Here is a 72,089-nt window from a genome sequence, read left to right on the forward strand (position 1 = left end):
AGGACTGTACGGTGTTTCTCCAACAACAAACCTTGGATTACCCCGGAAATTAAAGCTGTCCTCAAGCAGAAGAGGAGGGCCTTCAAATCCAAAGACAAAGAGGAGTTGAAAAGGGTGCAGAGAGAGTTGAGGGGACTGATAAGGAATGGGAAGGATAGCTACAGGCAGAAGATGGAGAACCAGCTTCAGCAAAATAACGTTGGTGAAGTCTGGAGAGGCCTCAGAACCATCTCGGGCCACAAACATCAGAACTCTCTGCCTGGGAGGGATGTGAGGTGGGCAAATGAACTGAATCATTTCTTCAACAGATTTGATTCAGCCATGAGGCAGTCTCCAACATCGGCTGCAGACTCAACCACCCCCACTGCTGCTGTTCCACCTCTGACACCTCAGACACTTCACACCTCCTCTATTCACCCTGCTCACTCCTCCCCACCCCCAACAACAGCATCCAATACACAATCAACACAAGGCTCCAGCCTGTCTCTCTCAACCACCCAGGTTAGGAGGGAACTGAGGAGGATTAATGGCAAGAAGGCAGCGGGTCCAGATGGCATCAGCTCGAGGGTCGTCAGGTCCTGCGCGGACCAACTGTGTGGGGTGATGGAGCACCTCTTCAACCTGAGCCTGAGGCTGGGAAGAGTCCCACAGCTCTGGAAAACCTCCTGTGTTGTACCAGTGCCAAAGACTTCACGCCCCAAGGACCTCAACAGCTACAGGCCGGTGGCTCTGACATCCCACCTGATGAAGACCCTGGAGCGGCTGGTCCTGGCTCAGCTTCGGCGCCTTGTGAGCTCATCACTGGACCCACTTCAGTTTGCCTACCAGCCTGGCATTGGAGCGGATGATGACGTCATTCACCTCCTACATCGCTCCCTCGCTCACCTGGAGACCGCTGGGAGCACTGTGAGAATCATGTTCTTTGATTTCTCCAGTGCCTTCAACGCTATTCTTCCCTCGGTTCTGAAGGACAAGCTGGAGAACTCTGGAGTGGACCATCACCTCACTACCTGGATTTTGGACTACCTCACCGACCGACCACAGTATGTGAGGACTCAGGGCTGTGTGTCGGACAGGGTCGTCTGCAGTACGGGGGCCCCACAGGGAACGGTTCTGGCTCCGTTCCTCTTCACCATCTACACTGCAGACTTCTCCCACAACTCCACCCAGTGCTTCCTGCAGAAGTTCTCTGATGACTCTGCTATAGTCGGCCTCATCACTGATGGGGACGACAAGGAGTACAGAGGACTGACTCAGGACTTTGTGGACTGGTGCCAGCTGAACTACCTCCAGATCAATGCCAGTAAAACCAAGGAGCTGGTGGTAGACCGCAGGCACAAACATCCTCCACTGCAACCACTGAACATCCAAGGTATGGACATTGAGACTGTGGACAGCTACAGGTACCTTGGTGTTCATCTGAACAACAAACTGGACTGGACTCATAACTCAGACGCCCTCTACAGGAAAGGGCAGAGCAGGCTGTACCTGCTGCGGAGACTCAGGTCGTTTGGAGTGGAGGGCCCACTCCTGAAGACCTTCTATGACTCTGTGGTGGCCTCAGCCATCTTTTATGGTGTGGTCTGCTGGGGTGGCAGCATCTCTGCTGGGGACAGGAAGAGACTGAACAGGCTGATCCGCAGGGCCAGCTCTGTTCTAGGATGCCCTCTGGACCCAGTGGAGGTTGTGAGTGACAGGAGAATGGTGGCTAAGCTGTCATCCCTGCTGGACAACATCTCCCATGAGACTGTGACAGCACTGAGCAGCTCCTTCAGTGGGAGACTGCGGCACCCACGGTGTGGGACGGAGAGATTTCGCAGGTCTTTCCTCCCCACTGCTGTCAGACTCCACAACAAAGACTTTAACTGATCATACACACACATCCACAAATGTGCAATAACACAAATGTGCAATAATCTTTCTGGCACCGTTGTATTTTTCACTCTGTTGTATATAGCATTTGTATTCTATTTTTATCCTATTGTATATTTTATTCTATTTTATTCTACTGTATATAGTATTCTATTTTTATTCTATTCTGTACAGTTGTGTACTGTATTTATTCTTATTTTATTTTATTCTAATTGTCCTTCATAACTTTTGCACTGTCCACTTCCTGCTGTGACAAAACAAATTTCCCACGTGTGGGACTAATAAAGGTTATCTTATCTTATCTTATCTTAAACTAAGAATAATCCTATGACCTATAAGGCAAAGCTAGAATATAATGAAATAAACAAAATCAAAGAGCCAAAAACACAGAACACTGGGTCGACGACCCAGGCAGCCTAACTCTTGTACCCAGAATGGTGCACACAGGCTACAGAAGTTAAACACAACTACCACACTGTTTTCATCATTAACACACTACCACTCAAAATTGAAAACACATGTTGCAATCTCTTCTTCTGCTTTTTGCTAGACTGAATACAGCTTCATCCATGAAAATGTATTCATGAGGCCTTACACAACAAACTAATTTTAGTTCTGTAAATGAAATAGTATAATGTATACATGTGCTATGTATACAAGTATACTTATAACTAAATGGTATTTTGTTTAGACTTGAAGGAAGGCCACATGAGGGTGCTCACAACACCAGGAGACACTTATTGTGGATATGGTCCATCAGAATAATGCAATTTGACTGTGTGAAATGCAGCAAGGGAATGTAGAAGACAACATACATGTTGAATCTAGCAAAAAGGAGAAGAAAAGGTCTCAATGTCGTAGGTCAATGTGCCATTATTGAACTGCCTGGCCAGCGTGGTGGAACTGTAACTACCTGTGCTGCCATCAGCAGCTATGGGGTTCTCCACAGTCATGTTACTGTTGGGCCGTACAACAATGAACTTATAGTAACATTCCTAGATGGTCTACGGGATGCTTTGCTTGATTAGAGAGATCGCGAGCAGGCAGAGAATCCCATATCATTTGGGCCAATGTGAGCTTTCACCGAGGTCCAAGAATATGCAATTGGTTTCACAATGAGCAGCATTTTATCAATGTGTTTCTTCCACCGTACTCTCCCTTTTTGAACCTTATTGAGGAGTTTTTCTCAGCATGGAGATGGAAAGTATACGACCGAAACCCTTACACACAGGAAAATCTACTTCAAGCATTGAATGGAGCTTGTGGTGAGATAGGAGTGGAATCTTGCCAGAGCTGGATTCGGCATGCTAAAGGATTCTTTCCTTGTTGCCTTGCAAGGGAGACCATAGCATGTAATGTGGATGAAGTCCTGTGGCCTGACCCAGCACAGAGGCGTAATGCTGAGACAGGATAAATTATCTGAGTATGCTGTAAAAATATATAATTTTTAATGTACATATAACTTTTTTTTACTGCAGTTCTTTTTTTGTTAAAATGTGAGTACAAGAATAAATGAATGAATAGATAAATATTATTTTCCAGCTATCTCACAGTGTTTTGTATTTATTTTTGTAGTGTGCAATCGTTGCTAAGTTGTGTTTGCACATTGGCTGGTTTTGTGTGGCTTTTGACAGTAGTGGTTGATTTTGAGTAAAGTTCAAATAGTTTTGGGTCAAATGTTTGGTTTTGCAAGACAAGTTAAAGGTTATGTGAGTGTAACTTGAATTTTACACTTTGTGTTTAGTGTTTTGACACAAAGAGATGAGATTTTAGGAAATGTGTTTTAGCAATTCAGAAAAACTGTGATGACAAGTACATTCCTGTCAGGTGAGTTCCTGTGTTCAGACTCTCACTGGACCTGAGCCATCACCTGTTACACCTGTGTGTTGCCTTCCTCTATGACTCTCACATGTGCTGCGTGGAGGCCTCTGTATCCCATTTCTCACAATAAAGATCTGCCAGGCATTTCAGAAAAGCTTACTGTCATCGGAGCAACTTTTTTGTTCATTTGTCACACACAATTGTTAGAAGATCTGATGGTTTAAATACCCATTTTTTTAAAAAGTGTTGTTTATTCACAAAATTGGCCCCATAACCATCCATTCGTGTCACAGTGCAATCATGGTTGCAATGCACCAGCGATCATCATTGACAGTTGCTCAGGTCTTAAAAGAGAATTAAGTTGTATTTTTTTATGTTTTTTTTTTTTTTACTCTTATTTATGAAGTACCTCTATAAGTAACAAGTCTTTAATTAGTAGGGCACTACTGCTGAAAAGCAGTTAAACAGCATCTTCAGTGTTATTAGAAAAGAGCTGTTATCCAGTAGTTTAAGATAAAAAATTACTTTATTTATTAATTTTTGGGTTTGTTTCGTTTTTTGCGCTACATTAGACAACATCAAAATAGTGTTGTCATTTTTGTTATTTGTGTTTTGTAATCTTTATAAAAGCCTAGAAAAAACACCTCTTAATCTTTTGTATATGGCGAGGTGCTGTGGACACCCAAGTTTGTGATTGTGTAGATTTTTCAAATCAATACCATCTACTGAAAATCTCTGAAGCTTAAATCTCAGTGACCTTGACTTCAAGGTCAGAGGTCAACTTTTCTGAAAATCAGAGGAGTTTCACATTTATAACACAGGTATGTCTACTAGCAGGCTGAAGGGTAGCACTATATATTTATAAACAATCAAAAACAACAATTATTACGCAATTGATTTCCAATTTGTATGGAATTTATTTCTGTAAACATGGTGTTTTAGGTCTGATTGAAGGACTGATGTGATGGTAAGGTGTCCGCTGCTCTGCTTTGAATATTGGTAGGCTTTTTTTTTTTTTTTAATTTTCACAAGAATTGCTAGTTCCCCTAGAGTTTTGGCCACCCCAACAATCAGACGATTCCCTATGAGCAAGCATTTAGCGACAGTGGGAAGGAAAAACTCCCTTTAAAAAGGAAGAAACCTTCGACAGAACCAGGCTCAGGAAGGGACAGTCATCTGCCGCGACTGGTTGGGGTGGGGGGAGTGAAAATTTAAAAAAAAAAAAAGCCAAAGTGATCATTTTGGAGCAGCTTAATTAATTTTTGCAGTGCAATTTGCTGTTAATATCCTTTTCCAACCCCATTTTGTGTTTTTATCACTTTTGTCCAGGGTGGAAGATGCCATGCTGGGGATTGACTCTGTATGGTCTTTCAGTGTTGATACATGGGAACCTGTTAGAGAGGCCAGGGTTGAAAAAGGGATGCCGGAGAACCTGAGAGGGTGTTATCCGCTGGTGTGCATCCAAGGCCAACATCTCTTTAATTAGGCTGACAAATAAGCGTTGGCCAGCTTCTGATCCTCGTCTAAACATCATTATTTGTTCGAGGTCATCCAGACGTGTAAGTATTATGTATCTTGTCTCCAGGGATTCATGTCTTGTCCCTGGAACAGAGCCTTTAAATTGTTCTTCCATTTTAAATGTCCAGCGCTGTTGCTTGTATTTGTCTTCAATGAAATAGTTTTCAGTGTACACGCCAGAGTCTAGAACATGATCTGGTGGCTGACCCTGAGTCTCTATGATGAATTTCAGATAATCATAGTCATTCTCCGAAGGGTAGAGTGGCACCCCTGTAGCAAGCTCCACAGCTACCAGCCCCAGAGACCACATGTCACTTGCTTCGTTATAAGGAAGGCCAAGCATAACCTCAGGTGCACAATAACCAAATGTCCCCACACAGTCACCAGGCATCACTGCAGACGCAGGACATGCGAGGCCAAAGTCTATAAGTTTGACTTTGACTGGAGACTCATGGCGGTTTACAACCATGATGTTTCCAGGTTTGAGGTCAGCGTGCACTATTCCCACAGAACCCAGGTGGGACAGAGCATTTGTGAGTTGACCTAAAATTGGCCTGACTTCGCTTATGGGGAGACCCTGTTTATTCCGGTCCCGTATGTAGTCCCACAGGCATTGATCAAGGAGTTCAAATTTTAGGCAAACCCGCTCTCCGTCAAGGAAAAAGCCGTTCCATTGAACAATGTTGGCAGCATCTGGATCCAACCTTCGCAGCTGCTCCAGGATGAAAATTTCTACATGTGCCTGTTGCAGAATATCAGGGTCGCTCTTGTTGACTTTAATGGCAACAGCTTGGTTGGTTTTGGTATCACGACATTTGGCTACAATACCAAAGCCCCCTTCTCCGAGGAAACCCTCTACCTTGTAGTGGTTTCCCAAAATGCTCCCTTCAACTATTTCAAGCTCATCTGAGCTGAAGGATGGGCTGGCTGACGTGTGGACGAATACTTGCTGAGAAAATTCAACCGAGTTTTGGAAACTGCAGTTGATTTTCTGTGATCTCTTGCTTTCCAAGTTTGAAGGGTGCTGAAAGACCACAGGGTTTTGTCCCCCTGTGCTACTCGCGTCAATGCACAGGGAACTCTTAGGGTTGAAAAAGGGATGCCGGAGAACCTCCGAGGGTGTTATGCGCTGGTTTGCATCCAAGGCCAACATCTGTTTAATTAAGCTGACAAACAAACGTTGGCCATTTTCTGGTCCTCGTCTAAACATCATTACTTGCTCGAGGTCATCGAGACGCGTCAGTTTTATGTATCTTGTCTCCAGGGACTCATATCCTGTCTCATATTGAAATTGTTGGCCAGTCTTAAATGTCCAGCGCTGTTGGTTGTCTTTGTCTTCAATGAAATAGTCTTCAGTGTACACACCAGAGTCTAGAACATGATCTGGTGGCTGACCCTGAGTCTCTATGATGAATTTCAGAACATCATAATCATTCTCCACAGGGTAGAGTGGCACCCCTGTAGCAAGCTCCACAGCTACCAGCCCCAGAGACCACATGTCAATTGCTTCATTGTAAGGAAGGCCAAGCATAACCTCAGGTGCACAATAACCAACCGTCCCCACACGGTCACCAGGCATCACTGCAGACGCAGGACATGCGAGGCCAAAGTCTATAAGTTTGACTTTGACTGGAGACTCATAGCGGTTCACAACCATGATGTTTCCAGGTTTGAGGTCAGCGTGCACTATTCCCACAGAACCCAGGTGAGACAGAGCATTTGTGAGTTGACCTAAAATTGGCCTGACTTCACTTATGGGGAGACGCCGGTTATTCGGGTCCCGTATGTAGTCCCACAGGCATTGATCTAGGAGTTCAAAATTTAAGCAAACCCGCTCTCCGTCGTGGAAAAAGCCGTTCCATTGAACAATGTTGGCGGCATCTGGATCCAACCTTCGCAGCTGCTCCAGGATGAAAATTTCCAGTTTTGCCTGTTGCAGAATATCAGGGCGGCTCTTGTTGACTTTAATAGCCACAGCTTGGTTGGTCATGGTATCACGACATTTGGCTACAATACCAAAGCCCCCTTCTCCGAGGAAAGCCTCTACCTTGTAGTGGTTTCCCAAAATGCTCCCTTCAACTATTTCAAGCTCATTTGAGCTGAAGGATGGGTTAGCTGACATGGTGAAATGTGTCGGCTTGGTCAGTGAATTGCTGAGAAACGCGAAATTCTCTCAAAACTCTCCAAAAAGGTTTTGGTTGCTGTCAGGTCAAGGTCCGTTAAGCAGTAACGTTTAACAGAGCAAAGCTCCTACTTAAGGGTTTTGTCTCTCAGCAAGATTATGACATCACAAAGGATCAAAGGCATTCTATTTTTTCAGTTGAAACACTGAAAAAAAATAGTGTTTCAACAGGCCAGGCTGCATTTTCTGCTGCAACATCTCAACAGGAGATAATAAGATATAGACAAGGAAGACTGGTGATCTCTCCATATCAGTAACATCGGCAGGTTTCTAGTGCAGGAAGTAATAAATTCAGTGTCTGCACTGCAGGTTGCTTTCATGAGTATTTCTGTTTTTGTGGTGGGGGAATTTTTCCTCGTTCCAACGATGTAAACAAAAACATTCATTGTGCTTTCCGCAATGACTAGTAATCTTTTTGTCCTACTGTTCATTTACAGTACAGGAAAGGTTTTGTTTGGTTATGATTGTTTTGCAAGAAATACTTCAATCGCAGTGGGGTAGTCTTGATTAAAATGTTATATGAGAACTGTGGCACCATGTTTGACCAGATATTGGCATGTAGTCATCGCCAGACTGTCATCAAACATGTGAAGTTTGGGACAGACTGGACAAAGTACATTTTTAGAGATGAAAATCTTATGTCCAGTGGTAAATGATCAAAATTCCACCACAAACATGGCTTTGACGAAGATGTCCCTTTCTGAAGTAACCCCAAAAAGTTCCTGAAGTAACCAAATGGAATTTAACCAGTGACCTCTCACTTTGCAGGCGAATGTGTAAACAAGCGATGCCTGGAAAACACTAAAACTGTGCCAAAATGTCATTTTACATTCAAAATGACGGGGACTTCCAGACTTCCTCTTTGGATTGGGTTCACTGAATCTGTGTGTAATAAATGTCATACATGTATTTCAAGCTGTAAATAAGTTGTTAGAAGTTCATTAAAATTTCTTAAGTGGTGCTGTAGATCCATTTCCGCAGTGCCGGTGACTTTTTTTTTTTTTTAAAAAAGTACATTTTGACCTGATGTGAAGAATGCAAAAAATTTCATTAGTTTGGAAGCATGTTTGGTATATGATATACTTGCCTGACTAAGAATAATTTATTATTATTATTATTACTATTGTTATTGTACAATGGGGCCTTTCCCCTGTGAATGACCAGCTCCCAGCTAAAATGTGTATTTTGTGCCATTTATAAGGAAAGTGCTTTATCATACCTTAAACTGTGCAGGGTAAAAGCCTCAGTTGCTGGGAAAAGCACAGGTGTATTACAGTTTTTCTGAATTGCTAAAACACTAAACCCCGTTGTAAAAACTAAACTGTCAACTATGAAAACTCTTTCATCAAATCAATCCCACAGTTGCCAAAATCTTAAAACACTATTCATCTGGTTAGGACACCAATTGCAAAGCTCAGTCTCCCATTTACCAAAACTCTAAACACAAAACACACTTAGCAGTGTGGTGCACCTGTTGTCGTGTGAAGGCTGTGTGCAGTAGTGATGTCTCCTGTGTGTCGAAGCTTTGAAGCGTGTGTCAGTAATCTCGGGGTAGTTTTGTGAAGCGCGTATCGAGGCTTGCTTTGATTACGTATGCAGTGATGTTCGAGGCCTCGCGGGCAGTTCGTACCACATGACTGATTCAGGAACTGACTCGCCGGTTTGCGCCAGATTCTAAATAAATTGGGCAGCAAAACACAGCCGATTCCCATCACATTGTGTTGTGGAATTGGATTATGTCCCAGTTACATACTTACTGGAACATTTCTCCTTCGATGGAACTAGCAAGGAAGAGTAGATTTTCCCCTGTCTGGCAACATTTAGATCTCATCTCTCCTAATAAAGTATGCACACAGTAATAAATATCACAAATGATAAGTACCATAATATAAATCAACAACACCACAGATCTTATAATCTGATTTCTGTCTTTTAGTTTATTAAAAAGTGAAGCACCACACACTAGTTTGTGTCATTATCCAGATGTACATAAGCATGATTACACAGTTACACAATTATACCAAAACTCTGTCCTGATAGTTTCCACTTTCTCTTTTGTATCAGACATACTGAGACAGTATTTGGGATAAATAACTGTCAATAGAAAATTGTACTTAGTAGTCAGTATAATCTTTTCATAATATAAGTTTGCATATGATAGAATACTGCATGATGACCTCTTTATAACTCAGACTGTTTTGATTCACTGTGACCTGTTATCATGCAGGGAAGGAGCAGTACCTGCTAGATAAGAGCTTAATAAGCAGTTTCACTTTGTACCAGGTAGAGGAGCCTCTCCTGGCACACGCACACACGCGCGTGCACACACACACACACACACACACACACACCCGCACATGCTCACGCATCAACATTCCACTGAACAAACGTATTCACTGTTGTATTACTCTTCTTGTGTATAAATAAAGACCAGGGCAGTGGCAGAGTGCGAGTCTCGGAGCCCTCACTCCAAGTGCGAGTGCTCTCTGGCTGCCCTTGCATGCAAGTAAAACTGTGTGTTTCTCCTCTCTGATTCTCAGCTGAAGAAGTGTCTTAGAGTACATCTCTTGACAATAACCATGAAAACAATTTATTTATTAAGTTTACACATCACATCATTATAATCATTGAGCCTATTTGACTTTAATCGTCCACTTGATGGCGCAGTAGAGCCAATGAATCGTCTCAATGCTTCGAACCATGAGTCGACCAGTTGGCTGGAAAGCTTCAGTTCATCACAAGGCTTCATCTCACCATCACTAATGAAAGCTCTTATAATTTGGCTGCTATTAGAGACCATCGATTTAGGCTCTCTTTGGTTACTACGTGGATCTTTTTTCAGACAAATTAATGGGAAAAAAAATATAATAAATGGAAAAACAGAGTACAAATGTGGACAGTTAACTGGATATTACAGCGCGATTTCAGTGCATAAATACATAAATACAGGTCTGAGACGTAAGTGGTGCAATATTGATAGAGCTCACATGACTCCCTCCTGTTCGTATCCCAGAAATCCACCAGGATTTTAGGGCCTCATATACTGCACAGGTCATCGGCACACCTGTGAGATTCAGGACGACATGCTAAGCAGTGCTGTGTCACCATCAATAATACACCATATTAATGCAAGGTACAATTACAGCTGGGCTCCACCACGTTTTATTTTAACAGAGGAAATAAAATATGCAGAGCTAGTTGAGTTGGTTGAAATTCAGTTGTTACTTCAAGAGAATTTCATAAAAAAATAATTGAAGATGAAATAGGTTATTAAAGCTGTCATCATTGCTTCAGTGCCATATTCTCTCTGCTGTAACTCAGATTTGAAGAGGGGTTGTTTAGGCAACAACTCAGAGCACTAACTATACGATCACGGCCGGTCACTTGGGTGATTTGTTATAAATGTGAAAACAGCTATGCAGGTTTAATGCGAGGTCAAGGTAACTTTATTTATACCCATAGGCAAGGTAAATTTGCTTTACAGAAAAATGATAGCATTTGGCATCCCTTCAAAAACACACATACCTAGTAAAAATATAAACCTCACTGTAGCATATAGTAATTTGTTTTGACTCAAAAACAGTTCTTATTTAATTCAGTGACAGCAACAGGGACAAAGCTGTTTTTATAACGCTTTGTCCTGCATTCGGAAACAGAAACCTCCATCCTGAGGAAAGAAGCTGAAATTCACCCCTTAGAGGATGGGAACCATTTCTAAGGATTGATAAAGCCATCCTCTGTACCTGCTTAGAGTACAGGGAGGCTAAACAAGACTGTGGCTCACCTATCAGACGACTGGACCATCTCACTATCTGATTCAGTGAGTGTTTCTCTGTGACAGAGGTCTGACCAAACCATGCCACCAAACAAAAGGATAAAACAGACTCAATAAAAGAACGATAAAACAAAGTTAAAATTTTTTGGTCAATGCGGAAATGAGCAAGTTTCCTAAGGCAATAGAGGTGCTGGTGACCCTTTTTACAAACTGATGTGCAATTCTGATCAAAGTTCAGTTTTTCATTGATTATGGTCCCAAGATATTTATATGATTGTACTTGCTCTATTTTCTGACCTTTAATTAAAGTGACTCCGTGCCCATTTTGTTGTTTCCTAAAACCAATCACCATATCTTTAGTTTTAGATATGTTCAACTGGAGATAAGACTCCTCACACCACTGAACAAAGTCATCAATGACTGGACCGTGGTTAGTTTCACCCTCTTTCAGTAAGCTGACAATAACAGAGTCATCTGCATATTTAATGATGGCCCTTGTTTTCATGTCTGCTCTGACACATGTTTGTATAGAGAATGAATAATAAGGGCGATAAGATGCAACCTTGAGGAGAACCTGTGGAGGAGAACACTGGGTCAGACAGAATCCCGTTTATTCTCACTCTTTGAGAATAAACGGGATTCTCAAGGAACTCTTTACTCAGTGTTTGGCATGGGTCCTAAATCAAGGAGGGGTAGTCTGTCAGTCACTGCATTGCTCACCTCCATGGGAAACTTGCCAAACTGGAAGTTATCAGAAACATTGGAGACAATACTGAATCCACCAGAGACAGCTGGGACAGGTCCTGGTCATTGCCATACAGAAAAGAACAGATTTATTTCAGTTCAGCTCAAATCAATAAGGTGAAGAAAAAACAGAGACTGCATCTTATGTGTTTTCTATTCTATTCTAGTAGTTTTACAATCCAATAACTACACAAACAATCATGGCAGTGAGGTGTGGAGGGCCAGGAGTGACAAAATGAATTAATTAAATATGCCATTAATTATTGAATTAAATGTTTAATTATTTAATTAAATGCCCATTCACTTCACTAGTGTTTGTAGTTGTTGTTGAGAAATGCCCACTGAAAGAATGGCCACCAGGGCAAGTGCCTGTAATCGGATTACAGTAACACGTTACTTGTAACGCATTACTGCCCATCTCTGTTGAGAACAAATAATGTAAATGAATAATAGTGTTCAAATTGTTCGTTAAAACTCTGCATATCTCAGAAAAAGTAAAAAAAAATTCAGCTTTCTTTACTCACTTCTTTACAATGCAGCCATTACAATCTTCTTTGATTGGTCGCTGCAGGATTGCCATTCTTCTCATGTTTAGTTTTTTTTTCCTATCAGTGTTTTAATTCCTTGAAATAAATTTTTCAAAGTCACTTTTTGCTTTCACTAGCTTGTTTTTAGTGTCTCACTTTTGGATCTTCTTTTTTTTTTTTTTTTTTTTTTTTTTTAAACCTGTCCCGTTTGGTTCTTTTGCCATCAGAATTATTGTCTAAAGGCGAAGAAAGATGCCCAACGGATTTACTTTACCAAATGGACCATCCCAGCCTTGCCGTAATGGTCCATTTGATTTACCTTTTATTGTTTATTTTATTTTATTTTATTTTATTTTTTTTACTTGCTAGATACGGGACAGGGGAAAAGAAAAGGGAGAAAGAAAGAGGGGGGAAAAACAAAACAAAAAAAAACAAACAGCGGAGAAGAGGGACGGGGATAAAGGGCAAAAAACAAAAACCAGCAAAATAAGCAGACAAAAAATACATATATCGATCACCTGGATCACCTGTTGAGAAAGAAAAAAGAAAACAAGCAGAAGAAAACGAGAGTAATAGAATAAACAACATCACAATGATATATGGGAATATAACACTAAATACTTAATATTAAACATTATTGTGCAGCACGTAAGATCGACAGCGCACAGTGTGCTTTGAGGTAGGAGCCAAAAAGGGTGTAGTTTGTGTGTGCACCTGTGTGTACACCTGTGAGCATGAGCGCGCTTGTATTTAAAAGGTTCCTTAATGTAATGATCTGCTAGAGGGTGTGGGGGGCCACAGTCCCATCCTCCAGGGCATGAAGCAGGTATGGAGGAGATCAAAACTCCAGACATCCAGAGGCCCCCAGAACACAAGAGACCAAGGAAGACCAACAGAGGGGCAGCCGCGCCACTGTCCCAGAAAGAGCTGAGGAGAGTCCCAGATGAGGGATCACTCAGCAGCCGCGGAGCAGAAGCCAGGGGGGGTTGCAGTGACGTGCCCGTGAGCTCCGCCGGCAGCCAGCTGTGCCTGAGTGACCGAGCCCCAGGCCGAGAGGCCGAGGGCACCCCACCCCCGAAGTGGCCCGAGCGAGCCCCAGGTTCCAGGCCCGGATAAGCAGCCACCAAGGAGTGAGCCGGTGTGTACCCGGACGCCCACCCCCGGACACAAAGAACCACCAACGCATCGATGTCTGAGGGCGTCTGCCACCGGCAGGGGAAGTGGTGGGGGGAGATAGGCCTCCAAACCTTGGAGGGCCTGAGATGTCCCCAGAGAGGTGGCGTCTGATACCCAACCTGACATATAGACACAGACATACAGGCACACTCAAATACAAACATCCATTCCCACCCTCATGCTCTCATAGGCAATTACTCCACACTCAACCAACGTGGAGACAGACATAAAGAGACGCTGTACACACAATCACACTCCCCAAGCGTACTCTAAGAACCGGGTCTAGGTACCCTTGCCCCTGGAGGGGGAAACTGCACCCAGACCCAGGTGGTGTTACCCTTTTCCCTGCAGTGGGGAGAAGCAGACTGCCCCGACTCCGCAGCAGCAGGGAGGCCCCACACACCAGACCCCAGTCGGACGGCCAACTCCTCCTCCTAGCCCCCCCGCTCCAGCAGGCCGCAGAGACCGGGGGTGTGAGAAGACTCCAAACCTCCCTCTACCCGCTCATATGTAGTGTTGATGTATATGTGTTCTAAGGTGCAATTAAAACCCAGGAGGGCATGGAGCTACCTGCCAGAGAGCAGCAGGTAAGCGCATAGCCCCTCCTGATAGCCCTCAATGTCTACGTGTATTTAAAATTGAGAGGTGGGCAACGACGCCAGGGGTGCGGTGTACACCCTGATGGTAATTTGGAGTCCGTGTTGTGAGCCCACCCCCAAGATCCTATATGTATGTGTTATGAGAGTGTGAGTAATGTGAATGTCTAAGTTGTGAGATAAAATTGAGGCAGAGGCAGCCAGAAGGGGACAGAGGGGGGGGATGCCTCCTCTGCACCCTGGTGACACACCCCTACCCCAAGGCCCTGCATGTGTGGGTGATTGTGGTGGAGCGGGAAGAGGGAGGCAGCTGGAGATGGGGAGGGAAGAAAGGGAGGGGCAAGCTCCCCCGCTGACCCCAGTAGGCACCCCCATGCTCTGCAACCCGCCAGGGAAAGGGGGCCCAGGCCCATCCGGACCAGGGCCCAGTGCAGCAGCGCCGCCCGGCCCCACAGAGCCCGGGACAGCCCACCCGACCCCACTACAGAGAAAACTGCACCCACCCCATCATCCACTCATCTTCCAGACTACACAAGACAATAGACGCCCAGGCTGAGATCTTCCTCCACCTCTCCTATATCTCCCCCTCCTGCAGAGAGAATTCCTGAGGAGAGGAAAGCTCCTGCAAGATGTGACAACCTCCCCGACCAGTTGAAGAGTCCCCCAGGTGGCTCGATGCACCGGCAGCGCCCTGCGCCAGGACTGGGCCCCCATATACCCACCCGCCCACAACCCCAGCAACACACCAACCAGGACCCGAGCCCCCGAGGCCCGGCCAGGGCCCCAGCCCAGAGACGGAGCGCCCCCAGAACCTCACGGCTGTCCCGGACCCACCCAGGGGCAGCCAGGCTACCAGGTCAGTAACCCACGTCCATCAGCACAGACCCTCCCCTAGCCCCGCTGCACGCAGCCACGAGGAAACCGTCACCTAAGAGCCAACAGAGCCCTTAATTGGCCATGACCGCTACCCCGGGTTGAGCCCCCCAAGGAAGATGCTCCTGGGAACCCCCCGACGCCCTAAGCCTGTCCCTACCCCCACACCAATCACAACAGTGAAGGTGGGATCAAACTATGACCCCCCACCCCCACTAGGTGATGGAGCTGATCAAAGGAGCCCTTTTGGATCTTCTGAACTCACTCTGATTAAAGTTGTCATTGTACTAATGTTATTCATGTGCAGCTGACTTCACAGCTGTGTGTATTATTTTTTGCTTTTTTGCAACTTTTTGTAATATCTAAATGTTTAACCTGTTCAATAACATTATTACTATTCAATGATTATTATATATGATTATCACTTGGCTACGTGAACGTACATAAATCTGTTAAATCTCAGCGACACAAGCATGTCTTCATGCACACACACAGTTTCTACTCCCATTCATTCAGGTTTATACTTACACTTTTACAGGAAGAATGGACAGCCATCACTTTAAGGAAAAACAAAGAGAGAGAGAGAGATTATGAGTTCAGGGCAGGTCAGTTTTTATAGAAATGCGTAGATGTGTGTTGTACTTCCATTTGGCTTATTACTTTCTAATGCAGGGAAAAAAACATTGGCAAAGAAACACCTACTACATAAATAGTTTGATTTTAAGTTGCTCTTTTGAGTCCTCTCTATTGACTCTGGCATCCTGCTATTAACAGTTTCATGGTATTGCTTTTTTTGCTTTAAAAAAAAAAAAAAACTCACAGGGGGGTAGAATATGTCTGCGGTGCAGAGGTCCTTGGATCGCCTCTCCGTTGTCTTTGTTGACAGCAATGAAGGCAGTGAAAGAACTGCTCACTCCTGATTGGACACTGAGCTGCACCACCACCATCTTGCTGTCCTCTGAGCTCTCTCTCCTTCATCTCCAGGGAACGAATCAGAGTGTGAGCACCCAACCTGTGGACTGTTAATCTGCAGACAAGGAAGAAAACGTTTGCAGTTCTAATGTTTCCTATTTTTGCTACATTACACTGACTTTTCTGTTTTTCACTCCACTCTATCCTTTTCAGAGGTGGAGGCTAATCCACCACTTGGTTAAGACTCACAATGATAACATGATTGAAGACAGCGGTCTACAGAGGATTAAAATCAAAATGAAATGTGAAAACTTGCTTCAGAGTTGAAATATGCCATTAACTCTGTTATCAAAGTTAGAGCTTTAACAATATAAATGATGCAGGTATAACAAACCTTACTTGATATTACTGACACACACCTGAACTAGTTCGTCCTCTCTTCAGCTGCACTCAGTTAATTCAACTCAAAAATGTCAAATTCCAGCCATTTCCACTTACTACTGGTGTCCTCGGGGACCTCTACCATTTCTTATCTGGCTACTTCCAATTGGTCATCTCTCCTACACATTTAATATCAATTTTCTCTGTTATGTTGATGACACCAAACTCTACCCGTCTTTAATGTGAAATGTTTATGTGGGAAATAAACAAGTCAGCGGAGGTAGATGATGTTTTACCATTGTTGTTTCTAATGAACAGACACATGAAAACAATCGCCTGCCATCCCAAGTATGCTTATTTTAATTATAAGATAAAGTAAGAACCATCAGAAGATAAGACAGACACTACACATGCTTTGGCACCTCGTCAACAGTTTCTTCCTCCCCTTGAAAGTTGGCACCAGTACACATCCTCATTCCTAAGGCGTTCTCTCACTGCCCAAGATTGAGTTAAACAACCTGCTTAAAAAGTCCACCGCCCTCTCTCCTACACACCTCCATACCTCCACAGGTATGTCGTTTGGACCAAGCACCTCTCCACTCTTCATAGTTGCCCTTTTTTCATCCGTACTAATTCTTTGCACATTCTGATTTACTGTCACGGCCAAAGGGATGAGCCGTGTGGAGAAAATCAATCAGGATCCACGCGCAGGCACTCGCTGAGCTGTGAAGGTGGTTTATTGTAAAGTAAAGCACAAGGTGAAAAATGGCAAAACGGAACTAAAGATAATGTAAACTGGGAAAAACTAAACTACTAAACAGCAAACATGAACATGGAGGGTGAGCAGAGGGATAAGAAGGTAGATGGCAGGGAAAACACACAGAGAATACACAGGACACTTACAGACAGAACAGCGACTAGTACATGAATAGACACGACTTAAATACACACAGAAGAACACAGGGAGATTACACACAGGTGGGGAACACAGCTGGAAGTAATTGACAAGAAGAGACAGGGGAAGCAAAACTGAATTCACTCACATGAGACACGGACCTTCACAATAAAACAGGAAACAAGAAACAATTCACAAGGCCTTAAGCAGCTGCGGGCGCGCCTGCGGACGGTAATCACGATCACTGTCTAGCACAACACCTGGAGCTAAGGAGGCAAAACAATGGCATGAGTGCTGCTGTTTGACTGAGGAAGAATAAAGTAGTTGTGGTAAGACAATCACATGACCACTTAAAGACAAAGCAACAAGGTGATATATACCAGTTTATAAACTGTGTTGATAGGCCACGTAAAACCAGAGTCATGATAAACAATATATACGGTGTTTTTTCCTCAATAGTTTCCTCACATTTACTGTCTAAGGACAGCGCAGCAAGCACTCTCTGCTTACGAACAACAACAAAAAAAAAAAAACAGGGGAAGTTTTAGGAGTGACAGCGAGAGAGAGAGAGAGAGAGAGAGAGTTTTGAGATGTGAGAGATTTGTGACGTTTCGCGTGTTTGGAGTGTGTAGTTAATGTGTTGTCTTGTGTAGTTAGTGTGTAGTGTTGTGGATAGTTTTGTGTTGTGTGTCAGAACAATGAGGCGACTGCTGTCTCCAGGTAGAAACAGGAGTGATACACCTGCTGCTGTCAGACCTGCAGGTATCAGGCTGTGATGTTCTCCTTTGTAGTGGACAGAAATATTTGGAGTGGCACAAATAATTTGTGTTGCATCTTATTGAAGAACAGCTGATTGTTCTGTAAATAGTTTGAAATGGTTATTTAAAAAATCAAGGTAAAAGGTAAATGGATGCAAATAACTTTGTTGTTTGCAAAACTTGTGCATAGGATTTTAAAAGTGACAATTAATATTTGCATTTAAAGTTATGAAATATGATTCATTAAACATGTTTGTGGTTGTTACAGTAAAAAATATAACTTTTCTACTCTGATTTTATGTTTTTTGTCTGATTTTAGATCAATTGTGTTTTAATACAGTATGTCAAAATGAAAACATGACTGTAAATTCAGACACGTGAGGTTGTGCTGAAAACAATGATACCAAACAAGGCAAAGTAAACAGTTTTTAAAGGTAAAATGTGGAGGGAAAATCAAGAGTAGTTAAAAATGGCCAAAAAGTAACACAATAGTTACTTTTCAAGAAGTTAATTACTTTTAGAATATTGTAACTCAGTTACTTTTTTGAAGAAGTAACTAGTAACTATAACTAATTACTTTTTCAAAGTAACTTGCCCAACACTGCTGATTGTAGGGTTCCCCACCTCATGAATCCCACTGTAACCTCTGCCCTACTCATTTTCCTGTTTAGAGGCAAACTCACCCTCTACAATGTAGGCAACAGAACATTTAGATTTCTTTAATTGTACTTTTCATCTGCTGCTGTTTTATTTTACTGATTCAAGCTGAACACATTTAGTAGAATCAAAATTTAGACTGAAGTCAAGCTTGTAATCCCATTAATTTAAATGATTTTATTATTACATTAATATAGCACAAGGTTCAGTTAGCTTTGGAGAAAAATAAGTGGTAGAAATGTCGCCCAAAGAGCTACTTTTTTATTTTCTTACTTTTAGTACATTTTAGAGCCTCTGCTTTTTCGCTTTTACTTGAATAAAGAAGTTGGATCATAACCTCAACCTTTACTAGAGTATTTTGAGCACTAGTGTCTGTAATTAAGCACAGAATCCCAAAAAGTTGATTCTGTTCCTGTGGAAGTAGCATTTTCAGTGGGAGAAACATTTCATCACAAATCCTTCAGCCTCAGCATCCAAAGCCAACATCTGATAAATAAATGTTGGCCACTTTCAGTTCCCGTTCTAACCTGTTCAGGTCATCAAGGCGCTGAGGTTTTTATATATCGAGTTTCCTGGGATTAGAATCCCGTCTCATATTGAAATTGTTTTTCTAGTCTTAAATGTCCAGCACTGTTCGCTGTAGTTGTCTTTTATGAAATAATATTCAGTTCTCATGCCAGAGTCTAGTATATAATCTGATGGCTGATCATAATCCATATTCCCAGGGTAGAGTGGCACCCCTGTAACAGCTACCAGCCCCAGAGACCACATGTCAGTTGCGTCATTATATGGAATATGAAGCATAACTTCAGATGCCCTTTACCAAACTGTCTGTATACAGGCACTAGGATGATGCAATGATGTAGTAAATCTGTTTACACACACACACACTTAAATCTTAACTGACCAACTGTAGCAACTCAGCATAACCATCACAAACTGAACACTTACTTTTGTGTTTACTTCCATTTTGTACACTCAGCCTTTGCAGCTAGAAGCTCACACTCTAAAGTAACATTTACAACCAGATATTTATCTATCACCCTCGATGAATCAGTACTGTATCGTGGTGGGGGACTTTGCAGGGGCAAACAAGTCCTAGGTGAGAGACCAGACAAAGAGCAATTCAGAAGTAACTGGCTACAAGACCAAGTGAAGAGTTCACTTCTAAATGCCACCATTTAAAGAGAAAATGAAGTGTTCATCCAGAAAAACACATAAACACAAAGACTTTAATGCAGAGAACCAAGTCTGTGTTACCAAATCATGTGTTTTATTAGTGTTGAGTCAGCAACATTTGACAGGAGGTTCTGTTAGTGAGAATGAAACAAGTCAATCACATCTAGTGGAAGAGAAAGAATGAACACACCTTCTGATTGAGCTTCTACAGTAGCTGTCAGAAAGTGTGTTTGGAGTATTCAGATAATTCTGCAGACACGTGTTACAGTGTTAAATCCAATGTTAAATACCAATTTGGATTCAAGGAAAATAATGATTTTATAACAATTAAAGGGTCAGACTAAAGAAAGCAACACAGTATAGTGTAAGTCAGTATCCTTCTGCTTAACAGTCCTGAAGGTGAGGTCACTTTAAGAAAACCCTCAGAGTCCCAGAGCTTCTTTCTTCACGCTGCAACCCAGCAGGACATTTCCAGCATCCACACACTCTGACACACACATTGCTAAAAACACAAAACACACAATGATTATAGAAATTGATATGGGGGGAAAAGCTGACTATAGCATTTTATTTTCATTGTGATGATTACTACCTTTGTGAGCTTGGAGCCATGAGGCAGCCTTCACAGCCAGAAGCTCCCACTCGTCCTTTGCATCCATCTTGAAACCATGAAGCCAGATCAGAGCCAGGATGGTGGCCCACACTTCACTGCTGGCCTAATTCATCAAGTGAAAGACAATCAGATAAAACAGGAAACGTGAAAATCATCATCTTAATTTCTGCAAATAATATAATAATATAAATGTAAAATAAGACAGTGATATACTTTAAGAACTTTTGATGATGAAAATGATTTCTGCTGCTTTGTGGTTACTGGACAATATCAGACTTTAGTGCAGCTCAGTGGTTGCTCATGAGTGTGAGTGTCTGATATACAGATGCTTATTTTCATGCAGCAAGAAGGCCTATAGTTAGTCTGACTTTATTTCCATTTGTTTTCTGTTGTGTTGTAATTCTAGTTTTCATTCAGATCATGCTATGGAATTTGTTATACAGTATCATACATTTGTGTTACTATTTCAACAGGCAAAGCAACAGCCCACCTTTTCAGGCTTTGACTTTTCCACCTCCTCGTTGGTCTTTCCCAGTGCAGCAGCCAGAGCTGGATCAAGCAGCCAGCAGCCAGACGCCTCCTGCAGGGAGACTAACTGCAGCAAAGGGTCTCTGGGTGGCTGTTCGGGCTCAGCAGCTGGAAAATCTAAGATGAAATAAAAACAAAACCTGATTATGGTGCTAGATGAGACAACATAAAGTGTATATGACTAACCAATGCACAAACCATTACACCTTAAACTGTTAGAAATAAAGCCTTATTTGATTCATTTGAATATCTGTCAAAAATGTAACGTTAAACATAATTACCAAAGCAATTCATGTGACAAATTGTGTATTTACAACAGCCTAAAAACTGACAACACCACACACCCCAGCATTAGACTTTATGAATTGAACAGGCGGAAGTTAGTCGGATTTTAATGAATAACTTTTGAAAGTAATCAACCTGATCAGATGAATACTGACGAAATGATGTTATATAAGGTCTTGTTCTCATGCTTTATAATAAAAATATGTGGCCAATATGCTAAATCCAAGAGGTCAGAAGACACTAAAGCAAAGAAAACTTGTTAACAGTAAATCCTCGCTTTTATCTGTTTTATTATTTTATTATTATTGTTTTATTATTAAGGGTCCTGGGGTCTTCACTAAGATCTTCAAAACTTCACTGTCCCAGTCCTGGATCCCACCGTGCCTAAAGTCAGCCACAACTGTCCCACTGCCAAAGCGTACTAACATTAGCAGCCTCAACGACTACCGACCGGTTGCTCTAACACCTGTTATAATGAAGTGCTTTGAGAAACTGGTCCGACGTCACATCATAGCATAGCATAGCATATTTATTTATAACGCACTTTACATGCAACAATGTTGACCAAAGTGCTACAAAAATAAAACAGAGAGAAAACAGTTTAAATTACATATAAAATATCTTAAAATTAAAAATAATATAATTAATAAGAAAACATATTAAGAGACATCAACAAGTCCTGCTGTGCTAAAAGCCAAGGTAAATAAATATGTTTTAAGACATGATTTAAAAACAGATAAGGAAGGTGCCTGTCTGACATGTAAAGGCAACTCATTCCACAATTTTGGTGCTGCCACAGCAAACGCCCGATCCCCTCTGAGCTTACGATTAGTCCTGGGCACACTCAGGAGGAGCTGGTCTGCCGACCTGAGGGACCGGGAAGGTATGTATGGATGAAGAAGCTCAGAGAGGTACAGAGGGGCAGCATTGGACAAACATTTAAAAACAAATAAAAGCAGCTTAAAATGGATCCTAAAATGCACAGGCAGCCAATGAAGTGAATATAAAACTGGGGTGATATACCAGTTAAAAGGCGTGCAGCAGCATTCTGAACTAGCTGCAGTTGAGAAACAGAAGATCGACTCACCCCAAAATAAAGAGAATTACAGTAATCCTGCCGAACGGTTACAAAAGCATGGATTACTGTTTCGAATTGCTGTCTCGCAAGAAAGTGCTTAATTTTGGCCAGTTGCCTCAGATGAAAGAAACTAGACCTTACAACCAACCCGATCTGGCTTTCAAGCTTAAGCTCAGGATCCATTTTAAAACCCAGATTAACAATCTCTGGTTTACAGAATGATTTCAGGGATTGCAAATCAACACACAGAACAGCAGTGGAGGCAGGTCTGAACACCATTACTTCAGTTTTAGAATCGTTAAAACAAAGAAAGTTTACCGCCAACCACGACTTGACGTCCTCCAGACATGTTTGCAAACGATTTACAGACGACCCATCTTTCTTTTTAAGAGGAACATAAATCTGGCAGTCATCTGCATAACAGTGAAAAGACAGTCCCTGTTTCCTAAGAATTGAGCCCAATGGAAGTAAATAAAGCGAAAACAGGATAGGGCCCAGAATGGAACCCTGTGGTACTCCATGAGACAACGGAGCACGGGAGCACTCACAGTTTCCTAAGCGAACTGAAAAGGTTCGATTTGTTAAGTAAGACCTGAACCATTTCAGAGCCACACCTGTTATACCGACACACTGCTCCAAACGCGAGATTAAAATTTCATGGTCTACAGTGTCAAATGCAGCAGTTAAATCGAGTAAAATGAGAATGACACTTTCACCAGAATCACATGATGATATCATTAAAAATTCTTAAAAGTGCTGATTCAGTGCTATGCATTGCTTTAAAACCAGATTGAAAAATCTCCTGAACACTTTGTGCATTCAAGTATGGGATCAATTGGTCATATACAATTGACCATGTCCTGCCTGCCACCCACACTCGACCCGCTCCAGTTCGCATACAGAGCTAACAGATCAACTGAAGATGCCATTGCTACAACGCTCCACACCACCATCTCTCACCTGGAAGTGCATGGCCGTTACGCCAGGCTGCTCTTTGTTGACTTTAGCTCTGCTTTCAATACGATACTCCCGGACAGACTAATAGTTAAACTGCTGGAAATTGGACTTCCTTCTACCACCTGCTGCTGGATCAGAGACTTCCTCTTAGACCGTGTACAGAGAGTTAGAGTGGGGCCTCATCTTTCCTCAGCTCTCAGCCTCAACACTGGCTCTCCACAAGGCTGTGTACTGAGTCCCCTACTGTACACTCTGTACACACATGACTGTGTAAGTACCCACCCAGACAACGCAGTCATCAAGTTTGCAGATCATACCACCGTGGTGGGGCTCATCTCTGGGGGAGATGAGACGGTGTACAGAACTGAAGTTCAGAGGCTGTCAGATTGGTGTGTAGATAACAACCTGGACCTCAATACCAACAAGACAAAAGTCGACTTTAGAAGGAAGTCTGAGCTGCAGCCTGTCAGCATCAGTGCGTGGAAAGGGTCTCCAGTTTCAAGTTTCTGGGTGTGCACATAGACACAGACCTCCAATGGAGCTCTAACATCTCTGCGGTTTTAAAGAAGGCCCAACAGCGTCTCCACTTTCTGAGAATCCTCAGAAAAATGGACCTGAAGAAGGAGCTGCTGACCGTCTTCTACCGCTGCTCCATTGAAAGTGTGCTGACATATTGCATCGGTGTATGGTTCTCCAGCTGCACCACAACACACAGGAAGGCACTCCAGAGGGTCATTAATATGGCCCAAAAAATCACTGGACATCCTCTTCCCTCCCTGAAGGACCTGTACAGCACTCGCTGTCTCAAGAGGGCACGCAGCATCCTACGGGACTGTACACACCCAGGACACCGGGTGTTCAAGCTCCTGCCGTCTGGCAGGAGGTTCAGGCTGCTGAGGTCCCAGACAACAGACTCAAGGACAGCTTTTATAACAGGGCAATAGCTCTAATCAATGCAAATAGCTGACCTGATTGGCTACCTCCCTGGACTTTTTTGGGGGGGAGGTAACAACGGTAAAAACAATAACAATAATAATATTTATATTTATAACAAGGTGCAATAATAATTAATGTGCAATAATAACAGTGTGCAATACACATACACTTCTTCTTCTTTTTTTATTACTAAGTTAATATACTGTGTTGTGTTGTTTGTGTTGCGTTGTGATGTGTCGTATCGTGTCGTGTGTTGTGTTATATGTAGTGCCGATGTAGGACAGTTTTCCAATTTCATTGTACTACTGTACTATGTATGACTGTGCAGTGACAATAAAGAGTTATCTTATCTTATTAGAATATTAGACTAATAAATTATTCAGCAGGAGAAAAGTGGATCTTCTGTCAAAAAGGCATAAAGTAGAATCAACTGCTACCACCACCAGCAGCTTAACAGCTCAACATTGCTCATTTGCTGTTGTAGTTTACTGTTTATGTCACGTATTCTCAAGATTGCTGTAACAATTTCTACATGCAGTAGCTAGAATATAGAATAATAATTTGCTCAACACCAAAAATGTATTGATATATAGGGTGCCTTGTCCTTGATTTTTATATATTGTGACTGTCGTCTGTCTTAAACTACACTAATAACGGCTTATTACTGAAATCGCATCCATCCTTTTGCACTTTAATAAATATAGTGAGGTATTTTTCCCCAGAGGCACTGCATAATCACTCTGTGATTAAATCTGTCTCAGTTAAGGTAAACGACTGCAGAGACAGCGTGGGGTTATTTCTGTATTTCTGTGTCCATGCAAGATGACTGCAGCATGGAAATACAAAAGATTTTTTCCTCTGAAATTCTCAGTCTTACACAAGGCACTCCTGTTGCTGGTTATTTAGGGGTTAAAATGACCATAGCTTACCCTGGCATTCCTCACAATATCTTCAAGGTAAAGTATGTTGACCAATATCAGTTAAGGTAAAGTATGCTGACCACGCCACAGTCGTGTATCTGGAGTGACAGTGGGCTGGGGAACTGTCGCTTACTGTATTTACACAAAACACACATCTTTGTTTCTTTTCTGTTTAGTGTTTCACTTACCTTGTGAAGCTTCTGAGGAAAAAAGTTCTAGATAAAAAAAAAGAGAAGAAATAAAGACATTACAACAAATCTTTATTATTATGAACTTGTTAAAATGTAAAGTTTTTAAAAATGCAACTTTTTACACACTGACTTAGAGCACATTACAAGTGTTTAAAACGAGTGAGTCATTTAAAACTATAATTAAAATCACAAAAAGATACAACTTTGAATATTAATGTTGGAACTGTATCCTCGCCCAGAAATTAAAATTCATGGTTTGAAAAAAAAAGAGTATGTATACATGTATACATATACATGTATACATTTGCGTCTGTGTTTTTGAAAATGCATGAAGATAAAGATATGTTGTTGTGCCATTTAATTTTTACTTACTTTTATACAGACGATCACCAACTGTGAAGTAAAAACAAAAACGAAAGAAAGAAAAGGGAGTCAAGATATTTCATAAGAATTTGTTAAAGAGAACAATTAATGGACTGACTTTTTCTAATTTATTTGGATGAAATACAAATACTGCAAATAGTATTTAAAATGTCTGATATCTTCCTCCAGTCAGTCTGGTTGTTCTGTTTTCATGTCCTAACTCTTCAGTCATTAGACAACTTGTTACTCTCACCTCCCTGACTTGTCTGCCAGTAGTTTCCTCACCACTCCTCGCCTGCATCCTGTTCTCTTATTGGTTGCTGAAGTATTTCTACCAGTTGCTCACCATCCTCGATTTGCACAATTGCCTATTTCCATTGTTTTCTAGTCTTAAGCTTTTTCATGTTAGTTCTTTTCCTATTACTTGTCCATCCTGTCTGCCACGTTTGATTTAGCAGTTAAGTCCAAATGATTTGAAAACAAAATATAAATGAAGCTACTGGATTCTGATTTTACTGCTGAACCTTACAGCTCATTATAAGCAGTCTTTCAAGTCTATGTGGTGTTCAATAATATTCGGAATATATCAAAATGTTGTAAAAGTTCAACCTTCTTCAGTCACCACTTTAAGATACTCTCTGTTAATATGTTAATAATGGCAAACAAAGAAATACAGACGAAGCATTTTACTTTCAACATTTCAAATGTTCAAAGAGAAATGTGTTGGTTTGTTTACATTTATTTTTAAACATATGTGCTGTTCTGCCATCCAGCTTTTACTTATACTTACCCACTGACTAAACTTCTGGAAGGTACCAACTGTGAAGTCAAGAGTTAAAAAAAAAATGAATTAGGGTTAAAACATTTAACAAGAATTTGCTAAAATAACAACAAAAGTACAGATTTTTAATATTACTGTGGTGATATATAAATACAACACAAATACTACAAACAGTATTTTAGGTTTATCTTAGCAGTCTAGTTTTTACATCCTGCGAGGACCTGTAACTCATTCAGAAATTACATTCCCAAATACATTAAGAAGGCAAGTGGAGATAATGTCCCCAACTAATAAAAGCAAAATAGTTTACATAAAATGTAAAACACAATTTCATTTATTTGGACTTTTGACGTATCATAATCTTATTTGTGTTATTTTATAGCTCTGAAGTCCTGAATGTTGTAAACTGTAGGAAATAGTAAACACAGTCAAATCCTTCTATGAATAAGTGTAATCAAACTTTTGACACATAATGCAAATTTTTCTTCTACTCCCACTTATTGTTGCACACTCGTAGTATACAATAAATAATCTAAAATACTGGATTTTGATATTATGTGGTGCCTCAAAACTCATAACAAAAATGTAAAATGTAAATATGTTCAATTAAATTATAAATGTTGCAAAATGTTGTACGAACCTGATTTTCTTCATTTACTGATGTAGCATGCATCCTGTCTACCAAGGCAAGTACTGCAGCTACACTACATACAGTATTTAATATATAAAACTTCAAGTTAAAACAGAAATATTTAGTTTCTGTGCCTTTATTTGCATAGCTGTGTATGTGTGTGTGTGTTGATTTGTCATTCAAATTTTACTTACTTATGGGCAATGGAGCACTCGTTTTGCCTACAATGAAAGAGTCAGATCTTTCTGGTATCTGAAGTACAACAGCACCAAGTTGATGTTATTTTGGTGATATAACACAAAGACAAATACTACAATTGGGTTTTAGAGCTTCCTCTTTTCAGTCTGGTTTCATCTCCTAACTCTTGTGTCATTTCAAGACTTTTTCCCTTTCACAGTTCTCTCATCTCTATTTGGTCACTGCAGTATTTACACCACTTGCTCATTACACTTTTTGGGGGTCAGATTTGTGAAATTACCTAGTTCTATTGTTCAACAGTATTTCGTTTTTTTCCACAGTTTATTTTGATTCCTTGAATCATGTGTTTAGTAGTAAATCTCACGTTTTGTTTAACTGCCATCCCTTTTAGGGAGTCGTACTTTAGGATCCACTGAGCTGACTCTAGTATATTCTGCTCTTCACTATATCAAAAAATTGATATGCAAAATACAACAAAAACCTGCTGACTGTAATAGTATAACAGTACACTCTTATGCTTTTTTGCTCTTAACATTTTCATTGTGCTGATTTCACTCACAGTCAGGTAAATGTTTAAATCTGTTAAATCTCAGGGACACAAGCACACCTCCATGCACACACACAGTTTCCATCACCTTTCACTCAGCTTTTTACTTACATAGTTTATATGAAACATAGGATTCTGAACAGGAGTCTAATGAAGCTGTAAGATGAAAAAAGGAGCTAGAGTATGAGTTCAGGACAGGTTAGTATTTATAGACATGCATAGAGGGTTAGTATCTTGTACTACCATTCATCTTTTTAACTTTCTAATGCTACTGACATGTGCATTAGAAATGTGCTTTGAACCATCTCTGATGTTGTCCTAATCATGATAATATTCCTTTTATTTATGATCAGTGATCTTTATCTTCAGAGCTGTGGGGGACACTTTTAGTGTTTGCTTTAAAAAAACAAAAACCTCACAGGGTGTTGGAAGATTTCTCTGCACAAGAGGTCCAAGAGGAGCATTGCTTTCAGCTTAATGAAGCTTTCATTTGCTGCATCTGTTCATTCTAGTTTGTTCAAATAAGCTCTCAAGTGGATCAACTACTCTTGCGCTGTTCGGCAAAAATTTGCTGAACCACAACATTAAACCTAGGAAGGAGCAAAGTGCAGCCATGTCCTTTGGTGCAGGAGCTTCAGAGATGGGAGTCAGGTGGACTGGGTGAGGACATAAGCCCTTCTTTGAAATGACGTCCCAGGAATGGAATATGTGTCTGCCCGAATGAACCTTTACTGGAATAGATCTGCGGACCAACATCCTTCAGAGGCCTGAGAACAGCATGCAAACGTTCATTGTGTTCTTCTTTAATGCGTCCATTATTACGCTTTTATTAGGTTCCCCCAGATCCACGCAAAGTCTCAAGTCACCTTTACATTTTCTTGCCACCACTAGAGGACTCAGCCAATCGGATGCATCCACTGGTTCAATGATGCCTGCTTGGAGCAGATGTTTCAGTTCGGCTGACACCTCTTTGCATATGCTGAGTAGCAGATGCCTCAGTTTTTACTTCATTGTTAACCTGAACTTTGTGAATGAACCCTTTAACACATCCAAGATGGTGGGCAGAAACAGAATCAATGTTGTTCACCATGCATGTCTGTTTATACTTTTCCATCTGTAATATTAATTTTGAGTGCTTCATATGATCTTTAACTATGTAGAATAATCCTGGCACTTTTTTGTCATCATTTGTCAGCACTCTCTTCTTTATCTGCCTAAATAAATACTGATCCATATGCGATGGGTTATGGTACACATCCATTTTTAAAAGTCCCCCATTACTGATGGTGTGGCAGAGGTGTGGCCTGTGGCTTAGCTGCAGCTGCAGGGGAGGGGTGGGGCAGCGAGCTCAAGGCGGCGGTGCCAGGAAGGCTGGAGGGACAGGTGGTGATGATTGTCCTAACGAGGCTTTTCCTTTTTATAGTGAAGCCGGAGACCAGAGAAGCCAACTGTAAAGTTGGTGGACGGGGTGCCGATATGTGTGCAACTTCAATAAACCCTCCTGAAAGTGGTCCCAGTAACAGTGTGTTGGGTCCCAGTCTTTACAGATGGAAATCTCAGTCTAAGGCTAGCTGCCCTAAGATTTGATTTTCAGCCAGGTGTCACCCACACACCTATACCAATGGCCCAGTGGTGTTCCAGGGTAGAATGACAGACACTTCTTTTACACTTCCTCAATATAAAAATGGGCTGCAGTGGGTGAAAGTGGGGAACCCATGTTTCTTCCTGTAGTACTGACCCTTGTATGCGAATCCATAATGACATCTTTCACCTTAAACAAAATCCAAGGAGTTCTGGATGTGGTGTGGCTGTGGTGTTTAGGGCTGACTAACAATTTGTTGAAGACCAAAGCCAGAAACTATGAGGCTGAGTTGATCAAACAGATAGTGGGTCTTAAAGGTACACCATGTTTATGTGTCTTCTTTGAACCCTACAGACTTTTCGTAGCTTCTACTGGGTATCACCTGCGGTATGAGGTCAATGAGCTTTCTGGGATTTCTTTATCTGGATGACTAAGCATGCATCAAGATCTTTTTAATAAAATTCAAAATAATAAAAACCTAATTTAAAAAAAAGATTGCTGATTTTTATAAAATACACTGCCCTTTTGTGTCTCTCTGCACTTTACATTACCATTGTGGTGATGGCATTCACACTCACCTATATGTACAATATAAATCTATTAAATCTCAGAGACACAAGCATGCCTCCATGCAAAAAAATAGTTTCCACTGCCATTCATTCAGGTTTGTACTTACATGTTCTATATGCTGCTGCTCATGAAAAGCAATCCATTGCCACTATATAGGATGAAAAAGACGTGATATCATAGACTGGCAGATGTGTGTTGTACTTCCATTCAGCTTTTTACTTTCTAATGCTCTGTGGCGAACACATTAGCCTGTAGGCATCTACTGCTTCATTAACTTGTTAACCAATAAGTTGTGCTTTGGTGTTCCTTGGACTAACTCTGATATTCTCCTCATAGCATCATAATAGTATTCCTTTCGTTGATGCTCAGCTATTTTTAGCTTCAGATGTTGGTGACAGTTTTAGTTTTGCTTTTTTGTCCTGGTGCAGCCACAACAACCTGGTGCTGAATGCCCAGAAGACAGTGGAGATTATTGTGGACTTCAGGAAGCACACAGCCCCACTCCCCCCCATCATCCTGACTGACACCCTCATCACCTTTGTGGACTCATTCCGCTTCCTGGGTACCACCATCACCCAGGACCTGAAGTGGGAGCCTCACCTGCGTCATAAAGAAAGCCCAGCAGAGGATGTACTTCCTGAGGCAGCTGAAGAAATTCAACCTGCCAACACGGACGATGATGCAATTCTACACTGCAATCATCGAGTCCATCCTCACCTCCTCCATCACCGTGTGGTACGCTGGAGCCACTATCAGGGACAAACAGAGACTGCAGCGTGTTGTGCGCTCTGCTGAGAAGGTGATTGGCTGCAGACTCCCATCTCTGCAGGACCTGTACACCTCCAGGACACTGGGGCGTGCAGCTCGGATCACAGCTGACCCTTCTCACCCTGGACACAGTCTGTTTGACCTGCTCCCCTCAGGCAGGAGGCTCCGGTCCATTCGCACCAGAACCTCTCACCATAAGAACAGTCTCTTCCCCTCTGCTGTTGGACTCATGAACAATAACCATATGACTGTTCCCACCACTAACACATGACCCTACACTGTGTTCACTGCATCATTCCATGTTTGGCACTGATCACCACCTGCACTCATGTATATATCTATCTACTTAGCACTTTTAATTCTTATTTTTATGTTTATTTAAGCGTTATCCGACAGTATGTTTGCACTAAGTACCACAGCAATTTCCTAATGTTGTAAACCTGCTCAACATTTGGCAATAAAACCCTTTCTGATTCTGATTTTTTTAAAAATAAACTGGACGGGGTTTCTCATTGTTATTCTGATTCAGTAAAAGGACTAGCTGTTAGAATCCCTGACAATGAAAAAAAAACTCACGGGCTGTTGGAATATTTCTCTGCACAAGAGGTCCTTGGATCGCCTCTCCATCGTCTTTGTTGACAGCAATGAAGGCAGTGAAAGAACTGCTCACTTCTGATTGGACACTGAGCTGCACCACCTTCTCCTTCACGCCTCCATCTTGCTGTCCTCTGTGCTCTCTCTCCTCCATCTCCAGGGAACAAATCAGAGTCCGAGCACCCAACCTGTGGACTGTTAGTCTGCAGATAAGAAGGAAAACACACAGAATTCTAATGCTTGTCATTGTTAATACCGTGTTATTATAGGATATTAGTTTACCAGTCATTTTACTGTTTTTAACACCACTGTGTCCTCTTCGGGGTCAACAGTGATGAACATGTAAAAAGGCAGCATCTGATGCAGTCAAAGCAGTCCCTCAGTTGCAGTTTAGAGTCCAGACTGGAACAACTCAGTTTATCTTTCTTTATGGCTGATTAATAAGTGGGGACCAAGTGAATCGTACAGTGATCTGACAAAAAAAAAACGATTAGCTCCTCTGATAGTGCCGTATGTTTACATTTGTTCTCATCTTGTCGGATACTTGAAGTTATTCACTGACTCAGTCAAAGGACATTTACTAAAATCTCCCCCCCAAAACAGTGGTTCCATTGGAGCATATGCTAGAACATCTATAACCATAAAGATATCTTGAAAAAGTTCAGAGTAAATATTTCAAGCCTTTTTTGCTTTAGCTTTGATGATTTTAGTTCATGAAAATCAGAAAACCAGTAGTTTGTGACACTCTGAACTCTCGCCTTCAGCCATGCACCAACTACATGAGGAGAGAGGTTAATCAGCAGAGCTCTTCACAGGTGGCACAGCACCTAAAACCATTCTGCTCCACCTCTCCATCCTACCAACCACACACCCCTGCTGTAATTAGTTTCAATTCATGGTCATGACCCACAGAGCACTGTGCTCTACATTAAACATGTTGTACCCAGTGTCCTCTGCAGGTCTGAGACTGAAGTGCAGCTGGTTCTCAGAGGGATGACCTGCCAGGCTGTACTTCAGCGTCACACAGCCCTCTGCTGCCTCTGAGCTCTGACACAGAATTACGGTGTTAGAAGTCACATTAATTACTGTCATCAAAACAACATCAGAGGCTGCTGCTCCTACCTGTCCAGTGAGCTGGGCATAAATCAGTGACCTCTGACCCTGGAGAGAGGACAGTGACAGACACTTCCTTTGGTAAATCGCATGTGACTGAGATGTCGACCACAGCTGGCTGCAGAGCAAATCGCAGTGACTGCATCACCTGACAACAACAAGAATTAGAAAACAATTATGCATTTATGTTTATTTGAAATTATGTCTTCTGTCCAAATAATAACATCTAGAGATGGCACGATACCACTTTTTAATGTCCGATACCGATTCCGATATCATAAATTTGGATATCTGCCGATACCGATATGAATCCGATATAGCGTATTTTGTAATCAATAAAACTGTTTTTTATAAATATCTTGCTGCATTTTGTATAAGTTCATACTCAAGTTTAAAAAACAAGAGACTGAAGCTACTCTGTTATACCCATATGCAAAAAATACACTCCACCAAAACATTTTATAGTTCAGCAACACTGATCAATCTAATAAACTTAAACCTACACCATCCTCCCTATTCTGGTATTTTAAAGAGTACTTACCTACCTAACTAATAGGGTTGCCAGGTCGCAAGTCCCGTCTTTGTTGTTTGTTTATCGCCCACTTTGCGCTAGAAAGAGGAGACCAGCGGATAAACAACAGCAGCACGTTTAAGCGTGATCAGCTGTTGTTAGAATTTATTTAATATTACTTTCTAGTATCAGCTGAGGTTTGCTTGAGCCACAGCTGTAAAGCTGCTGGTCATGATATCTTTTTGGATATGTGGTGAGAGGGAAAGATGAAGATGAAACCAGGAGATGTCCTTACTGAATCAACAGAGCTGAACAGGTGATGGAGAAACAGGTTTACCTTTTAGGTGACATGAATGAGTTGAAGGTAAGGGAAGGGGGGCACAAAGAAATATTTTTCTTTGTTATGTCATTTAAAAACTTTGAATAAATAATTATCTGAATCTTACAACACAAGTGGTCATCTGATTACATGTATAGAAATCCATTATTGTATATAGTAACTAATAAGTCTTATATTCAATGTTCCCTCTAATTTTTCACGTGTCTGAGTGAACACACAAACTCCCTGAGCGATCCCTTGGACCACTGTGAGCGACATCAGACGTGTCCACTGTGGTCACGCCAGCATCGAATCCATCCAAGTTACATGGTTTATTAAACTAATCAAATTACAGCGTTTACATTTATGTTAGACTACTTTTAATTAACTGCTTTAGCTCACTTACAATGAAAATTTTAAAAAAAATCTAGTCATTGACCTGTGTAGTATGTTAACACTATTGGAAGTAAAAAATAACTTGAACTCCTATTTTGAAAACACAACTTTCTTTTTTTTTTTTTTTTTTTTTTATAAAGCTCTGACTTGTATTATGAGTATGAGTCTGTGGTCTGGGAGAGAGTCCTGTAACTCTCTGTCTGCCAAATACAGTATATAATGACCAATGTTGGGCAATAAATTATATAGTTACTTCTTCAAAAAAGTAACTCAGTTTGGCAAATAACAAAGTTTTTTGCAGCTATTTTTTTAATGCAGCCAAGGCATTTTTAAATAAACATTTCAAACTATTTACAGAACAATCAGCTGTTCTGCATCAAATTTGATGCCACACAAATTATTTGTGCCACTCCAAAAAATAATTTCTGTCCACTATGAGATAAAGGAGAACAACAGCCTGATTCCTGCAGGCCTGACAACAGGAGATGTATCACCCCTGTAACACCTGTAACGTTCAGTAGTCGCCTCATTGTTCTGACACACACAACAAAACTATTGACTACACTACACACTAACTACACAAGATTTGCGCTAAATGTCTCAAATCTCTCACATCTCAAAACACGCCGTCACTCTTAAAACTTCCCCCCGTTTCTTAACAACTAGATGCCACGTTGCCATATCATTTTTGGATTGGTCGACATGGTACTTTTTTGGACGAATAGGAAAGGGAGAGGGAGGTGGGGTTTGTTTTTGCTCACAGGCGTAGAGTGCTTTCGAGCGTTTTCCTTATAAAACGCCGTTTTTACCGTTTCTTCCCGCAGTAAATATAAACAACGACAGTATTCAGGAAGAAAACCAAACATTGCATATTTTTTTTTAATCACAACTCTGGTTTTACGTGGCCTATCAACACAATTTAAAAACTGGTATAAAGTCCACACTTTTTCTGTCAATTGTTCTGTCTGTCCTGCTCACATCTCCAATGGTTGTACACGTTGTCGTTAACGTGGCTTCACTCCACATCAGCCAGCTTAAACACCGGTGTCGGCACATAAGGACGCTGTCATAGCCTGTCAACGACGTTGATTGGCTGCGTATATACGCATTATTGGCTGGACTATTGGATAAGGTGGCATCGTTCTAATCCCATATGGGAGCAGCCAGTCACTCACTGACTAACACTGCAAAACAGGATTGTTGAAGTATTAATTTTAATTTCAATTCAGGTAAGTTTTTTTTGTGCGCAACACAGATTTTCTGTGCGCAGAGACCGTGCCAGCAGTGCGCAATTGCGCACGTGCGCAGCTTAGAGGGAACATTGCTTGCGACAGAAAAGCCGATCAGCTGATCACTGATCAGTTTCATGTTTGAAGTAATAACAGGAGAGGAAGGGGGAGTGAATGAGAGAAGTAGATGCAACTGCGCAGCAAAGACAGAATAACTCCAGCTTTGTGCCTATTTTTTAATTCTAGCTGAAGTATGGGACAAATGGCTTCCTTTTCACCTCAATATGGAACCAGTCCAGCTGTGGCTCAATATATCAGTTGTTAAGCTTAACGTGAAAATACTATGCAAACATTTAGGGATGAACTTACACACTTGCTTTACTTCTCTGGGATAGTTTTCGCCGAGATGAAATGCCGCGGTTAGGAAGCATGTAGCGAGCGAGGCTCCAACAGACCGCCGACAGGTCTCGCAGACAACAGCCGCTCTATCACGTGACGCATACTGCTCCGATGCGCCGAGCTGGGTTACGCCAAGTAGCGCATTTTGTGAGGTGATTTTGTGATACTTCGGATCAGATTACATTTTTTATTTCTCTCCGATATCCAATCCAGTAATTTAGGTCTGTATCGGACCGATACTGATACGTAATATCGGATCGGTCCATCTCTAATACCATCATATTGCCTTTTTAATAATTATTATTATAACTTATCGTCTTACTTTTGGTTGCATCCTGTCAGTCCCTGTGATGAACTGAGCATGACCTCCTCCTTCCTTGGCCATCCCCTTGATGAGAGCAGAGCTGGCCCCTTCGCCAATCCCAAAAGAGAAATACCTGCAATACAACAGCTGTTTTTAAAACACACAGGTTTGGTACGCAGCACATGTCATCATCTTTTTGCTGTTTTACCTGTCTGAGCCTGAGTTCTTCTTCACCAGATCGATCACTTCTTTGGTGTTCTCAACCTCTCCATCAGTAAAGACAAACAGCTAGAGAGGAGAGTTTACATGCAAGGCCAAATTATACAAGCTGAAAGTAATGCACATACACCAATCAGACATGACATTATGACCACCTGCCTAATATTGTGCTGGTCCCTCTTTTGCTACCAAAATAGCCCTGACCCATGAAGGCATTGAGTCCACTAGATCCATGAAGGTGACTTGTGATATCTTTAAGATCCTTTAAGTCCTGTAAGTTGTGAGGTCGCGCCTCTGTGGATCGGACTTGTTTGTCCCACAAATGCTCAATTGGATTGAGATCTGTCAAATTTGGAGACCATATTTTAACCATATTTGCTTTGTGGCAGACCAGGAACACCCAACACTGGCTGCAGATATCATGGTGAATTAATTTACCTATCGGTTTATTAATATAAACTCACACACTGTGTGTGTGTGTGTGTGTGTGTGTGTGTGTGTGTGTGTGTGTGTGTGTGTGTGTGTGTGTTACCTGTCTAGGCTGATTTTGAATGCAGGGTTGGCTGTAAATGTGTTTGAGGGGCTTCAGGATCTCCGTTCCTCCAAGATCAGCCTCCATCTGCTCAACTTTCTTCAGAGCCTCCTCCATGGTCTTCTGGCTGTACTCCACACTCTTACTGCCATGAGATACACATAAGTGTCACAATACTGGCTCTCTGACCCAGTGTTTGTGTTTCAGTTCTTGGTTTAATATTCTTTGATTGTTATTCCTGGTTTTGGTTATCTTTCGTTTGTGCTTAGTGATCTTAGTTCTTCCTCCCTTTGTATGTTTCTTGGTCTGTGTTTAGTCTCTGCCCCCATGTTTTCTCTGTGCCTGTCCTAGTCCCCAGTCGCATGTCTAATCACCCTTGTCTCCATGTTCCCTCTGTTACCGAGTCAGTCACGTCTGTGTGTGAAGCCCGTGTCTCTGAGTCTGTGTCTTTGCTTATGTGCCGTGTTTCCTCTTTCCTGCCGTGTTTAGTCCGTGTCCTATGTCAGTGTATCCTGCTTTGCTTCCTGTGTCTTGTTATGTCGGATTAGCCCCAGCTGTGCTTCTCTCTTGTTTTCCTGTTCCCTCATTACTCCCCGGTGTATATAAGCCCTGTATTTTTCTCTGTTAGTTGTCGTTTCCTCCGCATTAGCTGTGAGTCATGTTAGGTGATTCTTCCTAGTTTGAGTTTTTGTTTTATTTCTAGTGCTCATATATTGTGTTTCTCAGTTTGCTTTTGCCAGTGAATAAAAGCTGCTGCCTTCAAGTTAAATACTCCATCTCAGAGTCCTGTGTTTGGGTCCAACCACTACCTGCCACACAGCAAACCCTGACAATAAGTGATTGATGGCTGTTTAGCACTGCCAAATTCTACACTGTAATTTAATGAGTTTCACTCATGCACTTTCAAAACTGCCTTTTAGAACCATAACATAACAACAGCTTACCTAAATGAGCTGTAAGTATTCTAGAAATGAATTATCTGGTGTAACTAGGGCAGATATCTTATTACACACTTTACACACAAGTGACATCATTGACTGAAGCACAGTTTTTTGGACTGAGTCACTCACGAGAAGATGTGTTCATAACTGGACCCAAAACTGTAAATGTTGAAATAGCAGCCCATTGGTAAGCTCTTCAACAGGAGGAGCAGAGTATCCTTCAGGGAAGAGGGAGAAGATGATGAGGCCACTGTGTGAGAGGAAAGGTTTTATAACTCTAACACCACATCATAAATACCCTGGCACTGCTGATCCGAGATTCCCACTGCTCACTGTTATTGGTAGCATAGTCCATACTTCCAGATCGATCCACTAAGAACACAAACTCTCCACATGAAGCCATTGAAGACATAACAGACTGGGTGAACTCAGGGTACAGACTCACCATCACCATTGGGTCACCCATCAGAGAGTCTGAAACACGTGAAAGGACAGAAAAATGTCAAATTTACAATTTTTTTTTATATATATTCCAACTGTTGGGGTACCTAACAGTGTTTTCAGTATTGTACCTTTATTTTGTGTTCTCATCTTGGTTTACAACTGTGAGGGTTTTGCTTTCTGTTTTACATTTCTATTCCTCCAGTTCATCTTGGTTTGTGATTTTGTAGTCTTAAGCTTTGGTTCCAGACTCCCTCTGTTCTGTGTTTACTTTGAAGGTCCGTGTCTTATGTTAATGTGTCTGGTTTTGTCCCAGCTGTATCTCTCCCTCCTGTCTTCCATTCCCTGATTGCCCCCTCTGTGTATTCAAGCCCTGTGTTTTCCTTTATCTGTGTCGTGATCTCCATTATCCCATGCTGTGTGCTCCGTCCGTCTGCCTGCCAGTTTAGTTTCTGTATTCCCAGTTTAGCCAATTTTCTGTTTTTGTCATTTAGTAATAAATCTTTGTTTTTAAAGTCTGAACTTTTGAGTCCATCATTCCTCCTTTCCTGCCTGCCTGCACACAGCCTTCACATGACACCAACATGTTTGTAGTTGTGGTTTATATTCACTTATCATGTAAATTCATGTAAATGATTGTCATTTGGCTTTTGGGGGGGGGGGGGGGGGGTTGAGGGTGAAATAAGAATGCAGTCATCTTTGGTGACATTATTTTTGACTTTCTCTAATTCACACAGGGTCAAAATTATGCAAACAGGTTGAGATATGACCAGTTTAAGCATGATGTTACTACAGACGTGAACAAAATTGTTGGTACCCTTTGGTCAATGAAAGAAAAACTCACAATGGTCACAGAAATAACTTTAATCTGACAAAAGTAATAATAAATACAAATTCTATAAATCCTAACCAATAAAAGTCAGACATTGCTTTTCAACCTTGCTTCAGCTGAATTATTTACAAAAATGATGGTACCCACAACTTAATATTTTGTTGAACAACCTTTTGAGGCAATCACTGCAATCAAACGATTCCTGTAACTGTCAGTGAGACTTCTGCACCTCTCAGCAGGTATTTTGGCCCACTCCTCATCAGCAAACGGCTCCAGTTGTTTCTGGTTTGAAGGGCGCCTTTTCCAGACGGCATGTTTTAGCTCCTTCCAAAGATGCTCAATAGGATTGAGGTCAGGGCTCATAGAAGGCCACTTTAAAATAGTCCAATGTTTTCCTCTTAGCCATTCTTGGGTGTTTTTAGCTGTGTCTTTTGGGTCATTGTCCTGTTGTAAGAGCCATGACCTGCGACTGAGACCAAGCTTTCTGACACTGGCCAGCACATTTCTCTCTAGAATCCCTTGATAGTCTTGAGATTTCATTGTACCCTGCACAGATTCAAGATACCCTGTGCCAGATGCAGCAAAGCAGCCCCAGAACATAACCGAGCCTCCCCCATCTTTCACAGTTGGCACAGTGTTCTCTTCTTGATATGCTTCATTTTTCCGTCTGTGAACATAGAGCTGATGTGCCTTGGCAAAAAGTTTAATTTTTGTCTCATCTGTCCACAGGACATTCTCCCAGAAACTTTGTGGCTTGTCAACATGTAGTTTGGCATATTCCAGTCTGGCTTTTTTATGATTTGTTTTCAACAATGGTGTCCTCCTTGGTCGTCTGCCATGTAGTCCACTTTAGCTCAAACAACGACAGATGGTGCGATCTGACACTGATGTTCCTTGAGCATGAAGTTCAGCTTGGATCTCTTTAGAAGTCTTTCTGGGCTCTTTTGTTACCATTCAGATTATCCGTCTCTTTGAGCTGTCATCAATTTTCCTCCTGCGGCCACGTCCAGGGAGGTTGGCTACAGTCCTATGGATCTTAAATTTCTGAATGACACGTAGTCACAGGAGCATCTAGCTGCTTGGAGATGGTCTTATAGCCTTTACCTTTAACATGCTTGTCTATGATTTTCTTTCTAATCTCCTGAGACAACTCTTTCCTTTGCTTCCTCTGCTCCATGTTGAGTGTGGTACACACCATGTCACCAAACAACACAGTGACTACCTGGAGTCCTATATATAGGCCCACTGACTGATTACAAGATTGTAGACATCTGCGATGCTGATTAGTGGACACACCTTGGATTAACATGTCCCTTTGGTCACGTTATTTTCATTCTTTTCTAGGGGTACTGTCATTTTTGTCCAGGCCTGTTTCATGAATTTATTTTTTAAATAATTCATTTGAAGCATGGTTGAAAAGCAATGTCTGACTTTCAATGGTTAAGATTTATAGAATTTTTATTTATTATTACTTTTGTCAGATTAAAGTTATTTCTGTGACCATTGTGAGTTTTTTTCTTTCATTGGCCAGAGGGTCCCAACAATTTTTTCCATGTCTGTACCAGTTGTAGTCAATCATGATCGCAAATGAGAAGTTAACAGGCCTTGGCTTTGTCAAGTTTAAAGAAATTGCAGAACCTTAAGCACCACTCAATAAAAGATTTAAGTGAATGTATGTACTTAAGCTACACATTGGTACGAAAGCTGGACATTGGTATGAAAGAGTGTTTGTCCCCTTCCTGAATTCATAGTTGTCTCATGTCTCAGTTAAGGTCAGAGTTCATGATTCAACAATTCAAAAAAAAAAAAAACTGGTCAAAAATGGCATTCACAGGAAAGTTCAAGGAGGAAACCACTGCTGACAAAAAACAACACAAAGGCTCACTGTGGTAAATGGAACCATGAATTCTACTAAAACATCCTGAAGGAGAATATCTGGACATCTGTTTGTGACATCAAGCTGAAACACACTTGAGGTTCTGCAGCAGGACAATGATCCAAAACACAACTGCAAGTCCACCTCTGAATGGCTTAAGGAAAAAAATGAAGACTTTGGAGTGGCCTAGTCAAAGTCCTGACATAAATCTGATTGAGATGCCGTGACATGACCTTAAAAAGTCAGTCAATCACTTTATCACACAGGGCAATGTAGGTTTGGATTTTTTTCCCTTTCATATGTCTGTGAAGGTTTCCCTTTCATATAAAACACGTTCATTTAGAAACTATATTTTTTGTTTACTTCTGTTGTCTTTGTCTAATATTTCAGTTAGTTTGATGACCTGAAAGTGTGACAATCTAAAAAATCTAAAAAAAAAAATTTAAAAAAAAGGAAATCAGGAAGAAGGAAAACACTTTTTTAGACCACTGTAAACTTTGAACCATGTATGGATTAGAGAAAATCCAAAATACATTCAAACTTATGCAAGCTTATCAATTCTTATTTTTCAAATTCATTAAAGATCTATGCTGGACAATAAATCCACTCTGTAAAAAACAGTTCAAAGATCATTAAAAGTCCAAGATTACCATGACAGTCATGCCCACAACCAGTGTATGTTTCTGATCACAACTATAACTCCTGAGCTGAAGAATATGGATAATGATATTTTTTACTAAAAAGCTAATAACAACACTAATGTTACTCACCTGCCTCAGCAGAGGCCTGTCCTGCCTCCACCACAGCAGTGGGCTGGTGGGCGTCTTTGTAATAAATCAGCAGTTCAACATCTCTGTCAAACTTGTGTCCTGCAGCCAGCTTGACCTGCACACCACAAACACATTCATATTTATTCCTCAGTAATAAGTAACAACCACACACAGCAGACACATCAGCACTCTACCTACCGTGGCCTGGGTTTGATCAGTGTTGAGGTACTGCAGAGGGTCCAGGGAACAGTTGGACTCTACTTTAGAGACTGGACAAGGAGAGGACACTCGGGCGGAAAAAGACAGACTGTAGGGCACCAGAGAGGCTGGAGCAGAAGTCACCTGGACACCTGCACCTTCACTATCTGCACACAACATCAGGTAAAATATGCTGTAATTAATGAGGCTGCTTACACTGAAATCCTTTACGTTACTAAGAACCTCAAAACAGTTACCTCAAAGTGCTTTATACTCTAAATGCTGCAATAATACAAAGAAACCGCAACATGACCCAATATGAGCAATAATTTGGCAACAGTGAGAATGAAAAACGGACTTTCAACAGAAAACCTCCAACAGAACCAGTTTCAGCCATCTGCCATGACTCGTTGGTGTTGTGGTTTTTCATTTTCAAAAGTGTCATTGAAGCATTTCTGGTCCAAGTATTCTGAAGTTGTCCAACCCTGAGGTTGATATCGAGGGCTGAGCACAGCAGGCAGACAGAACCTCAGACCATCATCAGCCTGTACAGCCAGCTCAGTGACGTACTCCAACCTGATGGAGGCGCTCTCTCCTGGAGGCAGACTGCCCACACTCAGAGAGAATATATCTGGACTCTGATCACTTTCCTCCAATAGGCAGGCCTGCTGACCGGAGCTCAGAGCATCATCATACTCCTCACGAGCCTGAAGCACAGGTGACACATGTCAGTGACATTCACTGTGTTTATTTTGAATCTCATTTATAATCAGGTTATATTTACTGTCCAGCTCACCTTCTGTTTCTCCTTCACCTCAGCTACAATCTGTGTCTGTCCAACCTGGGCACTGAAACGACAGACAGCAGCATCTCCAGGCAGAGGGAAGACAAAAACAGCCTCTAATGGTTTGTCCTCCTTGTTCTCATAGTTCAGAGTGGAGACCACTGTAGCCACATGGTCCCTCACCTCAAGCTCCACCTCAATGTTCTTCAGAGGAACTGACAGAAACAGAACAATCATAAATGCATAAAACATACAGATGTTTTGCAAATGTTTGATTCACAGATTGTTTCTTGTGTTACATTTCAGCTACACAAAAGCCAACCATTAAACCAAGATGGTAATTAAACTTGACTGTCCAACAGGGTCACAAAGTTTTATTTATTTTTTATTACTTGTTTTTTGCTTTTCATCCATCAAATTTCTTCTGTGCTTTTGTAGCATAAGGATATACTCTGCATGACTCATAGCCATATGCAGCAGCAGCCCACTGTCCTGGATGCATATGGTCAACTTCACAAATTTGTAGAGGCTCAGCATGACTTGGTACCATCCTGATATCTTCACCAGTCAGTGTGGGAGACTCACAAGTTTTTATTATTTTTACTTTAGTCAGTAGAAGTTGAAAATGGCCATGAAGCTCGATGCAATTCTTATGTAAGAACAAAGAGCAATTACCATCCAGCTATTGAGATGGGTCTGTTGAGTACAGCCTCAGTCATGGTAAAGTAATTGTATATTATTATGTGCCACTACAAATGAAAAAAGTCTTTACATTTGAATATTAGATGAATGAAAAGAGGCTGCAGAGAAAACAGAAGCTTCTTTATTTTCTGTCAGTACCTGGTTCCTTTTGGACAGTTAGCAGACCACAGCAGTTCATCATCGTATCTGTGAAACAAAAACATTTAAGGACTTAGTGTTAAAATAAACTTCATAGCTCCTGTACATTATGGGAACTCCTTAGCATTATAAAACATTAAACAGCAAAAAAATAAACTTTGTATTTCCAGTTTAATCTCATTGGATAACATCCTGGTAATGTTTGAATTGATGAACAAATTTTAATGATCCGACTTCCAGTATAATAATATTATAATTGCTGTAAATACTTATTGGTTGAGGGTTAAAATGTTCACCTAGTTTTCCTCTGACACGGCTAATAACCAATGACAACAGGATCTCCCCTCAAATACCCAAGTTAGAACCAACCATTACTTTCACTCTCTTGTTATCTTCTTCCTGTCATCGGCCTCACTTAGCCATACAGACTTTGTTTATGGACTCGCAGAATATACTTTTATATTACTATCCTGTAATTGTTATAAAATCGTTGAATCATTGAAATAATTGAAATATACACATAAATAGCAAGCCAAGAAATGTCATCTCTCCAGCATCAACTGGGTTTGGGTTGAGGCTTCCTCCTGATAGGAAATGCAGGAAATATCTCGTCTATGCAGCCTGGAGCACTGTACAATATTTTCTTCACCAGTTTTTCACACTGAAATTTGTTTCTCATTAACCCTCTGGGGTCGCCGGACGTGCCGGCACGTCAAAATCACATGACCAATTTAACCCTCTGGGTTTGTTCAAAATTACTACCCTTTCAGCTTGTTCGTGGCCAAAAGTGGCCACCAAAAGATTAGGTCTGTAAGTTTTATTATTTCTCTGTTTTTTTTTGCCATTTTTTCTGCATAACATTGTTAACTAACATCAGTTCTTTCCATAAATATAAGATAGTAATTACTTTTTACATTTTTAACCCTTTATACACCATTTTTTTGCACTCTGCACCAGTTGGAAGATAACCTCAAAACTGACAATTTCATATATTTGCAGTGCCACTCAAATTTCTTGTATTATTAATAGTAGAGTCTGGGGCATGTAATTGATTCACATCAACACTGATTATAATGCATTGTTATTTTTGTGCAGGGAGAGCAAAAACATTAAAACTCCCTCTCAGCTTGTTCGTGGCCAAAAATGGCCACCCCTTGTTTACGTTTACAAAATGCTATAAAATTCATATATATTAAGAAAAATTTCCACTTTTTTTGACTTGATTTTTTTAGATTAGCATCAGGGCTGTTCATTTTTTTCTAAATAATACATGCCATCTGATTTATTTTCTAACCATGATAAAGGTTAGATGCATAGCAATAATTAACAGCATCAATGACTTTTATGCAACATTGTTTTTTTCTGCAGTGGCAGAAAAACCAAAAAACTCCCTCTCAGCCTGTTCGTGGCCAAAAATGGCCACTCCTTATTTACATGTACAAAATACTATAAAATTATTATATATTAAAACATTTTTCTACTTAGACCAACTTGATTTTTTAAATGAAAACCAGTCCTAGTCATGAAAACCAAAATATAATTCAAATTCAGAAATTATACCCTTTGAATACCAGTCAAATTATATATTACTACTTGTACTGTTTTTGGGGGGAAAATAGCAATAAAGTTCAAATTTTTTCAGCATTTGAATAACGAAACCTAATTTTTTTTAAAAAATCATCATTGCAGGTCAGTGCCAGTAACAAAAATAATTATTATTAATATTAATATTTTGTATTATTCCTGTGAGTAATGACCCCCAAAAAAGAAACTCCCACTTTGTTAGTCATGCCAAAAGCGGCCTTTTATTGCTTGTTTGTACAAAATACATGCTCTTTCTGTGTCTGTGTGTATCTGTGTGTATCTGTCTGTGTCTGTGCATCTGTCTGTGTGTATCTGTCTGTGTGTGTATCTGTCTGTGTGTGTGTGTATCTGTCTGTGTCTGTGTGTGTCTGTCTGTGTGTGTGTGTGTGTGTGTATCTGTCTGTGTGTATCTGTCTGTGTCTGTGTGTGTCTGTCTGTATCTGTCCGTGTCTGTGTGTATCTGTGTCTGTGTGTGTGTATCTGTCTGTGTGTGTGTATCTGTCTGTGTGTGTGTGTATGTGTCTGTGTATCTGTCTGTGTGTATGTGTCTGTGTGTATGTGTCTGTGTGTGTGTATCTGTCTGTGTCTGTGTGTATCTGTCTGTGTGTGTATCTGTCTGTGTCTGTGTATCTGTCTGTGTCTGTGTATCTGTGTGTGTATCTGTGTGTGTGTGTATCTGTCTGTGTCTGTCTGTGTGTGTGTGTATCTGTGTGTCTGTGTATCTGTCTGTGTGTGTGTATCTGTGTGTGTGTGTATCTGTGTGTGTGTGTATCTGTCTGTGTGTGTGTGTGTGTGTATCTGTGTGTGTGTGTATCTGTGTGTGTGTGTATCTGTCTGTGTCTGTGTGTATCTGTCTGTGTGTGTGTGTGTATCTGTCTGTGTCTGTGTGTATCTGTCTGTGTGTGTGTGTATCTGTCTGTGTGTGTGTGTGTGTATCTGTGTGTGTGTGTGTATCTGTCTGTGTCTGTGTGTGTGTATCTGTGTGCGCACTCAGGGACGGCAGGACACGTAAACCACAGCAGAGTGATCTTTGCAGACACCCTTTCCACAGCTGGAGCAAGTGGGTGCCGCTCTTCTTCTGTTTATACACAGTTCGCACCTTTTCCTCATAGCTTCTCGGATGAGAGGTGAAACGTCTTCAAGCAAGTCAAAGAAGTCCAGACGCTTTTCTTTCCAAGCTCCTTAGTCTACGATGACCTGGATGACTGAGAACCTTCACAGACATATTTTTCCTCATTTTGTTGATGGGCTGTGGGTCATACTCTGATTCTGACTGCTGTATCCCAGCAACAATAGCAGCTGAGGCTTTTGAGCGTGGGGCACAAGGCCATCTTGCAATTGCTGGAGTCACCAGCATGTGGCCCAGCTCCTCCAGGAACACCCTTCGTTGGTAGGTCTTGGTGGACTCCCACTCAGGATGCACTGCTTTCCACAGGACAAAGGCATTGTATGCTGAGACGTCCAGAAGATTGTAGAAGAGAGCCAGTGGCCAGCGACTGGTTTTCCTCCGACAACTGTAGGTGTCAACAACCTTGTCTAGGTTATCCACTCCACCTTTACACCTATTGTAGTCAAGGATTGCTGCTGGCTTTTTCTTTTCCCCATCACTGACTGCTGGTTCCCTATGCTTTGTGCTCAAAAGAAGCACATTCTTCCCTCGCTTGGGCATGTAGGAGACTGCCATGGCTGTTTTGGTGAAGGCAAAGAGAGATGAAAGAATCTTCCTCTGTCGCAGCTGAACAAGCTGGGGAGGTAGCTCTGGTTTGTTTCTCCTGATTGTGCCAACCAGAGCTAGTTTTCTTCTGAGGAGCTCCTCTGCCAAGCTGAATGAAGTAAAGAAGTTGTCACAAGTGACAGTGTGTCCTTGGAGCCCCACTTGTAGCACAACTCTCATTCCCTGATTAACGTCCCGGGAACTTCCATGTGATTTTCCTGTGTAAATCTCCATCCTTCAGGCATAGGAGGTTCCCACATCACAGGTCACACAGATTTTAATGCCATATTTTGTAGGCTTGTTGGGCATATACTGTCGAAATCCACACCGACCTTTGAATGCAACCAGCTGCTCATCGACACACACATCAACTCCCGGATTGAACAACAGGGGGAGACGAGCAACCCACTTTTCCCACAGAATGCGAAATGCAGCAAGCTTATCGTTCCTGAAACGTCCCGGGCGGGTGAGCTTGTCATCAAAGCGGATGTTAGCACTAATCTGGGAATAGCGGTAGTGGGGCATTGTAGCACGAAATATTGCCCGTCCGGTCTTGTCAGCCCACAAACCACGCGTTGCTTCATGCCTTGAGCGGTAGACGCCAGCTAGAATCAAAATTCCAATGTAGGCTCTCATCTCCACTTCATCCACATCCCTCCAATCCTCACACTTTAGCCTCCCATGCAGGTTTGTGTGGGTGCACAGTAGCTGAATGATCTCTTCTGTCACAAACAGGTCAAATGCAGATCTCAGGGTGCTAATGCGGGCAACTGCATACAGGGTGGGCCCTGGAGTGATACCAGTGGGTACTGGATTGTAGTGTATGGTCTCCTCAGCAGTGGAAAACCACTCAATTTTCCCAGAACGAGACATCCACTCAGGCACCGGCTCCTCGGCCTCTGCCACTTCTCCTACCTTCTCTGCCATCAGCCGCTCTGCCTCGACTGCTGTCTCTGTATCATCCTCATTTGCTGAAGAGGAATCAGGCACTGGATGGTAATCCTCATCACTGGTAGTAATGCTGTCATTCTCTGAGGAGACTGAAGAAGATGCCTCTTCTTCAGATGCAGAGGATTTCTCGTCATCTTCGCTTTCTGAGCACATCACATAGTCAAGTCTTGAAGCACTGAATAAGACCGTCTTGCCATCTTGCCAGAGCAAAAATGATCTTGAAGCTGCTGGGTTTATTTATCGCTTTACCAATGACTGCACCTGTATAAACCCCAGGACAGAATTACAAACAGTGCCAGTTTGTTGTTGTTTATGCTACAGCTGCAGCTTTGAACTTTGCAAAGTGTCCTGTGAGTTCTTTCTCTTTTTTTTCTTGGGAGAGTAGATATTTGGGTGTGCATTTTTTTTTAATGAAAAGAACAAAGCTAGAGGTGCTTTCATTATGAACATCAAAGCTAAAATTCCCCAGGATGCTCAAAGCTCAATAGCTTGCATCAAGAGACATTCACATGAACTTGGACGTATGGCAACATAATTTATTTTTCTCTCTTGCAAATGCAAAGTTGTGCTGCAATTTCACACTGGCACTTTTTTTCATGCACAAACACAAACCTTTGTCTAACATCTTTAAGATCAAACCTGAATCAAAATTGTGTCATTCTTTTGGTCCATTGGAGTGCAGTAAGCCATCAAACGCCCCTACAGAAAACTAAGAATATTACATGAAATTGCTTGCTTGGCCAAAAATGGGTAAATGGTGTAATTTGGTAAAAAAAAACAAAAAAAAACAAAAACAAAAAACATTAAAAACTACAATTTTCATGTGTTGAGGTTAGAATAAAAGCAATTTTACCTAAATTGCATGATATATTACTGCCAATAACAAGGAATCAAAAAAGGTGGTTATGATGGGTTTCAACTGGCCAAAAATGGCCACGATAGAGTCAAGAGGAACAATTTGGTGTATAGTGTAAATTATTAACATTATTATGGAGCTGATGTTGAAAATTTGAAAAGCTGAAAAAAATACACACCTTTGTGCAGTTTCATTCCATTTGCATTAACAGAACAAAAATGGTTGAAAAAAGAAAAGTGAAGTGGCCACAAATGGCCAGGATAGAGCCCAGAGGGTTAAGACGACACAGCTACAAGATGCAGCGAGTCAGAGTCTCCATTTCAACTTGGGTCAAAAGTGCGGACTTCAAACTATATAGCAGTTTTTGAATTGTGTCGGAGGGCCACGTAAAACCAGAGTTATGATAAAAAATGCACGCGATGCTTTTTTCTGAACAAAACAGCGGTGTTTACAGCGGGAAGAACGGTAAAAACGGCTTTTCTACAGACAGCGCTAGCAAACACTCTCCGCTTGCGAGTGAAAAAAGAAAAAGAAAAAACACCCCTTCCCTATTGGTGTTAGAGTTTACCATGTCAGCCAATCAAAAAAATGATATGGCAACATGTGGCACTTGGTTGTTTAGGGAGAAGGGGAAGTTTTTAGGAGTGACACCCGCGACGGAAAGCGGGCGAGCGAAAGAGAGAGAGAGAGAGAGAGTAAGTTTTCATGTGAGACATTAGTGACGTTTAGCTTGTTTGGAGGCTTTAGTTAGTTTGTTGTGTAGTTATTGTTTTGTATTGTGTGTCAGTTAGACTGCTGAATTTCAGATTTGCTCTAAAAAAGCCGTCAAAGGCAGATTCCAGTGTAAACGCTGTTCCCACATGGAAAACTGGACTGATGCACCTCCTGCTGTCAGACCTGCGGGGTTTAGGCCTGTGGTGTTCTCCTCTGTCTTATACTGAACACAAACTACATTTTTTGGACTGGCACAAATAATTTGTGTGCCTTCTTATTTGATGCAGCACACCTGATTGTTCTGTAAATAGATTTAAATGGTTATATAAAAAATGCCTGAGGCCTTGGCTGCATTTTTAGGTAAATAGTACCATATAACTTTGTTGTTTGCGAAACTTGTGCATCATTTTCAGCAATGTACAATTTATATTTGCATTTCAAGTTATGAAAATGATTCGTTAAACATGTTTGTGGGTTTTACAGTAACAAATATAACTTTTTTCTACTCGGATTTTGAATTTTCCGTCTGAATTTAGATCAACTGTGCTAATATAGTATACCAAAATGAAAAAATAACTCAAATTTCAGATATTTGAGGTTGTGCTGAAAATAATGATACCAAACAAGACAAGAAAAGCATATTTTAAAGGTGAAATATAGAGGTAAAATCAAAAGTAGTCAAAAACGGCCAATTATACCCTGGACCCCAGAGAGTTAAACAGACACTCACTGATCCTGTAAGAGCAGGAATTTAACTACAAACCCTCACAGTCCCCATCAGTATCATTCATTCTGCTCTGCCGCAATGGTCACAGTGGCTGGTTTAAGTACGTTTGCCCCATAGAAATCCACTGATGTCCCTTTGATACATATTTAGACCTTTTTCAGGGTGCATGAGTGTTATATCTCCATGTCATCCTAAACATTTTATCAACATGTAAAAGGGATACGTCCATAAGATTTTGATTTGTTTAATTTTAATTTAAACTTGTTTTATTCTGAATAAATGTGTGAGATGGCCCTCAGACCTCTAAATCCACGTCCAGGTTTGGGTGACTACTTGGATTAGGGGAGTATTATTTAGAGCAATGTTTGTCAATTTGGTTAATTGCTCAACTCAGGCCGTTGTTGTTCAGTCTTTTTCTAACTGAACTTTCACATTTAACATGCTAACTGAAGCCTGTAGAGTCTGAGATGTAGCTCTTTTATTTTCTGTATTGTACAGTCGGACTTAGGGGTGAATTTGCTGGGATTGGTGACTGTGTTGCATGTTTTGAATAATCTTCTTCAGAGTAGACTTTACGTGTAAGCTGATAGTGAATGAAAAAAAGTATAAAAAGCTGCTGTGGTTTTAACGTTCCAAGAGAGGTAATGCACATAATGCAGAGACGAGCGCACGGAGGATATCCAAATCCTAGGAAGGCAGCCTGCTGCTGTACACAGGCGGATTCTTCTCAGTCATAGTTCTTAACAACTTGACTGTTTTCTCAAACCACACAAAGAGTGCTGTTTCCATCCTGGGAAGTCTACTCATTGGTCTTCAAATTATAAGTAGCTATATATGAGCAGCTATATTAGCTTTGACTTAACATATGTTAAATAGTAAACTTTCCTGTTTTAAAATTTATGATGGCTCAAAAATTAAACCTTACAAATTAAAACCCTGAATCATCACCACTTGTGTGAACTACAAGGGTGCCATCATTTTTCTTTTCAATCTGTTAAGTACCACATTTTACACACTGACTAAGAAAGGAAGTAAGCTCTTCATGGTGACCCCAGAAATTTTAATGTATCACTTTCTAGCATACGGCTGACACTGCTCGACATCGTACAGTGCAGTATAAGAGTCCCGCCACAAGGAGACACTAAAGGCTTTCAAACCAACAGTTTCTGCTTCCAAAGCAGCGCCAACAATCACCACCGATCATCGTACTTATGCGACATAGACGATGGATGCATGTTTGAGTTGATACATCACTTAAAGCCACCACTGTTCAGGCATCACATCTGTCCATTAGGTTTCCCTTTCATATACAACATTTTTATCCCTGGGTACTAACTTTTTTGTTTTTGTTTGTTTGTTTGTTTGTCTAATGCTCTTGTTGCACTGCTAAATAGGCTGTAGCCAACATGATTTATAAAGGGATTATAAAATCTAAGAAATTACTGCATTATTTTACCTACTCTTATTAAACTCACTTTCCTAAAAACTGATTGCAGCTTCTACTTTGTGATGTCAATGTTATGTCTCTAAATGATTTCATATCATTCATGGGAGATATGCATGACAAATGATAAGTTAACAAGTCACTGCTACCAGCTTAATCAATTCATTGGGGCGACCTGCGTGTTGTGTTGCATTGTCTGATTTGGTCATAGTGTGTAAACACCTCTAGAGGCCACTGTTGTATAGCTGCTGCAAACTGAATGTACCCGTACCAGAGGTTATACTTAAAATGGCAGCTGCCAGGAAGTCTCTTTGGAAATTTGTGTTCGCCCTTTATGAAATAGATATGTTGTATTACAAGGTACTAATGCACCCTTGCATTGGTAAAATAAATTCTACTAGAATAGCTGATACTCCCTTACAGAAGATTTATTTTGACCTTTCTAAAGCCTTCTTTAAAATTTAGAAAATAAAATGAAAACAGGCATATCAAAACAAGCCTACTAGAAATACTACTCTGCATTACATCCTAACACTTGGCTAAATCCTAATATGTAATTCTGCTTTAATAGTTTATTACACTAAATGTGATTATGCACTGAAAAAAAAACATGCTGAGTTTACTTAGTTCAATAGTGGACATTGGTTGCACACAGATGTTTTGCTTTGGCACGAGCTTAAACAATTGAGTTGAATTAACACAAGTTATTCATATTCAATAAACCTGTGCAATTTGTGTTGATAAAATATGAATGAAACATGTTTTGGTGAAGTAATTTGAGCTCTTGGAATATTTTAATCCTTCACAATTTTCAGATCAACACTCGGAAAAACAAGGAGCAGGTAGTGGAATCCACCTACACCAGTGAACATCCAGAGAATGGGCATTAAGATAGCTGACTCATATAAGTGATCTGACCAATAAACTGGTCTGGAGTAACAACAGAGAGTCCATCTACACAAAAGGATAGAGACGGTTGTATTTGCAACAGAGAAGTCTTTTGGAAGGGATTTGGAAGGGAGCAGGGAGCGCTCCTGAAGACCTTCTAGGACTCTTTGGTGGTATTGTCCATGTTTTATGGTGTGGTCTGCTGGGGATAGGAAGAAACTGAACAGGTTGATCAAGAAAACTAGCTCTGTTCTGGGATGCCCTCTTGACCCAGTGGAGGTAGTTTTCTCTGTCAGATAACAGCTCCCACCCCATACAGGTCACTCTGACAACACTAAGCAGTCCCTTCAGTGACAGGCTGCTGCACCCACAGTGTGCAAAGGGGACATTTTGGAGGCCTTTCCCTCCAGCTGCTGTCAGACTGTACACTGCACAACAGCAGTGAATGTACACCACATATGCACACACTGGAGTCTTTACATATATCAGTGTGCAATACTAAATACCTGCTACCATTAACACCCAAACACAGGTTCCACTGAATGGGGAGTTGGTGGGTTAGATTGTGATGATGGACCAGTAGAGTTTTCCTGGCTGTCCACAAGGGAGACTGATTTTAGCTGAGGGGGGGATTCGGGTTTAGCAGGGTTCGCCTCTGCTTAGGTCAGTACCTGTGAAGTTGGTTGGTGAAAGGTGGCGACAGAATGGCAGAGAGATGCAGGAGCGTCGGGTGTGTCTGATGTGTAAGAGGTAGAGAAAGAAGATGCAGAAGGGTGATCTGCAGGGGACTGGTGCAGCACAGAATCAGTTGCAAGAGGAGAAGAAGAACAAGAGGAAGATGATAATGGAGGTTTGACGATGTGATTGGCTGCAGGTGTATCTTGGGTAGCTCCACCGTTAGTTGGTGATTGGCTCTTGAGTTGTGAATGACAGAGAGGGCATCAGACAGCCAGCGTGGAAGAAATGACTGCACGGAGTGATCACAGCACTGGTCATGTCCTGGAACAAATCAAATTTCACATTAGCCTAGCTTTTAAAGCCCCAGATTAACTCTCGGTCATGCATCCTCTTTAGATAAAGATAAAAACAGTTCATACCTGGAAGCAGATAGCACAGATGTCATTATACTGCTCCAGCTGTGTATTGCTAGCTGTGGGGAGGCTTTTTGTCTTGTTTACAGCATCTCTCCTGAGCAGGAAGCTCTGCCAGCCCAGCTGGGCTCTGAGCCAGACGTTATAGTACGAGTGGACCAAGATGATGGTGCTTCCCATCACACTCCACTCGCCAAATACAGTCTCTGATACACCATAGCACACCATAGCACACCACGCACACCGCAACCTGGTGAGGTAACAAATCACTGACAGTGAGGCAGAGACAGTGCTGATGCATTACATGACAGTGTCTGTTTACAGTCAGAACTTAGCAAAGAGTTGCTGTACGTGTGTGTGACACATACCAGAAACTCCAGCATCTGTAGGTCCCATTTACACAATATATGACTTCATCCACGTTCTCCACTGGAGCTTTACGAAACTCCTCCACCATGAAGTGAACAACAGATCAACAGAGTGCCAAGCACCTGGCGGTAGAGTGTTTCAGAGTTATTATGGAATTAAAAAACAAGCAAATATACATGTTTAATTATTATTGGGCTGAACTGTTTGGGTAGAGCAAGTTTAAACTATTTAATTGAATGTTTTTGCGATGTCACTGCGATGCGGTTGTGTGTTACCTGGAGAGAGGTGAGGATTGAGGAGGAGATGATGATGAGAAGCCAGAAGTCCATGTGGAAGAACTGGCAGATCATATAAGCCATGTACGCTGGAAAGGTCAGCAGGAAGGGACAGAGAGAAACTGCACGGAAGTGCTTCCACAAACTCCTACGGGACGGGCAGCAAAACCAGCATATGAGAAAGCAGTCAGGTTGATAGCAGGCTTTGCAAACACACTTTCAGTCAGATTACATTTATTGATGTCAAAAAGACTAACTGCCTGTTTAGGAATGAAGAAAGAAGGACAGTACACCCTAGTATTACTTAATTTATGATGTTAGCATGAGTTGTACTGATGACCATAGATAATGAATTCTGTGATAATTAACTAACTGCCCATAGTTATTAATAGTTGTTTATGATCAGTAAAAAATAAAACAAACAGCGGGACACAGAGTTTTCTTAAAAATAAACACATAAAAAAGTCTTTGGTATATTATCTTAATTGTCTCTAGATGCTCCCAGGGCTAGGACTATAGGATCAGCTATCTCCAGCATGGACTGCAGGATGGAAGCAACAACAATAAAGAAGATGATAGAGAGGAGGAAGGCTCTGTGGATGACCTGCAGCTCAATGAGGCCAGTTTGGACAGCAAGGATTAGCAAGGTGATAGCTTCAGTCATCCCCCTGCACAGAGAGGAAACAAATTAGAGTTGACACACCACACAATTATATGCCTTGGCTTTGCATTCAAGTTGGAGATCATATACACGTTTATCCAGACTTGACCTTTGGGTATACAATGTCAATTATTTTATCCTATTAGACAGTTGTGTGAAATGCAGACATCCTTAAAGAATAGTTCTAGATATGTGTGTTTCCACACGAAGAGAGGTTGAAACAGACTAAACTAACACACACGTGTGTGTGTGTGTGTGTGTGTGTGTGTGTGTGTGTGTGTGTGTGTGTGTGTGTGTGTGTGTGTGTGTGTGTGTACGGGTTCGTACTATCCTGGTGGGGACCAAAATCTGACTTTTACTATCCTGGTGGGGACTTTCTGCACCGTGGGGACCAAAATCCAGGTCCCCTTGGGGTTGAAAGCAATTTTCACACTCAAAATGCGGTTTTACTGTCAGGGTTACAATTAGGTTATGGTTAGGTTTAGGGTAAGGGTTAGGGTTAGGCATTCATTTTTAATGGTTAGGGTTAGGGTAAGGGGCTAGGGAAAGCATTATGTCAATGGGATGTCCCCACGAGGATAGCAAACCAGACATGTGTGTGTGTGTGTGTGTGTGTGTGAGTACAAAGCTAAAGCAGGAAAATGAGTGCAACCTTTTGCAGATGACACGTTATCTAAACACGGTGAAACAGCAAAGTCAGAGAAAACAAGCACCACAGCTAGCTCCGCCAGCCTGCTGCCAGTGTGAAATGACACATTTGTGGGCGCTTCCCATGGTGGCGGCATGAAAAGAAGAAAAGGAGAAAGGATGGATGACTTGGTGCTTAGCGGTGTTTTGCTAAAAAATGATCATCTGCCAAAAACCGATCGCTCGTATTTAAACTGCTATAATAACTTGTTGGTCTATAATATGTGAAAACATATATCAAATGTATCCTTCATGGATGAATTCAAGTAATCTTGAGTCACAAACAACATTCCTATAACAACGTACAAGCTGCAATGAGTTTTTGGTAGTGACTTTTATATATGCTTTATTTATCTAGTTCCAAAAATGTGGTTGACGTTAAAAAAGTGTTTTTTAAGAGTAATGTGGGCAAGAGGACAGCAGATGTTGCAAGAAATATAAGAATAGTTGTGTAAAGATATTTTAAGTGGACAAAGAGGATAAGGCGTTTGTAAACCCTGTTCAAGGAAGTCTATCTAGCAAGATATGTAAAGATATTGGAGATAAAAAAAAAACACACACACACAGAGAAACATAGGAAATAATGTTTTGTCAGGCAATGACTTGTTGGCACAAGAAGAGTGGTCCTTGGTAGCCATGACAACAAGGAGGTCCCATAAAAGGGGCTGGGCTGTTTGTTGCTGGCAGGTAAAAGAAAAAAAACAAACCACACACACAAAAAAAATAAGTCAGGGGAGGCCCAGGCTGAACAAGGTTCATCCCTTGGAATTTTCACTCCAAGATCACCTGCCTGGACCTCCCCCTAGCAGATGAACATGGAGAGCCAGGTGAGCCGAGGGCTCGAACCCGGACGTTACTAACCTGCTAGCCGGCCACATGTGGCCACATGACGGGCGAACAGAATGGGGAAAATTCTTATATTAAAAGAGCTCAACGTGCTCATCGCGCAACCAGCCTTTCGAAATTAGCTGGAGACCACTCATTTTTGCACTCAAATACTCACAAGACTACAGCGGTCCTTAATAAAGACTTACCTTAAACAGGCTTCTTGCAGTCTGATGGGTTGTCTGGAGCTCAGGTAGACAGGCTTCACAAACCACATCTAGGTCTGCTTCAGCTGAGCAAACCATACACAGGACATTTTAACTATATTTTATTCATATAACAATTGTAATACTTTTACCTTTTATCCAGAAATTACAACAGAAATCAACTTGTAAAAGAAAATAAAAAAGAATAAAATGCAACAAAGCCAAGTTAATTTCACTGATTAAACACAGCAGCAGAATACAGTTTGAGCTCGGTGCCGAGTCTTCGGGTGGATCACTCCCTGCAAATATGTTAGTCATAGAACTCCAGGAGCATACAGGTGGATGCTGGGGTGGTGGATGGGCTTAAAAGAAAGTGGGGCACGTTACATGTCCAGCTCCAGGTTTCACTCCATACACGGTTACTGTTGTGAGTGCTTCTTTTCTGATTATGTCCAGTGCATGCACATAATGACACTTTTATATCCAAAAGAAGAAACCCTTTAAAAATATGATCCTGGTTCCCTGGGGTGGAGAAAAGCAAACTGCCCCGACTCGGCAGCAGCAGGGAGGCCCCACATTCCTTTATACTCCTTTTCGACTATGTAAACTGCATAATATACAAAAATATTTGTGGCAACTCGATGTGCTTTGTCCACTTTTATTATCGCATTGCTCTGTTAACCAACAAGAATACCTTAGTTCACTGTATGTTTGACTATAATTTACAAAAAACTAAAACATGATTTCTCATCGTTTCTACAATAAGTGTCATCTGAGCCCACAAACTCAACAGGACAGTGCTTACTCAAGTCATGGCTCAAGTGACTTAAAGGGCCGTTTTCAAAGAAAACTAAAAGTGTATGAGCAACCAAGAAAGTCCTACCTGGCCACTGGACAACATTCAGTGACAGTGCACTTGCTGGCATCTCCGGTGGGCAGGGCCCTGATTCAGTAGGGTCAATAAGGGATCTCGTCTCCTCCGTACTTAATGAGAGTGGTGTATCTGTCAGTCATGTCTGGCACATAAGACACCAGGTAGGTCCCATCATGGCTGTCACAGATATTTGCTTCTTGGGCTTCCCCTCTGGGTCCTTCAGGAGAAAACAAAAACTGTTACCTAAATATCAATGCTTTGAATACATTATTGTGTGGTCCATGTTCATGCACTCACAGTGATCTGCACTGCCAGCAGTCCCTCACCTGCATCTTTGGCATCAATGGTGACCTTCACTGGCAGAGAGGTGGGCACTCCAGTGGTGTTAAGGCTGGATCCACTTGCACGCACCTTGCTGGTATCATGGGTGGGCAGCACCTTCACCTTGTAAGGGCGGACCAAAGGGGAGAGAAGAACAACAGTCTCACAAATGAAAGGAGCCTCATTTACAGAACTGGGTCAACCAAACAAAGAGTTTTCCATTTTTAAAGCTGGCCAGAGTGGAACACTGTAACATGTAACACCTAGAAGGTTCAGATGGCTGCAGTACTTTGCTAATTTGGATCAAAGGTTTGGGGGGAAAAATGTAATTAAATCAAGTGATTGTAATGCTGTTACTTCCGTTGTGTAGTTAACCATCTATCATTTTAGATGTTTCATTAGCAGCCTGATGAAATTAGCTGAGTCGTTAGCCGACTTCAGCCATCCAAACAAATGACCATCTCAAGTGAATTATGCAGATCACTAGCACAGTACACAGATTACCACTTCTTATTCCACTTCTTATTCTTATTCCAGCCTCACGGTTTCTGATGAGACTGCCATCAGCATGGTGTTCAGCTGGGTATCTCCCGATGCTCATGTCCTCCAGTATCGTGTGTCCTACACAGCACTGACTGGAGCTGATAGCCAGGGTCACACTGTGAGTGGGTTCTAGTCTTTACATCTTCAACTATTCTGGCCTTCAGCCGGCTGTCATGTGTGAGAATTCCAGAAATGCCATAAGTCCCAAAACTTTAAATGAGTTCTGACTGTGTTGGGATGATAGTGTGGTTTGTTGTCTGCAGGTGCTGGTCCCTGGTGGAGAGAAGCAGGTGATGCTGGAGTCATTGCAGCCAGATACACGTTACAGCATGTTGGTCACCGCTGAGTACCACAACAGAGAAGGAGGCAGCAGTTCAGCTCAGGGCAAAACTGGTGAGTCAAACAAGGGAAAGATGCCAAGACAGCTCAAGTGCAACTTCCAGTTAAGACCGACCGGCTTACATGCAAAAAGTGCAAACGTCCCTTAACTTTACCCTTACAGGAGGATATGCATACTTGAAGGTCTCCTCATATAGAAACATCAAGGTTTGTGGGCAGTCTTGTTTCTACAGCACTACACGTACAGTCATTTTGGTCCAGAGACACAGATTCCTTTCTCTGCATAATGATGGGCTCTCTGAACAATGAGACAGCAGCTAGTACCGGTACAATGACAGTACTGCTCTTGATACTTGGTTGGAAGTTCAAAAATTACTGGGTGCACTGTGTCTACGGTTATTGTCCATGCTAGTGTGCAAATGACATTCTTTGGCTTTGTGTTTTTTCTTTGTTTTCTGGCTTTTTTCCGTGTCTCTAGACACTTTGCAGGTAAGCAGTGCGAGTGTGGTCAGGTCAGACCACTCCAGTATCTGTGTGTCATGGAAACCAGTATCTGCCGTTGATGGATATGGTATTGTAATCCAGGATGTAAAAGGTATTCTGTAATCACGTCTACAGTGATGTGAAAAGGTCTTTGCCCCCTTCCTGATTTCCTAGTGTTTTGCATATTTATCACACTTATATGTTTCAGATCATCAAACTAATTTTAATATTAGACACAGATAACACAAGTTAATACAAAATGCAGTTTTGAAATGATGATTTCATAGATTAGGGAGAAAGATTATCCAAACCTCCCTGGTCCTGTGTAAAAACAAATTGCCCCTCTTGTTAAATCACGAGTTAACTGTGATTAACCAATGTTGGAAACTTCAGTTCAGTGTTACTAAACACACTCAGGCCTGATTAATTGCAGACTTGTGAATCAGGAAATCAGTTAAATAGAACCTGTCTGACAAAGTGAAACAGGCTAAAAGGCCTCAAAAAGCAACACATCGTGTCACCAGCCATCCTCCTGGTCCTCAGTGTTAATGCCCACGTAACTGGGTCCTTCAATGGAAAGGCTCAAGCAGATGAAGCCTAATATAACAAGATGAGACTGAAAAATATTCTATTTTTATGTTTAAAAAGAAAAATATCACACTATCTATGCTTTCACTGAGCATATACCTGCATCACGAGTGTGAATGATGAACTCTGCAGGCTGAAAAGTCCTGGCCTCGCTCAGCCCCGGTCCACTCACACGCACACGGTTCACATCACCAATCCCTGACTGCTTGATCACAACAGCAATTGGGCTGCTGGGAACATGATGACCGTTCTTCTTGATGTTAACAAGGTGCTCACCAATCTCCTTGGGAACAAACGAGATTCCTAAGACAGACAAACAAAACAGATGTTAACAAACGCTTATTCTTGTGTGTGCATGCAGCCCGTTTCAGCTGCTCCTGCTTCTTTCTCCATGCTTTAACTTTGATTATTTTCTCCTCTCTGTCTTTTACTCAGGGGTTAATAAAGCATTTGAATTCTGATGAGTCTCATTGTTTAGCAAACTTCTCACTTATCAGACGGACACTCACCAATGTGAGCGTTACGCAGCATCTTCAGCAGGCAGGGCTCCTCTGGGCCTGAGGGTGTTGTAAGAGAGACTGTCAGCTGGCTGAGGTCAAGCTCTCCTATGTCCAGTGGAACCATCACAGTGTGCTTCACAGGCTTACGTGGGGTGTAGGTGCCGGTGTATGTGCTGTTGCTATTATCCTTAACCTGGACATCCACAGAATTGCCTTCACCATCCTGTGCAGAAGACAAGGGATTAGTTCTATCAGATTTAACACACCGTATTTTTCGGACCATAAGGCGCACCAGTTTATAAGGCGCACTGTCGATGAACAGGTCTGGTTTCATACATGAGGCGCACTGGATTATAAAACGCAACAGTCAGATAAGTCAAACTTTACTCAACTCTTTCTTCTTGCTTCCTCCACTTCTGTACCATTGATTCATTAATGTTGAAATCTCTCGCAGCTGCTCTATTCTCACGTTCTACTGCGTGACTGACAGCCTTGAGTTTGAAATCCACTTCGTAAGCATGTCTCTTAACAGGTGCCATTTTGGGGTCCTTATCCACACACAATACAGTAATATTATGTTGAAGCACAGTACGTGTTACTCTGCGAGGCTCCTGACTACGTAGCCGTAATGCTCCTACAATCCATCAAGCGGTGCGACTTCGTAGCTTACCAAATTCATACTAAAACATTTTTTGACAGATTTTTGAGCGCTGTGTAGCACATAAAATCGGTTCAAGGTCAGTAAGCACAACCAGAATTCATACATAAGGCGCACTGTCGATTTTTGAGAAAATTAACGGATTTTAAGTGCGACTCATAGTCCGAAAAATACGGTACATGCAATATATTTAACATATTTGTGGTCATATACAAAGCCAGATATACCTGGGCTATAATTTTCAGAGGAGCTTTTCCTCCTTGCTTGGCATCAACTGTGAATTCAGTGGGTTTTCCAACAGCCAGAACACTGCTCTGAAGGCCTGGACCGTACGCCTTAAACTAGAGAAAACAATTTTAAACAAACAATTAAAAAAGGAACAATTTAAAGATCTACTATAGCCAAAAGAAGACCATTTACAGACTATAGCACTGTGAAATTTTTTTTGCCTCGTTTCTGATTTCGTATCTTATTCCATATTTGTCACACTTACACGTTTCAGATCAATCCATTTATAATATTAGACAAGAATGTCGGGAGGAAGCAAACAGTTTGTGACCGCTGCGCTGCTATGTTAAATCCTGGAAATAAAGAATCTGAAGGACAAGATGAGTAAGGCTGGAGTTATTGGACTGTATCAAGTTTAATAAGTTCATGCATACCAGTGACATCACGTCATCTCCGCCAACGAACACCCCAGTGGCTTCAAGCCTAGGCTTAGCCTCTACAGGAGAGCTTTCAGCCATGAAAAGTGTGTCCATCACAAGCCCACCACCATGATCTCAGGTCTTGAGGCAACAATCATGAAAACTAATCATTCATTGCAGTCTCACCTGGAGCTCGCGCTTCTAGTTCATGCCATCATGACCAAAGATTCTTCAATTAATAGTTTAAAGATGTCCATGAATGCACTGCTAACTGCTCTTCAACCTTATAAAAATCAACATGCATTTTGAATAAGAAACCAAAGGCCTCACTGTGCTTAGTGATTTATATGTCTAAAAAACAGGTTCAGTTTGTAACTGAGAGAGCGGCTCGGTGGCGCTGAATTATATTTCCAATAGAAACACAATTTCATATGTTGTAGTAACAACACACTGCCACAAGATGGCACCCTAGACCTACTTTACCATGCTGTTCCAGTAAAAAAGAAAAAGTGACAGCCTTGAAAGAGTGACAGAGACACTTTTTATGAACTCATCTGTAATGTGTCACCTTTTCTGTAGAATGAAGTGCTTCCCTTCTTTTAAAGTAAATACAGGCTTACAAAGATCCTCTAAACATGTTTCTGAAATAATCCTAAACACAATCATTAAATCAAAACTGCAAGAAACAATTTAATTAATCACTGTTCTTAACTTAATTCCTTAACTTATTACAAAAATAAACAAAAACTCTTCTGCTGTCTCACCTCTGTCAGTTTTCATGCTGTTGCAAGAACAGGTGGAGGTGCAGGTGGAACTTTGACTTCACTGTGGTTTATATGTGCAGGCAGGAGTGTGACATCTCAGAACAGCAGAGGATTGTGGAGCACGGTGACTCCTGCTGCGACGCCCCCGTCTGAGTGTCCTGAGCTCTTGGTCCTCAGCAGATGGCCCACACACTCATTTATCACCATGTCTTTACCCTGCCTGTAAGGAAACAAAGTAAAGGCAAGGGAACATTAGAAACAGCCACCAACCAATCCCTTTTACTCCACCGCCCAAAAACCAGTGAGAAACACTAGCTAGTATTAACTTGGAATCAAAGTCCAGGCTCCCAGCATAACATACAGTCCAACACAAACTCCACAAACTGTCTTGCTTCAGCTGACTTTCCTTCACCTTCTCTCCAGAGAATCTCTTGTGCTCTTTTCAGCACGAAGCCACACTCCTGCTCACTGATCGTCACCTCTTTTTAACCTAGTCTCAGCAACTTTGTCCCATAGCTTGCACATCCTTTCCACCTCCATCTTTCTTCCCAGCCACCTGATACATACCTTTTCTCCTTTCTTAAAAGCCAGCCTAAGAAATACGATTTTATAATTGCCCGATAAAGTAAACTGCCAATTTCAAAAGTGTTATCATCCAAATTTATGCAGCGTGGCTAAATTAAGAATGAATTACAAACCCTAGCTTCCTTGCTAACATGATTAACAGCTAAATACTGTCATAGTGGAGGTGTAAAATTACTGCTAAAATAGCTCATGTGAACCCTGATACTGACCTATGTATTTATCAAAACAAATGATCTGATATTACAAAGAAAACTAATGATTGTTTTTTACAGTATTAGCCCAGAGTGATGTAAGGCAGGGTGGTTAGTCAGCCATAACTTGCTAACAACTTGTATCTGGTAGCTTTTTCACATCTTAATCAATGTTGTTGTCAAGTGTGTCTCGTATACACTATTATCTCAGTCACAGTACAGCATGCATGAATCACAGTAGATACACAGTAATGCAAAACAGCAGGCAGTCATGTATGTGTCGTCACTGTTTTGACTGAGGCTAGCTCATACATGGAATGCAAGCAAATGCTGCATGTGTGTGCAGATCCATGCACTGCTTAAGCTTCCCTAGTTTAACAAATGGTGAGCAATAAACAGAAGTTTCAGCATTTGCTGCATTCTCAACATTTTTAAAGATGCTTCTGTCCTCCCGCTGTACCTCCTCCTTCTCGCTGAGGCTTCAAGGCAAACCGTTCTGCTGCTGCCAAGGCCATTGATACTGTTTTGTCCCTCTCTGGACCCTGTAGACGAGCGCAACCACAGAGAAATAAATGAGAGGAATAAAATGTGAATGATATTGCTTACACTGAACATCAACACCCAGGTGAGGATTATCTAATGCCAAATTTTCCAAACAATGAAAAACTCGTGTCCTTTTTCTCACCATGTCTAGAGTGTAGAGGTCAGCGAATGTCGCTCGGATCTGCTGCACAGCTTGAGGCTGGTCTGGGAAGAATCTGTCCAGGACTCCAGGTCTGGCGAGCACTTCCTGAACCTTCTTGGTACCAGCCAGGTGAGCCCTGATATCTGGACACTTCACAGCTCGAGAGCGCTCCATCAGAAGACGAGCATCCCAGCTCTGCAATTGAAAACAGACAATGAATTCTCTGCTTGTCTTTTTATCATTAGATGTTAGTGTGCCTGGGTCCTCGACCCAGTGTTTTGTGTTTTTGGTTCTTTGATTTTGTTATTTCATTATATTCTAGCTTTGCTTTATGGGTTATAAGATTATTCTTAGTTTAGGTTCTCTGGGTGGTTTTGTTAGAGTTTTAGTTTTCTGGTTTTCTGTCTGTGATCCATAGTTGCTGTCTCCCCTGTCTGCTGTATCCCCGTGTCCAGTCAGTGTCTGTGTCTGCCCTGGTCCCACGTCTCTCTTCCCTCTGTTGTAGTGCCTGCCTGTGAGTCTGTGTGTGTAAGTTCAGTCTGTGTTATGTTTCCTGTTTTACTTTGGAGGTCCATGTCTTATGTTACTTTATCTGGTTTTGCTTCCCCTGTTTCGTTAGGCCTGATTTGCCCCAGCTGTGTTTCCCTCCTGTTACTCATTCCCTGATTGCTCCCTCTGTGTATATGAGCCCTGTGCTTTCATCTGTCTGTGTTGCGATCTACCCTCGTTCATGCTGTGTGTTCTGTCTGCGTAAGTTTATTTGCAAGTTTGTTTCCGTTTGAGTTTAGCAATAAATCTGAGTTTGAGTTACTTTCTGCTTCCAAGTGTCTGCACATTGGATCCTCCTACTACCACTCCTGCCTGCACACAGCCTTCACATGACAGAAGATGTATTTCTGTATTAAAAGGTTCAGTTTATTGGGACACTTTGTGCTAGAAGAATTTTTCCAGCATAAAATAGCCTCTACGATTTCACTAATGTTTAGAATCTTATTTCACTGCTGCTAATAACGTTTTACACGCTGTCACAGGTTTTTTAGCTTCGTTCGTACAAACTTTCTGCTGGTTGAGATTCCTGACAAAACAGCCAGCACACCGACCAGCAGAGCGTCACAATAGTTGATTTATATTACGCTGAGATTTGACAGAGACAGAAGAATGAAGGAGAACAACAGAGTCACGCTATCAAGGAGAACCTGGACAGTAGATTCAGCAGTTTGGCTTGAAACTTGCAAACTGTTTTAACTTGTTATGTCCGATTAACTTTTCCTTCCAGGGTGCTCGCCAGTTTTCTTTCACTTGTTTCCTGTTCCTGCCAGCAGAATGCACACACAGCTGCAGTAACTGCACACAATGTTGCGGAGAACATGAAACAGCAACAAACATGTGTTGGTCTCTAATCACCCATTCAGACTGACACAGCGACAGGTCTGTTGTCACTTATATCAGCCAATCAGGGCTAGACTTGGTGTTGCTAAGCAGGGAAAGAAATAAACTCAATGATAATGACGTTCCAGTTTCTCATGAATACGAATCACTTTAAGCAAGTCTGCAGGTTTCATTTGAGTGTTTTTAACTAAACTCTTTGATGTAATCATTCTGAGTGCAAATCAAAAGTTGGACCTGTTCAGAAGTGTAGTTGTCAGGCATGTAACCGTTCCTGAAATACACCACGGCGACCTGTTTGCTGTCCCTGAAGTGAAAGTGACACAAAAGACACATTAATCCATGTCGACACACAGCGACCTCCACTTCCTTGAAGTCTCTCGTGCTGCTGTCCACTGGGAATCCCCATGGTGCCTCTTCCCCGTGTCTATGACATGTAACACAATTAATAAAATAGCAAGGAATTATAAAATTTTTCATTTACTCTAATTTAACACTAATCATTTTGCAGAAGACAGACATTTGTTTACTATAGTAAAAAACTATTATGTCAAATTAACCAAAAAGAGAAAAACGAAATCAACTAAACTTGCATTTGTCACTGTCTTCTGTAAAGTGTCAACAAATGCAGACACTTGGCTGTCTTCAACCATGGAAGGTTTTTATAAATAAATGCATAAAAACACAAAAACAAAGAACATCAACAATGAGCACCTTTCGTTTTGCTGAAAGTGATATAGCTTTCTGTTACCATCAACTGATGGTAACATTTCAGGTGTGCATGCTGGGCAGCTGAAGCTGACATCACAGCACAGCTGCTCTTCCTCATCAAGAAAGCTGTGCTGCACTGCATCGCTACTGGCATAAAGACTGTATGTACAGAAATATAACAGAGGAATAAATATTTGCATCTGCTTATTGAAAAACAATATCAAAGAAATACTTCACTCACCCTAACCTAAATAGCAGGTTGCTGTTTACTATTAATGTTGATTAAAATCACTATTTTTCCTGCTGACACTGTGAAGTTTACGTCCCCACAGGAGCAGTTTCGAAGCTTCACTGTTGGCAGAATGCGAGCTACCAAAAGAGAGAAAACCACTTAAATAGATTATTTCTAACTGGCTGTAGAAACATATGAAAACCAAAACTGAGTATCTCATGAGGAAATACCTTGTATATTAGTGCAATTTTGACCGTCCACTCTAATAATACATGTGGTTGGAGGAATGGCTTTAAAAAACATCAATAACACTTTCTCTGTTGTGGAGTGGCTGATGTTTGTGATGTAGAACATCACAGAACCATTCCTCTGGAAGACACTCTCTGCACATAGACAGGACTTTCTTTTAACAAATTAAGCAAATTTGAATAACTGAAAGTAGTACGCACTCAGATCCAGCCACTCTTGACAAAGGTAGCAGCTTCTATTTTGATATTATAGCTCAGGGTGGCTCAGTGTACTTCACTATGAGCTGACAGTTAAAAGGACATTTGTCAAATTCATGTGGTTTTATAATTATTAAAGTTCTCACACGCTCAAAGACATAAATGTCAGCCAACAAGGCATCGCTCATCAAGCTTAGCTATATAGAAAAGTACGTTATTGAGATGAGACCAAATAACAGCAGGGTGAAGACAGTAGCAAAACAGAGGATGACCAACAGTTTCTGTGTCAGTGAGACATTTCAGCTGGTATGGCCGTGCTTCTTTCCAGCGCTCAGCAGCTTTCTGCTGCCAAAAGGACTGTGACACTGCCCTACTTCTTTGAGCCTCAGGAGAAGGACATCAATCCAAAATCGCAGACAGCCTTTTCATATTCTTTTCTCCAAAGAATGCAAATAGAGTATTTGCAAGTATTGCAAATATGAAGTAATTAACAAATTTCCCACGTATGGGACTAATAAAGGTTATCTTATGTTATCTTAATCACCTTTGTTTCTGATTATGTCACTTTTACTCATCGTGTCCCATCAGCTCTCATGGCTGAACTTTGGCTTTGAGGGTCGGGGAGGACAAAAAGCTATTAAGGACCTTTTGATTTGCAATCCAGTTCTTCTCTAAAGTATTAAGGATGAAGCAACAGCGCTCCTCTTTGCTATTCTGAAATCTGTGTTAAACACAGTGTAGAAGGTAAGTAGAAGCTTACCAGTGTTAGGTAAGTTACTTTAAATTAGTAACTTAGTTACATTAATAGTTACTTCTATCAAAAGTAACTCAGTTACTTCAAGTTACTCGTTACTTTCACAGTAACTAGTTACTAGGGAAAGTAACTTTGGATTTACTCAGAATTCTCTGGTTAATGTGTTGCTTCTGTAACTGGATACCCAGCAAGATTGCCAGTCTTCTAGCTTGCTTACTTGCCACAAGGGCATTGTGCCACCTACCAATAGAAAGGAAAAATAATGTGCACATTTCCACGAGAGAAATCCCACGCCTGGACCGTCGTTGACCGCCGCATGATTCTAGCCTGCTTTTTACATCCAACACAAAAACTGCAGTCGTGGTGCTTTCGATTGTACTCAGAACTCGGAAATTATGCCTTCTGAATAGGAAGATGTATTCAACACCAGACTGCAGATGAGCTGCATACAGAGCTGGACTGGGACAAAAAAATCGTCCCGGGCATTTTGACTAGAGACCGGCCCACCATTATAGGAAAAATCATAAAGCCTTTGAATGAAAATAAACACTGTTGTGACAGTGATGTACACTGTTCTGATGGTATATATGTATCAATCTATCAATTCTTTGTTGTAAGACTCAGATAATTCTTTTTTTAAAAGCTAGACATTTTAAATGAGAATAAGAAAGAAAAGTATTTCCTTGTGCCACCCTTTCCCTGTTAATGCCCTACATGGACCCCTGGCAACACTTTGCTAGACCCGCCCCTGCACAGTTACCAGATGTCCGCTACTTAGAAAAGGATCCTGGTGTTATTTGTCTCTCAGAAACAGTTCATAACTTCAACTCATTCATGTCACCTAAAAGGTAAACCTGTTTCTCCATCACCTGTTCAGCTCTGATGATTCAGTAAGGACATCTCCTGGTTTCATCTTCATCTTTCCCTCTCACCAGATAACCAAACCCATATCATGACCAGCAGCTTTTACAGCTGTGGCTCCAGCAAACATCAGCTGATACTAGAAATTAATATTAAATAAATTCTAACAACAGCTGATCAAGCTTAAACGTGCTGCTGTTGTTTAGCACGACATCCGCTGGTTTCCTCTTTCTGGCGCAAAGTGGGCGATAAATAAACAAGAGAGAAAAGCCGATCAGCTGATCATTGATCAGTTTCATGATTGAAGTAGCAACAGGAGAGGGAGGGGGAGAGAATGAGAGGAGAAGAGGCATAACTCCAGCTTTGTGTCTTTTTCATTGTAGCTGAAGTCCGGGACAAACTGTGTTCCTTTTCACCTCAATACCAAACGCATAATATTTTCTCTGAATACCAGAGGATTCTGTTTTTTACGGGAAGGTTGGAAACTCTAATAATTAACCGTATGAACAAAATAAAGTTCAACATCAGTAACATAGCACCCACCCAGCTGTATAGAAACTTCGTCATGCTAGCTAGTACGCAGTACGAAAAAGTCAGCATAACGAAAATAAACTCCACCTAAACTTGGTTTCTATCTGACCCAGATAGACTGCAGGTCATAACTTCTTACCTGAAGTTCAGTTCACCTGACACTGGGACCGCTTTGGGTCTCTCCTCTTGCCTCCCTTTTCCTTCATCCACCTGCTGGCCTCCACCACTTGCTAATGTTATTGAATCTGTGGAAGCTCCCGATAGCCACCACACGAAGTAACGAATAACGAGCCTATCTAAATCCCAGTAACGAGTAACGCGTTCCTGGTTTTGGCATAATAACTAGTTACCGTGCTCGTGCGCGTTAGTCCCAACACTGAAGCTTACACAGCACCATCAGCCATCATGCTAAATTTGCATCTTCAAAACTCAGTGCAGCCAGACTCAAACCTGATTATAAATGTTCAGGAGACACTGTTTAACGTTTAGTGTTAACTTAAATCACTCATCATTTACAGTATTACAGAGTTCGGGGTTATGGGTTAGCACTATCATGTTAGCCGTAACTTTATTAACTAGTAAGGTAATTAGTCATGATAGAAGGTAATACTTCTGTCCTAACATGGTTTTAATATGTTTGACTAGAAAATAAGCTAACATTTACAGCATGACTTTAAGCTAGCACCATAAAGAGGGTAAAAGACATTGTAATATGTAGAAATGCAGGTGAAAAGTGTTATATTAGCAGTGGTTATGCTACTCCACACAGCCACTATAACATTACTGACACTTGCTGACAGTCCATTTCTTACCTGTAAACAGCGGCTCCAGTGTGATAAAAGCTTGTGCAGAAAGTATCAGGTGAAGATTGGCCCTTCCCACTGTATGGACTGATAAGATGTGAAACGGACATATATAGGGTACCTTAAAGGCCGCGTTAAAACTAAGTGTTTCCCTGAGCTTCAAATATAAATAAATATATGTTAAAAAAAAAAAAAAGAGAGAGAGAAAAAGGAGGCAGGCCGGAGCTTCGTTTTTCGCTAGGCCCACCCCGCTATAGCAGACAGACTGTCAGAGACTCGAACTTGGGTCGTTAAACTCTGGAGTCTGAATGCTGGCCTCTTAACGCTGTGTACCACACAGCCGGCCAGTAATAGGCTGAAAAAAAAGGACATTTATCTTTTATTTTTTTCTTTTTCTTAAATATATATAAAGCTTCTTGTGCAATATTGTTCCACACAAATTACAAGTCAACGCCTACGTATTTTTTTGATTGGCTTTCACAAAATGGGACCCAAGCAGTTTAATGACCCAAGTTTGAGTCTCTGACGTCTGTCTGCCAGTAGAATGCAGCCACTTCTGTTATATTTAAAGTGCATCCCTGCCGCCTGCCATTGTCACTAGCTGCTCACAAGGCCTTACCCAGTCAGCTGATCCAAGCACAACCCTGGCAATGTGTGTCTGCTTCAAACAGTGTTGCCAACTTCTCACTAAGGAAAATCGCTATTGACTTTCCGTAAAGTCATTACAAGTGGCTAAATGACATCAACGACTAATTTGCAGAATTCATCATGTTTATGGAAGCTGTAGGAGAGAGAAATAACATCGTGGAAGTGACATGAAGTGAGTAAACACCCTTAGATGATTCGATTTAGTTGCAGGGTGTGCAACAAACCCTTTTGCTTGCGCTCAGTGGGATTTGTGGGATGTCGTTCGTTGTCATGGCTACCAAGCTTGGATCAAGCTGGCCATGAATGGTTATGAATGGGTTCAATTTATCCTTTCTCCATTGTCCAATGTCATTTCTATAGCAGGTTTAAAGGCAACTCAGCTGACCAAATGGCTTTACAAGTTAGCTCATGCACACATATAAAATTGAATCAAATGAAATTTGTTTTATTAGCTTTAATCTTTTAACTTTATGCACACTGCATCATCATCATTGCATCAAACAAAAATGAAATATTTTATGTGGCAATGCCGGCTTTTGTACTTTAGAAAAAAACAAACAAACAATCAACAGCTGTAACCATATTTATACAATTTTTATGTATTTTTTTAGTGGCTCCTTGGTGGAGGAGGAGACAGCCACCCTCAGGGCTTTTTGTCGAGGATTTGGCATCACACAGACAGACACCAGTGAAAATAAAGCAGGATGTGCAGTGATCACAGAACATCTTAGTGTTATTATTATATCACTCTTTCTCTCAAGTTGCTGAGGTCAAAACATTGAAACAAGTGAGTGATATTGCTTAAGACCACTCACTATTTACAGTAATTCTGAATAAACACGCGGGGTGATCCATGATTTGGGCACATTATGGAAAGAATGTTTTTCCTGATGTGAGAGAAATCCATTGCACATGACAAAATAGTGGCTGCAGTGCTGGATGCCTTATTACTCCTGTGACCTACAGTTGTTTGTAAATGTGAAGTTTCTATTAAGTCAAAGATTCTGTTTTCTAGGCAATTACAGAGCAGATGTGGTGTCGAAACCAGGAGTTAAGCAGACCTAACATGAAAAGCACACTAATTTCATTTGCTAGCACAGGTTTACACGCCCGGAGCGAAGCTACTTCACAGGAGAAGCCCTGATATTGTCCAAGAGACAGTAACCTAACCTTTTTCTTTTCCTCATTCTCCTAATTCTGTTAAATTGCCACATGGAAAGGGCCATGTGTCAAAAGGAGGGATTCCAGGTTTACTATTTGCTGATTTTTCTACAATTTTCAATGATTTTTCTGTGTTCTGTAAATGGTAAATGGCCTGCATTTGTATAGCGCTTTACTTAGTTCCTAAGGACCCCAAATCGCTTTACACTACATTCAGTCATTCACACACACATTTACACACTGGTGATGGCAAGCTCTGCCATCTGAGCTACAGCCGTTTGTGTGAAGAGTTCAGAGCCACAGTAACAACCCAAAAGGTTGAGAAAGATGCCTGTGTTAGACCCTGAGGAAGACAACAAGGGTGTACGATGTGCTCCGCCCCTTTCATCCTACAGTTGCGTTGGAATGAGAAAGTGAGGCGTGAAAAATGCTCTCCTCCAACAAGGGCGTGCCAAGCTCCAACTTAGTGAGGTGCAGAGCGAGGCTCTGTGTCACTGAAGAGGGATCAGGGTTAGTGTTAGGGTTAGACACAAGACAAGGCTGGAACGTGGACAGAAGAGGATTTGCAGCTGTGTGGAAACACGTGGCAACTTGTGGTGTTACCTTAGACTGACTTTATGACTGATATCAGTGAGATGTTCTTTGTATTCATCCACAGGTTTAGTTGTATTCACTGTCCCTGATGACAAACATCTGGACATGGCAAAATAGAATTGCACAAGGAGTGTGTGTGTGATGTTTGGTGATGTGTCTTCATCCCTAACAATACTGATGATAATGATTCTTTTACAGAAACAGTCACTAAATGGGAAACATTGGATGATGGATTTTATTATGAGGTTTGATAAAAATGTTTCACACTGAATGACTTACTTATCAAGAGCTTGTGATGAATGAACAAATTCATTTAAGTAAAGTGTTAAAGCAGGTGAAGAACTAATGCTGTTTCACATTTCCACGTGTAATCTGATGTTTTGGGAATTTTTTCCTGAGTATAATTACTAATATTTTGCATACAAATTCTAGTCTCAGATGAAGACGAGAGGACAGTGTGTCAGAATGAACACTAAGTGTAAAATATTCCCTCTAACACTGTAGAATGATGCACATAGTGAACCTCTCTGAGTATGCAATGCTGTTGATGCTGAATGGTGTTGAATTAGAAATTTCCTTTTGGTGATTTTATTTATGATTTGATAAAATAGTCAAAGGTGGGATGTAATAGAAAATTTCTATTATTGTCATTTAAGGTATTTAAGTGCTTATGCATATCC

General features: G+C 41.3%; 2 protein-coding genes, 1 long non-coding RNA gene and 1 pseudogene across 4 annotated transcripts; all 4 read right to left on the bottom strand.

Annotated features, from left to right (window-relative positions):
- Positions 1–20,279: 20,279 nt before the first annotated feature.
- On the bottom strand, positions 20,280–43,155 carry LOC134635371 (von Willebrand factor A domain-containing protein 5A-like). The gene is given in 17 exon segments (XM_063484762.1): positions 20,280–20,368; positions 20,459–20,582; positions 20,970–21,124; positions 31,391–31,611; positions 32,352–32,455; positions 32,531–32,570; positions 32,572–32,669; positions 35,698–35,812; positions 35,888–35,967; positions 36,431–36,575; positions 37,501–37,589; positions 37,670–37,845; positions 41,291–41,405; positions 41,489–41,655; positions 41,973–42,195; positions 42,285–42,487; positions 43,113–43,155. Coding segments are annotated over 17 exon segments (2,178 nt in total). The 3' UTR covers positions 20,280–20,288.
- Positions 43,156–45,843: 2,688 nt separating this feature from the next.
- LOC134635372 (piggyBac transposable element-derived protein 1-like) lies at positions 45,844–47,514 on the bottom strand (annotated as a pseudogene).
- A 5,791-nt stretch (positions 47,515–53,305) lies between these two features.
- Positions 53,306–54,662, bottom strand: LOC134637821 (uncharacterized). The gene is made up of 4 exons (XR_010095180.2): positions 54,330–54,662; positions 53,726–53,873; positions 53,450–53,572; positions 53,306–53,331 (listed from the first exon to the last, which is right to left on the bottom strand). It is a non-coding gene; the product is annotated as an uncharacterized LOC134637821 (long non-coding RNA).
- Positions 54,663–57,120: 2,458 nt separating this feature from the next.
- Positions 57,121–59,910, bottom strand: LOC134637807 (filamin-A-like). Of its 2 annotated transcripts, XM_063488331.1 has the most exons (4): positions 59,762–59,910; positions 59,352–59,555; positions 57,305–57,422; positions 57,121–57,195 (listed from the first exon to the last, which is right to left on the bottom strand). In XM_063488331.1, the coding sequence occupies exons 1-3, from the start codon at positions 59,874–59,876 to the stop codon at positions 57,400–57,402; spliced, it is 342 nt and encodes a 113-aa protein (XP_063344401.1). In that variant the 5' UTR covers positions 59,877–59,910; the 3' UTR covers positions 57,121–57,195; positions 57,305–57,399. The 2 variants fall into 2 exon arrangements, with proteins under 2 accessions (XP_063344401.1, XP_063344402.1); XM_063488332.1 differs by lacking the exons at positions 57,121–57,195; positions 57,305–57,422 and adding an exon at positions 58,180–58,232.
- Positions 59,911–72,089: the final 12,179 nt, after the last annotated feature.

The sequence above is a fragment of the Pelmatolapia mariae genome, linkage group LG10_11, assembly GCF_036321145.2.
Source record: "Pelmatolapia mariae isolate MD_Pm_ZW linkage group LG10_11, Pm_UMD_F_2, whole genome shotgun sequence".
NCBI lineage: Eukaryota > Metazoa > Chordata > Actinopteri > Cichliformes > Cichlidae > Pelmatolapia > Pelmatolapia mariae.

Coding starts and splice junctions, on each gene's coding strand:
- LOC134637807 (XM_063488331.1), bottom strand. CDS start 59,876: ATGGTTCCACTGGACATAGGAGAGCTTGACCTCAGCCAGCTGACAGTC. Junction 59,556..59,761: donor GCTGCGTAACGCTCACATTG/GTGAGTGTCCGT, acceptor TGTCTGTCTTAG/GAATCTCGTTTGTTCCCAAG. Junction 57,423..59,351: donor CATTCACACTCGTGATGCAG/GTATATGCTCAG, acceptor CGCCCTTACAAG/GTGAAGGTGCTGCCCACCCA.